At 44.9% G+C, this 60948-nt stretch overlaps 2 protein-coding genes across 2 annotated transcripts in view; both read right to left on the bottom strand.

Annotated features, from left to right (window-relative positions):
* Positions 1 to 252: 252 nt before the first annotated feature.
* Positions 253 to 32278, bottom strand: HAPLN4 (hyaluronan and proteoglycan link protein 4). The gene is made up of 4 exons (XM_032214315.1): positions 32173 to 32278; positions 29159 to 29521; positions 13023 to 13325; positions 253 to 602 (listed from the first exon to the last, which is right to left on the bottom strand). The coding sequence occupies exons 1-4, from the start codon at positions 32276 to 32278 to the stop codon at positions 253 to 255; spliced, it is 1122 nt and encodes a 373-aa protein (XP_032070206.1).
* A 13652-nt stretch (positions 32279 to 45930) lies between these two features.
* The window catches only part of TM6SF2 (transmembrane 6 superfamily member 2), a 39296-nt gene continuing 24278 nt past the window's right edge, over positions 45931 to 60948 (bottom strand). Inside the window, exons 6-10 of the mRNA XM_032214772.1 lie at positions 59601 to 59725; positions 55122 to 55223; positions 51994 to 52086; positions 49490 to 49609; positions 45931 to 46711 (exon numbers count right to left, since the gene is read on the bottom strand). Of these exons, the coding sequence (XP_032070663.1) occupies positions 46511 to 46711; positions 49490 to 49609; positions 51994 to 52086; positions 55122 to 55223; positions 59601 to 59725 (641 nt within the window). The 3' untranslated portion in view covers positions 45931 to 46510. The remainder of the gene's footprint in view (positions 46712 to 49489; positions 49610 to 51993; positions 52087 to 55121; positions 55224 to 59600; positions 59726 to 60948) is intronic.

Here is a 60948-nt window from a genome sequence, read left to right as displayed (position 1 = left end):
CGATGATCCAGCGCATGCCAGACCTTCCAAGGTTTCCCCAAATTCTGGACGTTCCAGCTAAATTACTGGGGAAGCGGGAGTCCTTCCCTTTCAGTTGAGGACTACGCAACCAAACTGCCACCCCCTTTTTATTTCTTTTTGGACGCAAATAACAATTCCCCTAAAAAGAGGAGAGGGAGACAAATCTCGTCTCCGTGGCTCGAACAGCAAATAAAACGGAGGCAGTGAGCTTTTGGCTCCCCCCGTTTCTATTTATACATGGAAGGCTTTCCATCTTCCTGGAGCATCCTTGTCCTTTTTGGGGGGTTTCTCCCCACCCGCCTCTTTGAAGCAATAGGCCCCAAAGAGTTTGTATTTCTTGTCGGGGAAGCCCAGGTTGCGAACACCGGGTTCCCAGCCCCCGCAGCGAGACCTGGGGTTGACGATGGGGTAGCGGACGCTTCCGTCCCCGACCCAGCCGGCCTCGCATTTGTCCAAGAGCTGGATCTTCCAGGCGGCGTAGAGCTGGCCCACTTTGGCCACCGTCGCTCCGCTTCGCTTGCAGGCCAAGGCGGCTTCGGGGAAGCTGAGCTTGCGGAAGGTTTTGAGGAAAAAGACTTTGCCTGGAAGAGATCAAGGGGAGGAGAAGCAGGGGAGAGCATTAGAAAAGCAGGGGGCGTCAAATTGTAAATGCGAACCGGATGGAAAGTATGCATGACGATAAACAAAAGGGGATATACCGATGTCTTAGGAATGGGAAGAATGGATTTAGAGCAGTGTTTCTCAACCTTGGCAACTTGAAGATGTCCGGACTTCAACTCCCAGAATCCCCCAGCCAGCATTCACTGGCTGGGGGATTCTGGGAGTTGAAGTCCGGACATCTTCAAGTTGTCAAGGTTGAGAAACACTGATTTAGAGTATGGTTTTTTTACGTGTTGTTTTGTAAAAAGCTCAATAAAAATTATTTTAAAAGAAAGAAAAGAAAAGCAGGGGTGTCAAAGTTAAGGCAGGGGGGCCAGATTCGGCCCAAGAGGTACTTAGATCTGGTCCGTGGGATCATCCTGGAAATAGCAAAGGACCAGCCCAGGTTGTTTCTGCCAGTGAAAACGGGCTCCCAAGCTCCAATTTCGGCTACCAATAGCAATAGCAATAGCAGTAGACTTATATACCGCTTCATAGGGCTTTCAGCCCTCTCTAAGCGGTTTACAGAGTCAGCATATTTCCCCCAACAACAATCCGGGTACTCATTTTACCCACCTTGGAAGGATGGAAGGCTGAGTCAACCCTGAGCCGGTGAGATTTGAACCGCTGAACTGCTGATCTAGCAGTCAGCTGAAGTAGCCTGCAGTGCTGCATTTAACCACTGCGCCACCTCGGCTACCATGGCCTCTTGCAACCACTCTGCCAATGAAAACTGTTGAAATTGCTTGAGGCGCTTCAGAGTTATGCAAGAACACAACACACACAGACGCACACACACATACCAGGGGTGTCCTAGCCCCCCACCCCCAGTATTTGTTTCCAGAGCGTAAGTCATCTGTGTACCACGTTCGGTTGAAACTGCTCAAGGCGCTCCAGAGTTATGCTGGTACACACAGACACAAACTCCGTTTTCACTGGCAGAGGGTTGCAGGAGGCTGTGGTAGCTGAAAACGGAGCTCAGGAGCCTGTTTTTGCTGGTAGAGCACTTGGGCTGCCACAGGCACCCCCAACAGGAGTGATGTTGATACGTTGAGCTGGCCATGCCCCCCCTGGCCACGCCCCCCCCAAGGTCAAACACAACCCTGATGCGGCCCTCAATGCAATCGAGTTTGACACCCCTGGGTTAGGCTTTCCCTGTCCTATGATCTGCAGCATACATGGGGACCTTTTAAGGTAATCCTCGACTTACAACCATTGGTTTGGTGACCGTTCAAAGTTACGACAGCACTGAAAAAAGTGACTTGCGACCATTTTTTGCAGCTTCCCACGATTACACAATCAAAATTTGGATGCTTCGTTCCATTGTCCCGCGATCCCCTTTTGCGACCTTCCGACAAGCAAAGTCGAAGGGTTAGGCCAGATTCATTTAATGACTGGGTTGCTAACTTAACAACCGCAGTGATTCACTTAGCAACTGCAGCAAGAAAGGTCACAAAATGGGGCAAGACACATTTAACAATTTATTTATTATTTATTTATTTATTAGACTTATATACCGCTTCATAGGGCTTTCAGCCCTCTCTAAGCGGTTTACAGAGTCAGCATATCGCCCCCCACAGTCTGGGTTCCTCATTTCACCCACCTCGGAAGGATGGAAGGCTGAGTCAACCTTGAGCTGATGAGATTAGAACCGCTGAACTGCAGATCACAGTCAGCTGAAGTGGCCTGTAGTACTGCACCCTAACCACTGTGCCACCTCGGCTCTTTAGCCTCCCTTAGCAATAGAAATGTTGCTCTCAATTGTGGTCGCAAGTTATCTATACCGTGTACGGGCTCTGGGAAGTCGGGGGGGGGAAGGAGGTGGGGGGTCGGGGGGTCGGGTGGGGGGAGGGAGGGATATATATTAGGTTAGACACGATGTGTTAGATCGCAATGTAATGTGACTTCACATGTATACTGTTTTTCTTTCATCTCTCTTTAAAAATAGGATAAGTTAAGTACACTGACATATAGTGGAAATACACCAAGGGGAGGAGGAGTGGGAAAGAAGAAAGGTGGGCAGAGAGGGATGGGAGAGAGGGTGGGAGGGAAGGGGAGAAGGAAGGGGGGGAGTGGATGTGGGGAGAGGTGTGGTAGAGGGGGAGGGGAAGTAGGGTAGAGGGGGATGATGGAGGGAAGATAGAAAGTTGGAGGGTGGTAGAAGAAAGAGGTGTATGGAGAGTGGAAGAAGTATATTGGGTTTCTATTTTCTGGGGTATTGTTGACAAGAGGAATTGATGCAATTATTGTTTAATACTGTATGGTGTTGGCTATGCACAGTATACATGTGAGTGTATGAAAATGAAAAAATAAAAAATATTACCTAAAAAAAAAAAATTGTGGTCGCAAGTTGAAGACTATCTATAATTGGCTCCCAAAGTCCTTCCTGCCCCACAAAGGACTCTCATAGGTAAAACGTCGCCCAAATGTCTTTAAAATACCCAACCTCAACAATGACCATAAGAGTGGAAAATTTCAATCTACCCTTGGTGGTGAACGTTACTGAGTCCCTGCCGTTCTCCCAGTGTTCAACATCAAGGTTAAAGATAAAGGCTCCCTTTGCACATATGTGCTAGTGGTTCCCGACTCTAGGGGGCAGTGCTCATCTCCATTTCAAAGCTGAAGAGCCAGCACTGTCTGAAGAAGTGTCATGTGGCTGGCATGACTAAAGGTCGAAGGCGCACGGAATGCTGTTACCTTCCCACCAAAGGTGGTCCCTATTTTTCTACTTGCATTGTTACATGCTTTCAAACTGCTTGATTGGCAGAAGCTGGGACAAGTAACAGGAGCTCACTTGGTTACATGGCGCTAGGGATTCGAACCGCCGAACTGCCGACCTTCCTGATAGGCAAACTCAGCATCTTAGCCGCTGAGGTTAGCAACCTAGTTATAGGTAATCCTTGACTTATGACCAGTTACTTAGCAAGCGCTCAAAGTTACAATGGATCCCCTAGAACAGTGTTTGTCAACCTTGGCCACTTGAAGATATCTGGACTTCAACTCCCAGAATTTCTGGGAGTTGAAGTCCAGACATCTTCAAGTGGCCAAGGTTGAGAAACACTGCCCTAGAAGGCACTTTATTCCGAAGTTCCAATGGTGCCAGCCCCATGGTCACAGGACTGAATTTTGGGCACTCATCAACCAGATTTAACAGATTAGCAGAGTTGGAAGGGAACTAGTAGGCCATCTAGTCCAACCCCCCCCCCTCAAGCAAGAGACTCTATACCAGGGGTCTCCAGCCGTGGCAACTTTAAGACTTGTGGACTTCAATTCCCAGAATTGCTTCTGGGAATTGAGGTCCACAAGTCTTAAAGTTGCCAAGGTTGGAGATCTTGAAAGAAAGAAGAGGGAGTCAAACTATTCTCCAAGGCACCTGAGTGTAGAACAAGAAGCAATGGGTGGAAATTAATCAAGGAGAGAAGCAACTTAGAACTGAGGAGAAATTTCCTGACAGTTAGAACAATTAACAGGTGCCTTGGAAAATAGCTTGACACCCTCCTCTCTGCGGCAGCCCCTCAAATATTAGAAGACTGCTATCATGTCTTCCCTGGTCCTTCTCTTCACTAGACTAGCCATGCCCAGTTCCTGTAACCCTTCTTTGTATATTTTAGTCTCCAGTTCCCTAACATGAATTTACAACCACAATGTACTATTCTTGCCTATACCCAGCACTTTCTTCTTATTTTGGGCAAAAAATGCTGCTGGAGAACAATGGGTTCCTTTTAACAACTGCTTCAAAACAGGTCATAACATCGGGTTGGTGACCCGCTTTATGGCCATCATGACTTATGACCATAACGCGAAAGTTCCATTTTTTTTTGTTTATTTATTTGTATGCCGCCCTTTTCCTTTTCCCTGGGGGGACTCAGGGCGGCTCACAATCAAAAGGAAGGGGAGACAGACTTTTACAGATAAGACAATACATGATTAAAACGCAACATTCATACCATTTGGGCGGGTTACAATCTTTAGCCCCAGGCCTGACGGGATAGCCAGGTTCTAAGGGCTGTGCGGAAGGTCTGGAGGGTGGTGAGGGTACGAAGCTCCACGGGGAGATCGTTCCATTGGGTCGGGGCTACCACCAAGAAGGCTCTCCTCCGCGTGGTGGCCAGTCGGCATTGGCCAGCAGATGGAACTCGGAGGAGGTCTAAACGGTGAGATCTAATGGGTCGTGTGGAGGTGATCGGCAGTAGGCGGTCTCCCAAGTACCCAGATCCACTACCATGAAGGGCTTTATAGGTGGCAAGTAGCACCTTGAAGCGTATCCGGAGATCGACAGGTAGCCAGCGCAGCTCGCGGAGGATAGGTGTTACGTGGGTGAAGCGAGGTGCACCCACAATCGCTCGCGCAGCTGCATTCTGGACTAGCTGAAGTCGCCGAATACTCCTCAAGGGCAGCCCCATGTAGAGCACATTGCAGTAGTCCAGTCTAGAGGTCACAAGGGCCCGAGTGACTGTTGTGAGAGCCTCCCGGTTCAGGTAGGGGCGCAACTGGTGCACCAGGCGAACCTGGGCAAATGCCCCCCTGGTCACAGCTGACAAATGGTGTTCGAAGGTCAGCTGTGGGTCCAGGAGGACTCCCAAGTTGCGGACCCTGTCTGAGGGGTATAATGTTTGACCCCCCAGCCTGAGAAATGGAATATTTGCCAAATTGACTTACATTACAGTTGTAAGTCGAGGATTACCTATATCCGGAGGAGAGTCAAGCGAAGATTCCCAGAAACGAAGAACAGTCCAAGGTGAGGAGGCATTGAGGGACAAAAGTTGTCCAGGCATAATGATAAGAAACGAAGACATTTGGAGCCGTTCTAATTTTTGTTTTTAGAAGAAAATCTGTCGTATTTAGAATAGACTAACAGAGTTGGAAGGGACTTTGGCAGTGGTGGGTTTCAAAAATTGTTGGAACCTACTCTGTGGGTGTGGCCTCCTTTGAGGGAGTGGCTTGCCACCCATGTGACCAGATATGAATTTATGAATTAGTACTTAGGTCAGTCCAAGTAGCTATTCAGAAGTAAGTGGTTAGAAGCAATTGTAAAGCAAGATATGGAATTAAAACCAGAAATATTTTGTTGGCTATTTGAAAGGGAGTATAATATATATTTAATTTTACACATGTTAGCAGCTGCTGGAATTGTGTTTGCACAACAGTGGAAAAACAGAGATATGTAAATGAACAAATATTACAATGTGCAGGAATAAATAAATTGACAATTAAAATCAAGAAGGCTTTGAATACTTTTTCATGTGGGATTGGTTTTAGCAATTGCCAACTAATGGAAACAGAAATTAGAAATCCAAAAGTATGAAAGAAAACACCAATTATGTAAGGAAAGGTCCCTAAAATGTATAAGGAAATATTACTAGATCATTATTAATGCGTAGTTAATTGTGGGACATTACACACCCACCAGTGGTGGGTTTCAAAAAATTTTGGAACCTCTTCTGTAGGTGTGGCCTGCTTTCCGGGTCCACTGGTGGAACCTCTTCTAACCGGTTCGGTAGATTTGACGAACCGGTTCTACCCAATAGGTGCAAACTGGTAGGAACCCACCTCTGGACCTTGGAGGTCTTCTAGTCCAACCCCCGGCTCAGGCAGGAAACCCTACACCACTTCAGACAAATGGTTGTCCAATCTCTTCTTAAAGACTTCCAGTGTTGGAGCAGACACAACTTCTGGAGGCAAGCTGTTTCATTGATTAATTGTTCTAACTGTCAGGAAGTTTCTCCTTAGTTCTAGGTTGCTTCTCTCCTTGATTAGTTTCTACCCATTTGCTTGGGAATAAGTTTAAATTTGGCCAAGCAGCACGATTGAGTGTAAATAACGCAGCAGGCAGAAAGTGAACCTGGCCCGGGCATGCATCCAACCCACGAGGGAAGATCTCAGCCGTTAAGCCTTGCTGGTGTGATCCAAATGGGCAAGATGCGATGTGAGCCTGCAGCCTCTCCGGGGATCTAGCATGAAGCTGTGAGTTGGATCAGGAGTGGCAGGAAAGGTGAAAATTGGAATTCCACACCTTTAAAGAGCTGCAGCTGTTTCTCACAACCACCCCTCCCTCCCCTTCCCCCACAACTAGGAGCTATGGCAGTATTTTCTCAACTGTGGCAACTTTAAGACGGGAGGACTTCAACTCCCAGAATTCCCCAGCCAGCTTGGGTGAAGTCCACCCTGTTCTGACCTAGGCTTCCCCAAAACACGAAGCTGACTCCTCGTCCCGATAAACCCTCTTTTATTTAGTTTAAAGTGAATTCCTCTCCAGCAAAGTCCGACCAACAGTCTTTCAAGAGATTTCACAACTACCGACTTTTATCAGGCTTGGAGAGCTGCCAGGCCGATATCTTCCAAACGCTGCACTGTAGCAGCAATTCCTTGGCAAGAAGTCAGGAATAGACCTTCACTTTAATGAATTGAACTAAATGTCTCCTGCAAACTCCCCTCCCCTTTCGCTCCTCTTTATTCCCTATGGGAGGGGCCATTTATCATCCACCCGTGCCTTTATTCCTGAGTCGGCCCTTGTTCCTTAGCTGTTCCCTTCTCCTGGCAGCTCTGTGCATGCGCACATCGGGAAGAGGCTCCAGCTGTTCGTCTGCCTCACTGATGTCTGACTCTGAAGGCAGATGATAACTGGCATATGACCCTGGCCCCATCTCTGCCTCCAACGCAGAGCCCTCGTCAGAGCCTTCCCCAGACTCCAGGACTGGCCCAGGTTCCTCCCCAATCTCCTCACTGTCTGAGTCTGCTACCAGATCCACAGGCCGCTGGCGGGCCACAACACACCCATCTTAAAGTTGCTAAAGGTGAAAAACACTGGTGATCTGATGGAAGAAGCTTCAGCATGACTGGCTGTGGAATTCTGGGAGTTGAAGTCCACCTCTTTTAAAGTTGCTGAAGTTGAGAAGCACTCGTCTGATGAAAGGATCTTGGATATTATAAAAAACTGTAGGATGCTTTTGTGACTCCCTTGCAGGGGTGGGTTCCTGCCAGTTCTAACCTCTTCTATAGAAGAGGTTCCACACATCTACAGTGCCGTTTAGAACCGGTTCCAGCTCCCTCCCCCCGCCCGTCTGCACATCATCAAGATGAAGAGCGAGAGGAGGGATTCTGGGAGTTGAAGTCCACAAGTCTTAAAGCTATCAAGTTTGAACACCCCTGGGTTTTTTTCCTAAAGGGTGAGGGGTGCAGGGGTCTTGTCACTTGACAGCTTTAAGACTTGCGTGCTTCAAATGGCAGAGTTTCTGAGCCAATATTTTGGTTGCTAAGCAAGAGCGTTGTTAAGTGAGTTTCACCACATTTTACAAGTTGGCCACGCCCATCTAGTCACATGGTTGGTAAGCCAATCCCACCCGGTCACATGGCTGGCAAGCCACTCCCACTGGGTCACATGGCCAGCAAGCCACTCCCACAAAGCAGGCCACACCTACAGAAGAGGTTCTAAAAAAATTTGAAACCCACCACTGCTCCCTTGGGCCACTGGTTCCTGAAATATAAAGATACTGCACACCGGAGTGGGTTCCTTCCGGCATTACAACGGGTTCGGCGTGCAAAAAATCTCAGCTGCCTCATTTCGCAGTGAAAGATTTGGGCTCCGTTGTAGTCATATGTCGAGGACTACCTGTATCACGGCTTCCCTGAATTCTATTCACTCAGTTTTCTCAGGCTGCAAGGCCTTGTGTTCCTGTCCTTAAAAAGAATCTTTTTTCGGTTCAAAAGTTTTATTTTTTTTAAAACAAACATTTCATCATTCCTCAATCAGTAAGACATCAGAGTACAATTTGTGTGTGTGTCAAAATAGTTCTAGTTTACCACCAAATTTTTGTCTAGCCTAATGTATACCCCTCCCTCCACCCTCCCCCCCAACCCCCCTCCTCCTTCCCCCCCCCCCGACTTCCCAGAACCCGTACACGGTATGGATTTCTAACAAACACAGTCTAAAATCTATTGAGAAAAAAGAAATAAAGAAATTAATGACATCTCTACACTGATCTTAGCTTAAAAAGAATCTTATTCCCGGGATATATTGTATTTTTCGGAGTATAAGATGCACCTTTCCCCCCCTAAAAGAGCGTGGAAATGTTGGTGCATCTTATGCACCAAATACAGTCATTTTTGGCCTCCCAAAGCCCCGCCCCCCCCACATCCAATTTTTGTGAAAAATGGGCAACAAATGGGCCGTTTTTCACAAAAGTGGGGGTGTTTTTGCCTTCCCAACCTCCCAGAAGCACTCTGCAGGCTTTAGCAGGGCTGGGGGAAGGGAAAATGCCCCCATTTTGGCAAAAAGCGGGCATTTTTGCCTTCCCACCAGCCCTGCTGAAGCCTGCAGAGTGCTGCTGGGGGCCGGGGAGGACGAAAACTTTTTTTTCTTACTTACCTCTTCGAAATCTTGGTGCGTCTTATACACCGGTGTGTCTTATAGTCTGAAAAATACAGTATCTCATTCTTTAACCCAGTGTTTCCAACCTTGGCAACTTTAAGTCCTGTGGACTTCAACTCCCAGAATCCCCCAGCCAGCAGAGCTGGCTGGGGGAATTCTGGGAGTTGAAGTCCACAGGACTTAAAGTCGCCAAGGTTGAGAAACACTGCTTTAACCCACCCACACTCACACACATATGCACATACACCACACACACACACACACACACACACACAGTTTCCTTCACATAATCAAGGCGAACAACAGGAGATTAAATGCCTCCCATGCAAAGATGGATGGAGTTGATGAAAGCACTTCGTTTCAAGGCTGATCTGCTGCTACTTTGCTGGCCTCTGATTACATAAATGAAACCTCTGTTGCCCCCCTGCCTGGATTCCCCCTAAGAAAAAGTTAATTTACACTCTTCGGGATAAATCCCATCAGAGTCTTCCATCATCTTGCCAGCTCCAAGCATAATTACCACCTCTTTTTCCTTCTTCTTTTTTTTTGCGTCCCTCGTGGGGCACGAAGCCCAAAGGAGCGAGATCATAAACTGCCGGAAATGGCCCGAGCTTTCTCTTAAATGTGTTGCTATGATTTGTGGGAACTGGCTGTTTCATTTTCTTGCATTGACTAATAAATTAACTTTCCCCGTGCTGTGTCGTCTGGACCGCTATAAATGGACCATCCATTAAAAGCTCTGGGAAACATAAACCAGGCAGAACGGTCGAAAATTATGGTTTTCGGCACATTGATTAATTTTCTCCATCAAGTCAATCTTGACTCTTTGAGAACCACAATAGATAGATTCCCTCCGCGATGAGCTGTTTCTAAAGTGGTCCTTGAGCTGTTCTAAGAGTGGGTGCTCCCATCACTACTGTAACTGAGTCCATCCACTTTATTGGGGTTATCCTCGTCTTCTCTTTCCTTCCAACCTTCCCAGTTTTGTGGCAGGATTTATGGGTAGGATGGGGTGGCCCAAGATTGCCATCTGTTAAACACCCATACACACAATGGGAGAATATCTTCAGCTTATACTACGATTCTTTCTCTGCACTTATTCTCTCTCTCTCTCTCTCTCTCCCCCCTCCCTCTCTCCCTCCCTCCCTCCCTCCCATCTATTTCTATCTACCACCTATACCTATTTACCTTTCATTGCTCTATCTACCTCTATATCAGTGGTGATTCAATTTTTTTACTACCGGTTCTGTGGGCGTGGCTTGGTGGGCGTGGCAGGGAAGGTTACTGCAAAATCCCCATTTCCTCCCGATCAGCTGGGACTCAGGAGGCAGCGAATAGATGGGTGTGGAGCCAGTCAGAGGGGATATTTACCAATTCTCCTCAACTACTCAAAATTTCCGCTACCGGTTCTCCAGAACTAGTCAGAACCTGCTGAATACCACCTCTGCTACCTACCTATCTATCATCTCTCTCTCTCTCTCTCTCTCTCCATTACATACATACAAACATACATACATACATACATACATACATACATACATACATACATACATCTATCTATCATCTATCATATCTATCATCTATCTATCCATCCCTCTCTTATCTATCTATCTATCTATCTATCTATCTATCTATCTATCATCTATCTATCTATCTATCTATCTATCTATCTTTCTATCTATCTATCTATCTATCTATCTATCTATCTATCTATCTATCTATCTATTCTATCTTTCTATCTATCTATCATCTATTTCTATCTATCACCTATCAACCTTTTATCTATTATCACTCTACCTCTCTATCTATTGATTGATCGATCAGGGGAATTCTGGGAATTGAAGTCCAGACATTTTTCTAGTTGCCAAGCTTGAGTAACACTGCCTTAAAGGAACAGAAATACTTTCTCCAAGCACCAAACCATCATTAAAACAGCCCCATCTATTATAGATTATAGGCACACAGAGACCACATCCCATTTTCTTATGAACTAGCGCAGACAAGCTGTGGCTCGCTGCTTTTCCACGGCTAAGATCAAGAACGCATTCCCCTCGCCTGCTTCCCCCCCTCTCTAATTACAGTTTTTATGGCTCAGACAGTTTGATTTATGGCTGCTCAAATACGGCTTGCTCTAAAAATTGGACCGGCCTTATGGTTCCACAGGCGAGAACAGCTGCCCACAAACGATCCAAGATTCCCACCGTACAGTTCAGGGATCAGGGCAGGGAGCAATAAAGGTCCAAACCAGAAGGGTGAAAGGATTTATCCATGTGGCGAAGCCGGAGGCATCTCTTCATGATCCATTTGGAAAGTCAAGAGGGGTTTCGTGACCTGTATCAATTATGCAAAGGGAGCACAGCATACAATCTTCCCTTGCATAACACGTGTGTGTGTGTGTGTGTGTGGTGTGTGTGTGTGTGTGTAATATAATATATATATATATGTATGCATAATATAATATATGTATGTATGTATGTATGTAGATATGCATACATGCATGCACAGACGCACACACACATATGCTGGTCTTGTTGTATTCGGGTCTTTTCCCATGTAAGATTGTTCATATACATGTACATATGTATACATATATATATATATATATATATATATATATATATATATATATATATATATACACAGTATATACATACATACACACATGCACACATACACACACACACAATCAATGTGTGTATGTGTATGTATGTGTGTGTATGTATGTATTTGTATATATACATATGTGTATGTGTATGTGTATGTGTATGTGTATATGTATATGTATATGTATATGTATATGCATATGCACATGTACATGCACATGTATATGTATATGTATATGTATATGTATTTAGTGTCACAACCCCTGGTATGCCCAAATATGGGGGGAAGCCTATTGGCTCGTTACAAGAGACCATCCAGACAGAAACCCAATATTTTTACTGTTGCCTTTGCATATATATATGCAGCTTTTCCTCTTAACGCCTCTCCTAATTATGTGAGTCACAATCTGCTGAAGCTTTAAAGCCTAACCTCCGTTGGCTGGCAAATTGTCCATCCACATTTTTGTGGGCTTCTTGGTTTCCTTTGAAAACAAACAATTAATAAGAGGATGCAGGGGTGGGATTCAAAAATTTTAGCAACCGGTTCTTTGCCCGGTTCCTGGGGTGGGCCTGGCCATGGTGGGCATGGCCTAGTTGGCCTGCTGCACCACGTCAGGGGGGAGTTTTTGCCCTCCCCATGCTCCGGAGGCTTTCCTCAAGTCTCCGGGAGGGTGAAAACGTCCTCCCCCAGGCTTAGGAGGCCTTCCAGAGGCCAGAAACTCTCCCATTTCCAGACTTCTGGGACGTCTGTTTTTCATCCTCCTCCTCCCTTTGAGAGGGCAAAAACGGCCTCTACCAGGCTCCAGAGGCCCTCTGGAGGCCAGAAACTGGCTCATTTCCGGACTTCTGATACTTTCGGTAGACTCATTTTTTGCACTCCCCAGGCTTTGGAGGCTTCCCTCAAGCCTCCAGGAGGGCATAATCAGACTCTCCCCTGGCTCTGGAGGGCTTCCGAGGCCAGAAATGGGCCAACTGCTAGCAAACTGAGTACTGAACTGATTATATGATTACTGGACTATGTTATTTGGATTATCCCTTAACTGAAAGACATTGATGACTGACTGTCTTATCCGTGTATGACTGTGTAGGACTGTTTGATAGACTCTGATACCTCTATTTCCTCGAAAGTAAAAGCTTATTTAAACTGCAGTGTCTCTGTATGCTGGTTTGTGTGTTCTCCAACACAACTCCCACAACCTTCTCTGAACTCACTCACTCTCCTAACGGGGAGCTTACCTAACAAGGGGGCTGGATTGGAAGATCTCCAAGGTCCCTTCCATCCCTATGACTCTATGATAGCCACCAAAATGGCTCTCCAGTGGGAGAGAACGCAAGCAAGAAAAGGCATGTTTGCACAAAGTGCACAGGTGACACAAAAAAACTCGCCTTACCGTTCAGATTTGAAGTAAAGCAGAAGGCATCGTAACGTTCCCGGTCTTTGTGCCGGTAGCCGTAGTTCCTCACTCCAACTGGGGTGTCTTTTCGTCCACATTCATCCCGGGCCTTGGAGATGGGATACTGGACAGAGCCATCTTCCAGCCACCCAGCGTTGCACCAATCCAGTCCGTCCAGCCAGGCTTCGTGCAGCTGGTCGTAGGAGGCCAGGATGCCGTCCTGCTCTAGGCAGGCCTTCTGTGCTTCATGGAAATTCAGCGAGTAGCGCCCCAAGCGAGGGTGGTAGGGGAAGATCACCCCTGAAAGAGAGGGAGGGGAAGCCCAGGAGTTCAGGTCAAAGGCCAACCTTAACCAGGCTTACCGTGCTTGGTGCCTTCCCAAAGGATTGGATTTCCAAGAAGACAAAACACAATGAAGATGTTACCTAGCTGGGTAATGAGATGTCTGTAAGAAAACAATCAGGTTTAGAGAGTACCAAGGACCCATCATTTCAACTATGAGCTACAAAGCCTGCTAGGCAAAAAACGGGGTGTGGGGAGTTTCTGAGAAAGATAGAAGGAAGGAAGGAGGGAGGGAAGGGAAGGGAAGGGAGGAAAGAAAGAAAGAAAGAAAGAAAGAAAGAAAGAAAGAAAGAAAGAAAGAAAGAAAGGAAGGGAGAGAAAAAGGAGAGGAAGGACTGACTACAAATGTGGCACTAGGCACAGCTTCAGAGGATAATCCAGGGCTGGAAGGGACCTGGTGAGCATCTAGTCCAACCCTGCTCCAGCAGGACATTGTTAAAGTTAATTTCTGTCTTTTGATCCCCCAGTTACATGACTACATAGTCAAAGGAACCCACCAAGCCACGCCCACCAAACCATGCCCACAGAACCGGTAGTAAAAAAAAATTAGATTTCACCACTGGACAAAAACTAATGCCCTACAGAGGGATGCCCACGTGGAAATTGAGGGTTACACCAGTGGTGGGATCCTCCCGGTCTAACAACCAGTTCGGTGATGGTGCATGTGTGCAGTTTGAAGAAATCTTCACTTCCGGGTTTCTTCGGAGGAATAACACAGCTGATTTGCGCGGCAAACTGCTCTGCTGCGTAAATCAGCTGAGAAGATTAAGGTAGGAGAATAGGCGGGTGGCCCATTTGATTGTCGGACGAACCCATTCACTCCTGGCTGATCGTCGGAGCTACCAGTTCACCTGAACCAGTCTGAACCGGTAGAATCCCACCCCTGGGTTACACCATTTTAACCACTCTGGAAAATTTGAAAGGATGTCAATAGGATCTTGGATTTTAAGGGACCATAAGTCCTCAAATCCCAACTGTCATCATTGTCGTCATCTTCTTCATCATCGTCATCATCACCACCACCACCATCATTACAATTTGTATGCTGCCTGACTCCCATTGCCCCTGGGCAACTGACAAATACAAGCCTTTAAAAAAATACAATAAAGAACAAAATAAAACATAGTAATGAGGAAGGAATGGAGGGAGGAATGGAGGGAGGGAGGGAGGGAGGGAGGGAGGGAGGGAGGAAGGAAGGAAGGAAGGAAGGAAGGAAGGAAGGAAGGAAGGAAGGAAGGAAGGAACAATCCGATGTATGGAGATAACTTTGAACCAGGCCAGGAGCCATTGAAAGAGGAAAAAAACAATAAGTCTATCCTGGGAAACTGGAGGGGGTGAGAAAGAATCTCAAAATAACTCTGGTTTGATTCTCCTTGGTATAAAGGGGATAGAAATAAATGTTGTTAGGCTTTCAAGATGGTCTTATCAAGTTCAACAACAAACCCTTCCTTCCTTCCTTTCCTCCCTCCTCCCTTCCCTTCCCTTTCTCTTCCTTCCTTCCTTCCTTCCCTCCCTCCCTCCTCCCTTCCCTTCCCTTCCCCTTCCCTTCCTTTCTTCCTCCCCTTCCGTCCTTCTTTCTGTAGAAAGTTAGCACCCGCCCTCCTAGAAGAATGAAATATTCTAGGAAATATTAAAAAGGCAGAATATTATACCTCCCTGGATTAAGAAAAGGAGATACATGCTCTTAGAAAGCAGCCCCCGCCTTTGTTAATAGCCCCAGAAAGACTGGGCCAACTTATCTACAACACAAAAGACCTTCACCCTCAGGACATAATAGGATTAGCCCTCTACCCAGCTCATCACATGGCACCTGAGAAGATTACATCACCCAACAATATTCAACCAAGCCTAGGACTCTAGACAATCTACAAAGTTTTCCCTGCATGGCCCCATGGGATTCTGACAACCAATCAGACTACATTTCTTTCACAGGAACAGGAAGCTCCAAGGTGGAGCCCAGGAAAGGGCATAAATCTCTCTCCCTCTCTCACCCATGTGCTCTTTTTTCCCCAGGACCTCAAACCATGTGGTCCTGTCCACCATTGAATGAGCCAAGGTGGCGCAGTGGTTAGGGTGCAGTACTGCAGGCCACTTTAGCTGACTGTGATTTGCAGTTCAGCGGTTCAAATCTCACCGGCTCAAGGTCGACTCAGCCTTCCATCCTTACGAGGTAGGTGAAATGAGAACCCGGACTGTGGGGGCAAGTTGCTGACTCAATTTGCTAAAAAAAATTGTAAACTGCTTAGAGAGGGCTGAAAGCCCTATGAAGCGGTATATAAGTCTAATTAATAAATAAATAATAAATAATAAATCTTTCCAAGCAGTCTCCATGTTTCCAGAGTCTTTCTTCCCACTTGGAACCGAACCCAGATGGAGATTTCTTCCATCCCTCCCTCCCTTCCTTCTTTCCTTTGTATAAATCTAATTTTCACCAAGAAAGTTCCCTGTGCAGAATCCTTCATTGCATACATGCATCCTACATACATTAATCCACCAAACGAAACAGATGGGAAATGCTACAGTTGTGAGGATAGGCCGGGCCCACAACTGATGCCGAGAAGCAATGGAAACCTTCTGATTGGGGGTCTTGAGCAATCCAACTAGGCTCTGGGGAGCCAGATCTCAGAAACACCTGCATCCCTGGCAGAAGGTGAGAACTGATGAGGGGGGGAGGGAATTAATTTGAGATTACAATACTAAATAGGCACCTTCCTTGGTAGATGTGCTTTCCTTAACTCAGGGGTCTCCAACCCTCCCCAGCTGTAACCCACTACTGGGCCTTGAGCCATTCAAAACAGGGCCACGGAAGTGGTGGGTGAGGACATGCACACGTCCCCACATCCGTGAGCAGCTAGATAAAATGCGGGCAAACTCATGTGCCCCCCACTTGCACAGAATCATCCCCTCTACCCAGAGGTGGTATTCAGCCAGTTCTGACTGGTTCTGGTAAACCGGTAGCAGAAATTTTGAGTAGTTTGGAGAACTGGCAAATATCACCTCTGGCTGGCCCTGCCCCTATCTATTCTCTGCCTCTTGAGTCCCAGCTGGTCGGCTGAGTCTTCTTCTGTTGCCTGCACAGAAGAATGGAGCTGGAAAGCAAGTTAGTGGGATGCAGAGGGAATGAGGATTTTACAGTATCCTTTCCCCTGCCACGCCCACCAAGCCACGCCCACCAAGCCACGCCATGCCCACAGAACCGGTAGTACACAATTTTGAATCCCACCACTGCCTCTACCCCCTCCTGACCAGTCCGTAAAGCCAGAAAGATTGAGGAATTCTGCCTTAGCCGAACCATTCCACTCCCCCCAGCAAAATTAGTACTTCCAACAGAATTATTTTTGATTGCATCAAGCCGCTTCTCTTCTCCATCATCCCACCCTAACTCAATCTCATCAGACTTCAGCTGAAGCCATATTTTCAGCGAAATGAGATATTGATTTAATGCAGCAGCAAAAGTCAGAGAAAGTGTTGGAGGGTGAAGGGATTCTCTAAGCACCTAAGGTTCTCTCTGCAACGTTCCATAGGTCACGAAAGCCTCTAATAAAATTAGTCAGCAAAGGTGCTGCCAGACTCCAAAGGTTTCGCTGCCATAAACTTATGTCTGTGATGACGATGATGTTATCCATTCAGTCATGTCCGACTCTTGGTGATTCTATGGGGTCAGGTCTCTCCACGTCTTCCGATCTTGCACTGCTGCTTTGATTTGTTCTATGCTCTGACTGGTGTCGGCTTTGATGGTGTCCAGTTAGGGTTCCTGTTTGCCAGCATGTCTTTGGGTGATTTTTGTTCTGGTAGGGTTGGCTCCTTGTCCAGTTGCCTGGGCAACTTGTTCTGCACCATCTGGCTACGCCCACTTGGCATCCCCTACCTGGCCACACCCACATGGACGCATCCACCTGGCCATGCCCACCCAGCCGCCCCAAGTCAGCCACCTTGAGTCATCCGTGCCGAGCCAGCTGCACCAGTGGTGTGATTCAATTTTTTTTACTACCGGTTCTATGGGCGTGGCATGGGGTGGTGGGCATGGCAGGGGAAGGATATTGCAAAATCCCCCTTCCCTCCCCATTCCAGGGGAAGGATACTGCAAAATCCCCATTCCCTCCCGATCAGCTGGGACTCGGGAGGCAGAGAATAGAAGGGGGCAGGGCCAGCCAGAGGTGGTATTTACTGATTCTCCGAACTACTTAAAATTTCCGTTACCGGTTCTCCAGAACTGGTCAGAACCTGCTGAATGCCACCTCTGAGCTGCACCTAATCCTTTGCATTGACCCACCCATGCCCATCTGGCAGTACTCGGATGGCCACCCCCACCAAGTCACGCCTACCAGTTGTGACTCATCCCATTCCGTCCAGCCACCGTGTAGTTTGGTGGCTAGGTTTCCTTTTACCGCTAACCCTTCCAAACATGATTGCTTTCTCTAGTGAATTCCCCCACATGAAATGGCCAAAATAGTGAGGAATGTGGTGGGAAGCAGGTAAGTGGATGCCAGCTAACAGGCGCTGCCAAGATGGATCTGCAATGACAGGTGGTCTTTAATATTATATTTATAAACTGCTTAGAAGGTTTCACTTTCGTTTTTACTGCTTGCCCTTCCTCCTCAACTTAGAGCCTGGTGGTATGGATGCATTTCTCTTCACACAATCCTACAGTTTGTAGTGTACGTAGAGTTGCAAAACGATGGGCTAAAGGAATATACCTGAACTTTGTTTTATGATTTATCTCGTGGTTACTGGGAAATTGTGGGAATACATCAATGCGCAGTGCGTGTTATCTCAGCTTGCAGAGCTTGGATTCAGTGAATGGGTTTACCCATAAAATGTCAATATTGCAGAATATACAGCCTCACGCTACATAACTAAGCTCCATTTCATGCTGCATAAATTAAATTATTAATGTATCTTAAATAGAAAATTATCTTTAGATAGATTTTTACTCCCAAAGCATTTTATGAAAATAAATTTGATAAAAAACAAAAAAAGTCTGATTTAAATTTTTAAAAATCTGATTTAAAAAAAATATCATCGGTTTTTATCCACCCTGCTTCTGGGTGATGTGTAAGAAAGCTATGTGGAGTTCTATGATGCCACTAGGAGATCAGCCCCTCTCAAGGGAGATTTTAATGTTACTGTTAATCTTTCAAGCCCTAAATCAACTTTCACTTTTACCATGTTCTAAAAGTGATTTGGAATCCAACTTATCAATTACTCCAAACCAAGCTGTCTTGGGGCACAAGTATGGACATAAATGCTTTAGGCTCATGTTATAAAGAGAAAGGATACATTGCTATAGTATAGGTACATGGTGGCGAATCTATGCCACAAGTGGCGCATGGTGCCCTCTCGGTCGCCCCAGCTCAGTTTCACTGCACATGCATACACGCCTCCCACCAGCCAGATTTTTGGGTCTCTGCTGCACATGCAAGAGACACGTGCGCATGCGCGGGGAATGGGTGGGTTGCACGGGGTGCATGCATGGGGGGAAGGGAGAGTGCAGGGGTGCAGTGCGCCCCCCACACCCCATTTTTTGTCCCCGGAATCTTCAGGGAGGCCTGCTAGGTCCAAAACGGGGCACAGAGGGGTGTCGCACACATGCAGACACTCCTATACGTCTAATTCTCAGGAGCAAAGGTAGCACTTGGCAGTAGATTTTTCTTTCTCTGCGCTGCTCCTTTGCTAGGGATATCGCCTTCATTTGGTTTTAGATGAGTTTTAAAGGTCATTTAAATTACGATGTCCAATCTATTATTACGGGAAATAATGAGCTGGCCCTTTTCTAAATTGGCCATTGATATCTGTTGTAAATTTTTGCTTAGACTGATTTAAGTTAGCAATCGCCGGCTGTTGCTTTTTTTATATTTTAAGACTTGACACTTGTTGGGTTTAAATATTCTTATTGCTGTCTTCCCACACTGATCTTTGTTGTGAAAGATGACACCACAACTCTTAACTAGGTATATATCAGTGAGCCAGTTCCTTTCTCCTTAGTAACCAATTGTTAAAGGTCAGCTATTCTTTACATAGCAATAGCAATAGCAATAGCAGTTAGACTTATATACCGCTTCATAGGGCTTTCACCCCTCTCTAAGCGGTTTACAGAGTCAGCATATTGCCCCCAACAACAATCCGGGTCCTCATTTTACCCACCTCAGAAGGATGGAAGGCTGAGTCAACCCTGAGCTGGTGAGATTTGAACCGCTGAACTGCAGATAACAGTCAGCTGAAGTGGTCTGCAGTACTGCACTCTAACCACTGCGCCACCTCAGCATGAACGCTGTATATCAGGGGGGTCAAACTCAAGGCCTGTGGCGTGGATCCGGCCCGTGGGGTGCTTAAATCTGACCTGGAAATATGAAAGGACTGGCCCACGGTGCAGTGGTGTGTTCCGACCGGTACGCCCCAGTATGGGTGTACCGGTGCCTGCCTGGAACACCAGGTACCGTTCTGGTACGGTGCTCCAGAGGGCCCGCTTGCTCGCACTCCTTACCAGTATTTGAAGTTTTTTGGGCTTCCGCACAGGCGCACAGAGCACATGGCGCCTGCATGATAGGCAGCTGGAGAATCGCAGAGCGTCGCGGAGCATTACAGGCAGTAAGTATGCATGTGCATACTGCGCGTGTTTATGTGGTGGACACCCAGCCTCATTGCACCGTACCAGTTGCAACGAGATCCAGAACCCACCACTGCTACGGTGCCTCTGCCGGCCAAAAGGGGCCACCGGCAGGGGTGGGATTCTACCGGTTCGGACCAGTTCAGGTGAACTGGTAGCTCCGACTGTCATCTGGGAGCGAACCGGTTCGTTCTGACTTTGAAGTGGGCCCGCCCACCCACTTGTCCCTGTGCTATACTCACATATATTTACTTTTCCGAAACCCAGCTGATCAGCTCGCAGAGTGAATTGTTTTCCTCGTCAGCAGTAATGTGGAAGGTGAATTTTCTGTAAACTGCGCACATACACAGTTTTCCATAAACTGTGCATGCACAGCACAAAGCGCGTGCTCAGCAAACTGGTTGTTAAACCATTAGGATTCCATGGGAGGGCCACATATTGGCCCTTATGGCCCATTTTCAGCCTCTACGACCTCCAGCAGCCCTCTGCCGGCCAGAAATGGGCTACACAAAGGCCTCATGAGGCCTCTGCATGGCCTGTTTTTGGCTGGCAGAGTGCTGCAGGAGGCCTTGGAGGCCAAAAATTAGGTGTTTTGGCCAGCAGAGTGCTACAGAAGGCATCTGTCCTGTGTCTCCCCAGCTCCTCACAGCCTCCCTCCCACTGCTGGCCTGCGGAGGAGAATTACAATACTGATCCAACCTTGAAGAAATCCAGTTTGACACCCTGTTGTATAATGGATTTTTCTTCCACCTGCCTGGATTCATGCTGGAAACTCATTTTGTACCCTTGCAATGTCTACCAATCATCCCCACTCAGTGGTGAAATTCATTTTTTTTTACTACCGGTTCTATGGGCATGGCTTGGTGGATGTGGCAGGGAAAGGATACTGCAAAATCCCCATTTCCTCCAGGTCAGCTGGGTCTTGGGAGGTAGCGAAAAGACAGGGGTAGGGCCAGCCAGAGGTGGTATTTGCCAGTTCTCCGAACTGCTCAAAATTTCCGTTACCGGTTCTCTAGAATCTGTCAGAACCTGCTGAATTTCACCTCTCTCCTCACTTAACAACTGGTCATTTAGTGACCGTTTGATGTTACAACAGATTCCCCCAAAGCTACATATGACCTGGTTCCAGAGTTCCGATGGCTTCACACATCCCCTTGGCCGTATGACCACATTTCTTTGGGGTAAAAAAAAAAAATACACACAGGAATAAATGGATTCGCTTCATCACCGTGGTAGTCACTTAACAACTGTCACAAATAAAATCAGGTTTAGTCACATGGGTGAATTGCCTAGAATTGCCATTGTATATCATGACACGAATGTCATGATGTACAATGGCAATTCTAGGCTCCGTTATTGGTATAAGGCAAGAACTACTTGTAATACCTGGTCTTTGGGAAATAACAATTGCAACTGCCTCCATTATGATCTCACTCTTGGTGAAGAATATCCTGATTCTTTTTAATATCCTGATTTTCTTACGAATTGGTTTCATTGTGCAACTCTGAGTTTTATCCCTTTCTTCCTCCACCCTCTCACAACGTTGCACATTCATATTTTCATGTGTCTCTGCCATATTGATCTAATTCTCACCTCACATCTCTGATTGACTTAAAGTTATGTTTTCAATTATCTGGTTCCTGGCACACTGAGGACTCTTGGTTTCCAGAGAAAAATAACCAAAGGAACACTGCACACTGTTATATTAACCCAACATCTTCAATTGACTTGGTGCTCAAACCTTTGGATTCCCAGACAGAATAACCAAAAGGAAATGGTTAGTTCCACGACATCTGGGCTGCAAAATCCAGGCATCTATTGGATCTGGTGGCCAAAAGATTTTCTACATCCAGTTGCTGCAGTGGTGGGATTCAAATAATTTAACAACTGGTTCTCTGCCCTAATGACCAGCTGGGTGGGCGTGGCTTGGTGATCATGTGACTGGGTGGGTGTGGCCAACTCAGCATCACTCACTTCGATGGGTGCTTCGCCTTAGCTGTTACAATGCAATAAGGGTTAACTGGAGAGGCAGTTTCTGTAAGCAGGGCAATAAAGATTAGGCTAGAAACAACACCAGAATGTTTCCTTCCAGCCTTCCTTACAGGATTAGCCCTGTAAAGTGGGGGGAAAAACAAAATGAGATTTCTTCCAACAACTGGTTCTCTGAAGTGCTTAGAAAGTTAACAACCGGTTCTCCCGAATAGGTGCGAACCGGCTGAATCCCACCACTGATCCAGATATTTGCGGCCAAGATGTGGGCGCTCCAAAGGTTGTATAGGTAGTCCTCGACTTACAACCACAATTAAGCCCAAAATTTCTATTGCTAAGTGAGACAGTTGTTAAGGTGAGTTTTGCCCCATTTTATGACCTTTCTTGCCACAGTTGTTAGCTGAATAGCTGCAGTTGCTAAGTTACTAACATTAAGTGAATCTGGCTTCCCCATTGACTTTGCTTGTCAGAAGGTCGCAAAAGGGGATCACATGACCCCAGGACACTGAAACCATCATAAATACATGCCAGTTGCCAAACATCCAAATTTTGATCACATGACCATGAAGATGCTGCCATAGTCGTAAGTCTGCAAAACAGTCATAAATTGCTTTTTTTCAGTGTCATTGTAACTTTGAATGGTCACTAAATGAATGGTTGTAAGCTGAGGACCTGTAACCTGTAATCACAACACAGCTGGACAGCTTCTGTTTAGGAAATGTTGGGATAGTCCATTCAAAAGATTTCAATAAGGCACAGTAAATAAAATTCACTCACAAATAAAGGAATGTCGCCATCCACCTGGGTTTGATTCCCAGTAAGGGTATGGCTAGCTGATGAGAGCTAAATAGTGTGAAATAGATCTATACTAGTCTCCCTTTATTTATTTATCAGCCCAAATGCAACACAAATGTAACAAAAGCAACATAAAACAATGGCTTTCTGCCTGGATGGCTCCTAGGGTGAGTCGAAAGACAGAAAAGGAAAGCAGTATGCTCCCTCCCATATTTGGGCATACCAGGGGTTGTGACACAATACAGATCTATCTATCTATCTATCTATCTATCTATCTATCTATCTATCTATCTATCTATCTATCTATCTATCTATCTATCTATCTATCTAGATGATAGATAGATAGATAGATAGATAGATAGATAGATAGATAGATAGATAGATATAGATATAGATACAGATACACACACACACACACACACACACACACACACACACATATATATATATATATATATATACACACACACACACACATACACTTTAAATGCATACACATACACGTATGTACACATAGATGACTTTCTCTCTGAAAAAAAAATATTGTGGGGATAACACACCCTAACATCCCTCGGGGGGGGGTGTTCTGTTAAGATACAGCCTGTTGTGCCCTAAAATGGCTTCTACTGTACTGCCTTAAAATGGCTTCTACTGCACAACACAATGGAGTTGCCATGGTAAAGGCTTCACAGTACTCCACAAGGGGGCTCCTTCTGGTAAGGGAGAAAATCCAACTTTAGAAATTACGTTTTGTCAGGACATTGTGAATGTCTAATACAGGATTGGGATAAATAAATACCCAGGCAATGCCAGATTAACAGCTAGTAAGAAATAAAAAAAGGCATAATCTACCACGCATTCACTTTTGTACTGAAAAATTAAAAATAATACCATTTTCTTCTCAAAAGAAAACTCATAAAGAATCCATCCATTTTAGACATCAGTGAAACTCATCTGCTTTCACTTTAAATTAGTCTGAATGCCAATACAGGTAGTCGACTTATAACAGTTTGTTTAGTGACTGTTTAAAGTTACAACGGCAGTGAAAAAGTGACTTATGGTAACATGATCAAAATTCTTGGCAACTGGTTCATGTTTATAGCAATAGCCATAGTAATAGCACGTAGCCTTATATACCACCCCATAGTGCTTCACAGCACTCTCTGAGTAGTTTACAAGTATCAGCATATTGTCCCCCAAAATCTGGGTCCCCATTTAACCGACCTGAGAAGGCTGGAAGGCTGAGTCAATATTGAGTCAGTCAGGATTGAACCGTGGATAGAGTTTGCCTGCAATGCTGCATTCTAACCACTGTGCCAGAGGTGGGTTACTCCCAGTTCAGCCCAAATCGGGTAAACCGGTAGTAGCAGCAGCAAGAGGCTCCGACCGGACGCTACTGTGCATGCGTGCGTGAGCGTGCCCAAACCGGAAGTAATAAAATTGGCAACCCACCACTGCACTGCGCCACCACAGCTCTATATTTATGACGGTTGCAGTGTCCCGGTGTCATGCAATCTCCTTTGGTGACCTTCTGACATGCAAAGTCAATGGGGAAGCCAGTTTCACTTAACAACCACGTTACTAAGTTAAGAACTGCAGGGATTCACTCAACCTGCATTCATTCACTTAGAATGCAGCCCTGCAGGCTACTTCTGCTGACTGCCGGCTGACTGCAATTTGGCAATTCGAATCTCACTAGGCTCAAGGTTGACTCAGCCTTTCGTCCTTCCGAGGTGGGTAAAATGAGGACCCAGATTGTTGGGGGCAAATAGGCTGACTCTGTCAACCACTTAAGCCGAGGTGGCGCAGTGGTTAGAGTGCTGTACTGCAGGCCACTTCAGCTGACTGTTATCTGCAGTTTGGCGGTTCAAATCTCACCGGCTCAAGGTTGACTCAGCCTTCCATCCTTCCAAGGTGGGTGAAATGAGGACCCAGACTGTGGGGGGATATGCTGACTCTGTAAACCGCTTAGAGAGGGCTGAAAGCCCTATGAAGCGGTATATAAGTCTAACTGCTATTGCTATTAAAGAGGGCTGTAAAAGCACTATGAAGCGGTATATAAGTTAAGTGCTATTGCATGTATTTACAATGGTTGCATTGATCAGTGATTGAATTGAATTGAATTTATTATATTTCTATGTCGCCCTATTCCCAGAAGGGACTCAGGGCGGCTCACAACCAAGTCAAGGGGGAGGGATACAAATAGGGGAAAAAAAGACATGGACAGACAATACCACAATTTAAAAGCAACTCAACAGACACACCATTCGAGTGGGGACAGGAACTCATCAGCCCCAGGTCTGACGGAACAGCCAGGTTTTGAGGGCTTTGCGGAAAGCCTGGAGGGTGGTGAGGGTCCGAATCTCCATGGGGAGCTCGTTCCAGAGGGCCGGAGCAGCCACAGAGAAGGCCCTCCTCCGGGTGGTCGCCAGTCGGCATTGGCCAGTGGATGGAATTCGGAGGAGGCCTAATCTGTGGGATCTAATTGGTCTTAGGGAGGTAATTGGCAGCAGGCGGTCTCTCAAGTACCCAGGTCCAATACCATGAAGGTGATCTGTGACCTTCCCAGCCAGCTTCCCAAAAAATCGATGGGGGAAGCCCTGATTTTGCTTAACAACCATGTGATTCATTTAACAACTGTGATTTGCTTAATGACCACGACAAAAATGGTAGTAAGATCAGGCACAACTTATTTAAAGACTGCCTCACTTAGCAATAAGTTAAGATTGTGGTCATAAGTCCAGGATTATCTATATTAATAGGAAGAAACCCCCCTCCCCCGCATATGTTCTAGGATAGGGGTCTCCAACCTTGGCAACTTTTAAGACTTGTGGACTTCAACTCCCAGAATTCCTTTCCTGGCTGAGGTTGGAGACCCCTGGCCTAGGCAAGGCTGCTGGATGGGAGAATGCAAGATTGCTAACTATTGTGGCAAGCAAGGTTGTAAAACGGGGTAAAACTTATTTAACAACTGTCTTCCTTAGCAACAGAAATGTTGGGCTGAGGGACTTCCTGGGGGCGTGGCCTGTTGCCGAGGAGGGCTCCACCGAGCTCCTCAGAGATCTGGTCTGTATATCTAAATAAGATCATAGATAGCACCCCTTTTTGGCTAAGAAAGGGGCAGGGAGGATAGCTCCGTAGGCTAGGGTCTATTCGTAAGCCACAGCCTTTTTCTTTTTTTGGCTGTGGAAAGAGATTAGATCCAGCCGAAGCGGAGCTTTTATCTCCAGCCATTTCTTCTCAGCTGCCTTTTTTTTTTTTGGCAGCCCCAGACAGGCTAGCCCCCCCCAGGACAAAACAAAGTTTTTTCAAGCTAGAATTGATACGGGAGGGTACCACCCCTGTGAGATTTATGCTTTTATTACTATCTTAAATACCAGCTCCATTCGTCTTAAAGACTTCTTTGTTTAAATAGACTTCAAAATGGCGATTTCTCTCAGTGGATGATTACTGGATGTACTTAGCCGGGTTTATCTTCCTGCAGACTGCTCCTTAACAAAATAAACTCTTTTTCTTTGGAAATAGAGGGGAGTGAAGCGCTGCTTACTTGTTTATTTATTATGGCACCCAGATCAAAGAAGCGTCTTGCTACAAATGTATCTAAAGAATTTAAAGAATCTTTTCTGGAAACACAGCCTTTGTCTCCTACGCCCTCTACTGGAGAAGTTTTAACACAGGAATATCTCTTTAAAATGTTTAATGCCTTTAAACAAGAAATTCAGGAATTTGTATTGCAACTTTATGATGATCTAAAATCTAAAGTTAATCAAATGAAGGCGAATACGTTTGCAGCCGTGTCTGCCCTCTCAGATTACTCTGCTGAAATAGAGAACAAATTGGAAAGTCTGGAGAAGGCTAATTTTAATTTGACTACCAATATTCAAATTTTACAAGAAAAAATTAGAAATAACGAAGATCAGCTTATGATGTTAAATTTTAATAGGAAGGCATTTGCAATTAGAGTCAGAGGATTCCGTGAAAAGGAGCAAGAGGATTTGAAACAGACCTTTGCTGAAGCCTTCAGCCATGCGCTGGGAAGCCCGGGACTTAACTTTGATTGGCAGATTCGGAAAATCTATCGCCAGAACTCATTGATAGCGGAACAGCGACAACTCCCGAGGGACATAATTATACATTTTTCCACAAAAGAATCTAGAAATGCGATTGTGCAAAAGTTTCATAATAACAGTTTTCGAGTTGAAGGCCAGGACCTGATTGTTTTCAAAGATATTCCTTTTCAGATGTTGAAGGCAAGAAGGAATTACACCTTTTTAACTAAGGAGCTTAGGAGTCAACAGATTCGATACAGATGGGAGGCCCCTGCCGGTATTACAGTTACATTTGAGAATCAAAGATTTCGTCTTAACTCTGTTTCGGAGGCTCAAGATTTCTATTGTAGGATTCTGAAGGCGGGACTTCCTGACGCGCTTGGAAGAGAGGAGAGACAAGCGGAAGGAGAAAGCAAACGGCTGGCCATGCGGCTGCAAGATGGAGGGGGCAGCCCCTCCTCCCTCAGAGAAGCAGAAGAACGCAGATCGAGAATTTAGATACTTCAAAAGACTTCCTAAAGTTGAGGACTGAATGGGGGTTTGAGACCTCTCTCCGGTAGAAAAAGTGGACTAATTTTTATCAGAAGGGAAAGCTGGGTGAAATTACTTTGAGCTAGATTCTAAAGTAACGTTAGCATAAATTTGATAGTGGTTAAAAGAATGCGGAATGATTTATGTTGTTTAAACTTTGTTAGATGGGATTATTTTAAAATAGAAGGTTAACTGACTCTTGCTGAAAGTATTATTTGAATATGATCCATGCTATTTAACTTTTATTTGAAGGGAAAGTTGGTTGTAATAGTTCTGAGTCACTTTTTAAATAAACGCTAGTATAAATTTGATAGTGGTAAATATCAGACAAGCAAGAGATGAGGGTAAAATGCATGTGGAATGAACTACGTTATTTGTGGTAAATATCAGACAAGCAAGGGAAGAGGGCAAAATCTACGTTGTTTAAAGCTTATTAGAACAGGAAGCCGCTTGGGAAGATAACTGTAAAAAGAATGCAGAATGACTTATGTTGTTTAAACTCTGTTAGAAGGGACTACCTTAAAATAGAAGGTTAACTGACTCTTGCTGAAAGTATTATTGGAATATGTGGAATGATTCATGCTACAAATCATTCTGAGTTATATTTTAAACAAATGCTAGTATAAATTTGATAGTGGTAAATATCAGACAAGTGAGGGATGAAGGTAAAATGAATGTGGAATGAACTAAGTTATTTATTATTTTGAATTACTGTTTGAAAAAGGGGTAAAGAAAGATTATTTACGTTGTTTAAATTTTACTAGAAGGGAAAGTTTGATTACTTGTCTGTAAAGTTATATTTGAATATATGGCATGAACCACGCTGCTTAAATTTTATTGGAAGGGATCATGAGGTTTAGGAAGGGAACGGGAGAGTCTACAGAAGGTTGGGGTAAATAGCAAAGAAGTAAGAGACGAGAATAAAATATAGATAGAATGATTTATACTATTTAAGCATAGATAAAGATGGGGGGCTGAGATCAATACAAGAGTGGGTTTTTTTTTTCTCTCTCTCTTTTCTCTTTTCTTTTTTTCCTTTTTTTTTTTTTTTTTTTTTTTCTTTCTCTGCTTTTCTTTTCTTTTGATAAATACTTTTATTTTTTAATTCATATGTATACAAGATATTTTAGACAGAAGGTAGTGCCAGGTGTGGGCCCTGGGAAGTCGGGAGGATTAGGGATGGGGATTGTGGGGGGTGGGGTGGGGGGGTGTTAACATAGTTTTAATAAGAACAAGAATGTATTTATATACGGTGGTTCTTTTTTTTTTTATCATTATTATTATTATTTTTTCCTTGGTTCATTTTACTTTTATCAGATCAAACAACACTCGAATAAAGGCATACACCAAGGAGGGAGGTAGAGGGAAAGAAGAGGGAGGAGTAAGGAAGGAGTAAGGGGAAGGTAAGGAGGGTGTCCGGGGAGTAAGGGGAGAAGGAAGGATTGAGGGGAAAGGGAAGTAGGAGGGGAGTGTTAGAGGGAGAAAGGAAAGTTGGAGGGGGTAGATGGGGTGTATGGAGGATGCAAGGGTTAGGTGGGGTTGTGAATGATGAGTTGTGTTTTCTCTTTACTTGTTCGTTTTATTCCCTTTTTCTTTTTTTTTCTTTTTTTCCCTTTTTTTTTATAGTAAATACCCTGTATATAAATGATTGCAAATGGAATGTGAAAATTGAATAAAATATTTTATGAAGCAAGAAATGTTGGGCTGAGTTGTGGCCATAAGTTGAGGACTACCTGCAAATCTACTCTTGATTCCGCAGGTCGTTTCTCTGGGAGATGATGACCTCCCCGATACCCATCACTCAATCCACCTGCACCAACCTTCCAGGTCCAATTTCACCATCCCGGCATCATCTTCTAGCTCGTTGGTCACCTCACACTCGTAGCGCCCGTAATCCTGAAGAGTGACATTCCGGATGATGAGGGAGGCGTCACTGGATCCGTCCTCCTGCAGGGTGGTTCGACCCCGGAAGTTCCCAAAGGCTTTGCGCTCCTTCCCCATGGCTACAAAGACATCCTCAAAGGACATGGGTTCCACCATCTTGGTCCACTTCAAGCGGATCTCATCAGGGTCGTGGGCTGATACATCGTAGTGGAAGCGGCAAGGCAAGATGATGGTGCCCCCGCGGTGGGTGACCACTTTCCCAGGTGCTGTCTGAACCACAACGGCACCGCTGTCGTCCTCTGCAAAGAAGAACAGGGACCTTGAACATCATTTCAAATCTAGAACGGGAAATAGCAATAGCATTTAGACTGCTATACCGCTTCACAGTGCTTTACAGCCCTTTCTAAGCGGGTGTTCTGACCGAGGCTTCCCATGAGCATGAAGCAAACTCCTTGTCCCCACAAAAACCCTTTGTATTAATTGACTGTGAATTCTGATCATTCACGTCCAGCAGAGTCTTTCAAGGGAGGATTTACAGTCACAGACCTTATCTGGCTTGGAGAGATGACAGGCCGAGATCTGCAAAACCTGGCAAGGAGCCTCGGAGACTCACAAACCAATTAAGTGAATCATTTGTCTCCTGAAAACTCCACTCCCCTTTTGCTCCTCTTTTATTTCCTCTGGGAGGGGCCATTCATCATCCACCTCTGGATACTCCCAAGTCGACCCCTGTTCTTCAGCTATTCCCTTAATCTGGCAACTCTGCACACTGGGAACAGGCTCCAGCTGTTCGTCTGCCTCACTGGTGTCTGACTCTGAAGGCAGCTGATAACTGGCATATGGCCCTGGCCCCCTCTCTGCCTCCGACACAGAGCTCTCATCAGAGCCTTCCCCAGACTCCAGGACTGGCCCATGTTCCTCCCCAACCTCCTCACTGTCTGAATCTGCTGGCAGCCACAACAGCAGTTTACAGAGTCAGCCTCTTGCCCCCAACAATTTGGGTCCTCATTTTACCCACCTGGGAAGGATGGAAGGCTGAGTCAACCTTGAGCCTGGTGAGATTTGAACTGCCGAATTGCAGGCAGCCGACAGGCAGCAGAAGTAGCCTGCAGTACTGCACTCTAATTACTGCACCACCGTGGCTCTCAGAAAGTCTGAGTTTGGGAAGTCAAGTGGTGCAGAATGATGTAGATGATTTATGATCACCATTTCTGTTGCTCAATGAGAAAGTTGTTAAGTGAGCTTGGTTTCATTTTACGACCTCTCTTCCCACAGTGGTTAAGGGAATCACTGCAGTTGTTAAGTTAGTAACACAGTTGTTAAGGGACTCTGATTTCCCCATTGAGTTTGCTTATCAGAAAGCCGCCAAATGGGATCACTTAACCCCGGGATGCTGTAACCATCATAAATACATGCTGGTTGCCAAGCGTTCAAATTTAGATACGTGTCTGTGACAGTGGTGCAATGATCGAAAGAGTGAACAACAAAGTAAGATACTTTTTGTAACTTGAAATAGTCATTATCATCTTCTTGTAATGACTCCATAATTCTTTGCAGTGTGGAGTCTGGGCAAATGAATGGAGCTGAGCGTTTACTGGCCGGATGCCCTTTCTGTCACCAATGCGGAGTTTTTTTCACCAGATATATTCTTATTGTGTCCAGAGAGAGAAATGTCTGCCTCTACCTAGGCCTGAACTCACAGCCTCCTGATTGTGAGGCAAGAGCTCCACCTCTAGGCTACCACACCACTCTTCAAACAATCATTAAATGAAGGGTTGGGTTCCTACCTGTTCGGCCCGGTTCGGATGAGTAGGTAGTAACTCGACCTGCCACGCCCCCAAACTGGTTCTCTTGTTTTTTTGCTTCTGCGCATGCACAGAAGCATTTTTATTACTGCGCATGCATGTGTAGCGTGCTTCAAGTGCACGCAAAGAGCGCCCCTGACCGAACCGGCTGTAGCAGAAGCTGAAACACACCCCTGGACTACCTGTATCTGGGACAGTGGTGGGTTGCAGCTGCCATTGCAACCGGTATGCTGCAATGGGAGCCGGGCATGCACCATGGGCACGTGCGCTGCGCATTGCCTGCAACGCTCCAGCTGCTCGGCGGAGCATCGCGCAGGCGCCAAACGCGGCACGCACGTGCACAGATGGCCCGTTTCCTTCAAATATGGGTAAGGAACGAGGATGGGCGGGCGGGCCCCCAAAGCACCGTTCTGGTATGGTGGCTGCTGCTTCATGTAAACCTAAAAGTGGATAAGTTAGTAAAACAATTCCATGAGAAGTTTCCCGATAAGCCAAAGGGGTTAATTTTGTTATGTTAACTTTTATGTTATTCTCTTTTCAGGAAACATTTTTCTTCTGAGGAGAGGCCGCCTGTCAGGCCTGCAGTCATATTCCTTTTAGGATCTTTGGCCTGCCACACTCTCTCTCTTTCTTTACTATGCTATTTCATTAGTGGGGAATTGGGAGGGGGAATAGTAAGGAGCAGAATGTGTGGTTGCCAAAATAAGACATTCCTTTCTAGAAGCCCAAGGTCATTCTTTGTCTCCGCACCTCTGCACCTGACCGGAACTAGATGGGTGGAAATGCCAGCGTGGCAGAGGAAGATTGAACCACGTCATGAACTTGTGGGTGTGGGGGCAAGGTCTTGAACTTTCAACTGGGTGGAAAACCCAGGAAGCTTTCAGATTCGGGTTTTCCACAGATGTACCAACATGTCTCTCTTATTAAATTGGAACTTTGAGGAAAGCTCTGCCTTGGACTCTGATTTAATTCTGGATGATATTCGGAACACTGACACTTCCGGCAGGCACCAGGACACGCGTACCAGGACGTACCTCCTGCAACCCACCACTGATCTGGGATTGGACAGATATGAACAGCAATGAATAGTGAAGCTGATCAGATTACCACCCAGATCAGGGTTGAAGAGATGATTTCTCACGTACCAGACACATGTACCACTTTCTTCCGGTCTTTCTGGGCCAATGCAGGCTGCTGGGAAAGCATCAGGAGGTGGAAAAGACAAGAGAGCAAGCATCGTCCCAGGAACATCTAGCAGGGAGACAAGAAGAGAGTAAATAGAACACCACAGGCAGGCAGAAAGAGAAGCCGTATCATAGGCGTCTATGTCCATGTACCACAGGTTTATATTCTGTATTATGACCAGTTAAAATGGAAGGATCTAATAGCCTTGGGTTTATTTAAAAAAAATAAAATCTAAACCGGGTTTATTAGTTCATCAGAATACAAAATATGAATAACAGAATAACGGAGTTGGAAGGGACCTTCAGGATCTTCTAGTCCAATGGTGGGTTGCAGGATATACGCCCCAGTATGGGTGTACCAATGCCTGCCGGGAGCACCGGGTACCATTTCATCGAATGGGAATTTTGCAAAATCGTTCCCCTGCCACGCACACAAAGCCACGCACACAGAAGCGGTAGTAAAAAAAAATGAATTTCACCCCTGCTGGAGTCTATGTGTTTTATTCCTAGTGGTAGTTCTCTCAATCTGGGAGAGTTGAGTATTTATTTATTCATTTATTCGGCTTAGCTCAAGGATTGGCAACTATGAACTCCTTTACAACCTGATAATTTCAATTCCCAGACCGCCTGAGCCAGGAATTCTGGGGTTGAAGTCCACAGGTCATAAAGGGGCCATAGTTGCCCATTCCTGTCTTAGATAGTGCCCTGCTCGAATCAATTCTGTCACCAAAGTTGGTACACAGATGACTTACTGTCTGGAAAAAAATACTGTGGGGTAAGATACCTCCAGCACCTGTCGTGGTGCGCGTTCTGTTAAGATACAGCCTGTTGTGCCTTAAAATGGCTTCTACTGTACTGTCGTAAAATGGCTTCTATTGTACAGCGCAGTGGAGTTGCCACGGTAACGCTTCACAGTACTCCACAAGGGGGCTCCCTCTGGTAAGGGGGAAAATCCAACACTAGAAATTACGTTTGGTCCAGACATTTTCCCCCTATAAATAAATACCCAGGCAACAACACCGGGTTATCAACTAGTTTAACGATAAAAGAAGATGGTGAATTGCCGTAGCAGCAAACACATTGTGCGACATAACAAAGGAGTCTCATCACCCTAGCCTGGGAGAAGAGCTTTAAGATTCTCTCAAGAAGAAAATTGTAGAGCTGGTGAAATCTTGCTTGTTGGTGGCCGGGGGGCAGCCCTGACAGTACCAATGAACGCTGAAGACAAGAGATTGACAGTACGACCATCAGTCAATTGCGAAAGGCAGCTTTACTTGGAACAGCTTACTTCCTGCAATGATACTTTTAATTAACATTTTCACTTATCCTGTTAGCATTTCATTACTTTAGGAGCCACGGTGAATTCCAGGTGCCTGGTGTCTGTTTGCTGAGTTTCCAGTGATGCCTGTTAATCTTTCCACTAAATTGACACAGTTTGTGTAGCAGGGGTGGGTTCTGGCTTGTTTTACTGCCGGTTCGCTCAGGGGCGTGCTTCAGGGAGGAAACACGCTACGCGCGCATGCACAGAAGTGGAAAAGAAGATGGTGCCGCCTATGGTGCCGGCGATAGAACTGGATTTGGTGCGTGTCAGCAAAACCGGTAGGAATCCACCTCTATTGTGTAGGAAGTTAGCACGCACCCCTCTCCTAGAAAACTGAAATATCCTAGGAAATGTTACAATTGCAGAATATTATATTTCCCTGGATGAGAAAAGGAGAAACATGTTTTTAAACATACATTGTGTGCTATTGTACTGTACAAGGTGAGACTTCAGATTAGAGGCAAGGAGCTACTGTATACAATACAATACAATAGCAGAGTTGGAAGGGACCTTGGAGGTCTTCTAGTCCAACCCCCTGCCTAGGCAGGAAACCCTACACCATTTCAGACAGATGGCTATCCAACATCTTCCTAAAGACTTCCAGTGTTGGGGCATTCACAACTTCTGGAGGCATGTTGTTCCACTGATTAATTGTTCTTTCAGGAAATTTCTCTTCAGTTCTAAGTTGCTTCTCTCCTTGATTAGTTTCCACCCATTGCTTCTTGTTCTACACTCAGGTGTCTTGGAGAATAGTTTGACTCCCTCTTCTTTGTGGCAACCCCTGAGATATTGGAACACTGCTATCATGTCTCCCCTAGTCCTTCTTTCTATTAAACTAGACATACCCAGTTCCTGCAACCTTTCTTCCTAGGTTTCAGCCTCCAGTCCCCTAATCATCTTTGTTGCTCTTCTCTGCACTTTTTCCAGAGTCTCCACATCTTTTCTACATTGTGGTGACCAAAATTGAATTCAGTATTCCAAGTGTGGCCTTACCAAGGCATTATAAAGTGGTATTAACACTTCACGTGATCTTGATTCTATCCCTCTGTTTATGTAGCCTAGAACTGTGTTGGCTTTTTTGGCAGCTGCTGCACACGGCTGGCTCCTATTTAAATGGTTGCCAACTAGGACTCCAAGATCCCTCTCACAGTTACTACCATTGAGCAAGGTACCACCTATACTGTACCTCTGCATTTCATTTTTCTTGTCTAAATGTAGAACCTTACTCTTTTCACCATTGAATTTCATTTTATTATATAGTGCCCAATGTTCAAGTTTGTCAAGATCCTTCTGTATCTTAAGCCTATCTTCTGGAGTGTTGGCTATTCCTGCCAGCTTGGTATCATCTGCAAATTTGATGAATTCCCCATTTATCCCCTCATCCAAATCATTGATGAAGATGTTGAAGAGTATCCCCATAGTACACAAATCTGTTGGATTCATGTCCAGCTAAAGTGGAGTCAACTCACAGTTTGCAACCTACTGTATTTTTTGGAGTATAAGACGCAGTGGAGTATAAGACGCACCAAAGTTTTGAACAGGAAAATTTTAAAAAAGCGTTTGCACTCTGTAGGCCTCCCAAAAAATGCAAAAACGGGCCCGTTTTTAAAAAAAGGCATGAATATCATTTAGGAGGCTTGTAGAGTACTCCTAGGGGGTGCCCCCCCAAAAAAAACAAGCAAAAAAATGGCCTGTTTTTCATCAAAAAATTGCATGCATAGCCTTTAGGAGGCTGATAGAGTGCTCCTGGAGGGCTGGGGGGGGCGCAAAATTGAGCAAAAAAACAGCCCATTTTTCACTCGTTTTTGCCCTTCCCAGCCCCCAAGAGCACTTTGCAAGACTCCTAAAAGCTATGCATGGCCATTTTGGTGAAGGGCGCGGGGTTTCAGGAGGCAAAAAATACTCTATTCAGTGTATAAGACGCACCCAGATTTTCAGCCTCTTTTTTGAGGGAAAAAGGTGCGTCTTATACTCCGAAAAATACGGTCAATCATCTTCACATCCACATGGTTGATGGATGGGCTGTTGTCAAAAGGATCCAGATGAAAGCCACAATTGTGCCACCAAAATCCACCTTTTTTACATGTATCACCATGTGCAAAAAAAATGGGGGGGGGGGTTGACTGCATTGTCATGGCTACCAAATTGACCTTTTTTCCTCAAAACTGTCCTTTGTTCAAACCATAAGGACTAGAAACCTATTTTCTTTCATTTATTTCTTGGCTGCAACATGCTGACTGTAAACCACTTAGAGAGGGCACTGGAAAAGTACAGTGAAGCGGTATATAAGTCTAAGTGCTATTGCTATTTAACCTTGAGGGACTCTCCCACCCTACCACACCATATTCCATATCTCTATTCATTAGAAATTTGGGAGAAGACTCTATATTACATTATATGTTATGTTATGTTATGATGTTATGATGTTATGATGTTATGCTATGCTATGCTATGCTATCCTATCCTATGCTATCCTATCCTATCCTATGCTATATTATATTATATTTGTTATGTTATATTACTATGTTACATTGTTATGTTTTGTTATGTTATGTTATGTTATGCTATGCTATATTATTTTATATTATATTTGTTATATAATGTTATATTGCTATGTTATATTCAGAGGTGAGTTGCTAATTTGTTTACTACTACTGCATGCACAGAAGCATCCGGACAGGTAGGCAGAGCCTCCTGCCACCATTACTACCAGTTCGCCCAATCTGGGCTGAACCAGCAGTAACCAACCTCTGGTTATAATGTTATGTTGTGTTGTGTTGTGTTGTGTTGTGTTGTGTTATGCTATGCTATGCTATGCTATGCTATGCTATGGAATGGGATAGGATAGGATAGGATAGGATAGGATAGAATAGAATAGAATAGAATAGAATAGAATAGAATAGAATAGAATAGAATTCATTATTGGCCAAGTGGGATTGGACACACAAGGCATTTGTCTTCGGTGCAGATGCTCTCAGTTACATAAAAAGACAAAATACATTTGTCAAGAATCATAAGGTTATGTTATGTTATGTTGTGTTGTGTTACATTATATTCCGCCACAATATATATTAAATTTTGACGCTGTCCATCTTCCCTGTATGATTCCTGCAAGCCTCATATCTAACGGTTTCTGCCATCCCACCTCAACTGCTCTGATTTGGGGATGTTCGCTGATTTGCAAGAAGCAGTGTTTTTATTTCCTGTGACTTTTCAGTCCTGAGGTCTGCAGATGGAGAAGCATTAATCACAGCCGTAACCTTTCCTTTGCAAGCGAGGAGTGAGGCGGACATGCTATAATTTGGCAGATTATGCATATCGCATATGTATGTAGAACCATGCTGAGGTTCTCAAGGTCAGGCTCCAGCTTTGTGTCTCGTTCAGTTGGGAAGTAAAGAATTTTCTCTGCTCAGGCTCTGAGGCATCTTTCCCTGTCCGAGCAGACACCACCGGCTAAAAACCCAAATAGTTTCACTTCCTTTGTCTTTTACCGGATTTAGTTTAGTGGCATGGCACAGGCTCAATCCTGGTCTGTTCACACACACACACACACACACCAGCAAGTGATGAGGAAGTCCTCCCCAACCCATGAAAGCCATTATAAGTCAGAATATATAGCGTTAAAGGTAAAGGTTCCCCTCGCACATTTGTGCTAGTCGTTCCCGACTCTAGGGGGCAGTGCTCATCTCCATTTCAAAGCCAAAGAGCCAGGGTTATCCGAAGACATCTCTGTAGTCAAGTGGCCGGCATGACTAAAGGCTGAAGGCGCACGGAACGCTGTTACCTTCCCACCAAAGGTGGTTCCTATTTTTCTACTTGCATTTCGAACTGCTAGGTTGGCAGAAGCTGGGACAAGGAACGGGAGCTCAGTCCGTTACGCGGCGCTAGGAATTTGAACCGCCGAACTGCCGACCTCTTGATCGTCAAGCTTAGTGTCTTAGCCGCTGAGCCACCGTGTCCCTCTTATAGAGCGTTAATGCTGGAGAAATGAATGACTTCAACCAGCCTTTTCTTCAGAATCATGAGGACTAGAATCTTGCTTTATTCTAAGGGGTGGAAACACAGCTGAACCTCCCTTTCCACTCAAAGGAAATAAATGATGGAAAAGAGATTTCTCTGGCTGGCATAGCAATGTGGGGCTAGATGAATAGGGCATGAAATCAGTTTCCTCATTATAATTCAGACAACAAGGAGTTAAAAAAAAACCCAAGCACTTCCTTCCGCAGAGAAAGAGATTTGCAAAGTTCTCCAGCTCTCTGGAGATTATGGATCTCTCCTCCCCCCCCCCCGCAAGCCTCCCCCCCCACCCTCAAACAACTGAAAGATGTGCTCTATCTTTTCCCCCCACCCCCACCCTTTTTTTTTTCATTTTCACGGATTTAACATCTAACCTCAGGGCTGCTGCAGAATTGGGAACTCAGAGGAACGTTGAGATCAGACACACTCTCCCATATCCCCCCCCTGCCCTCCCCCCGCCTTAACATTTCATGCAGAGAATTCAAAATCAATCAAAATCCTTGGTAGAACATTTCCCAAGCAGAAAATCCCCCCCCCACTTTTTTTCCCGGTAAACCCCACTGCAACCGAGAGTTGCAGAAAGACAGCATACGATTTCCCTCCCGATTCTGCTTAGCCCAGCAAGAAAAGTGATACCCAAGTGAGGTTCCAAAGGATGCTCTCGAGACATCCGGATGTATGACACGAACTCCGGATCAGTCAATGCTGCATTATCAAGGTGAAACCCAAAACTGTCACTCTGCCTTGCACCAAAGAAGACTCACCGTTTCTCCTTGAGGTAGTTGGGCGGGGGGGGGGGGGACACAGGAGATGTCCCGGGACAAAAATCTCAGCTGGTGACTGAAGTTGTGATGACTGCAGAAGAGGCACTGCTGAAGAAATCGGGCAGAAGTCAGGGAGAGAAGAGAGAAACAGAAGAGAAATCTGTCTTAGTTGTTTTGAGTTTGTTTCGGGAGGGTTTGATGTCTCCTTTTTCTTCCTTCCTTCCTTCTTTCTTTCTTTTCTTTCTCTTTCTTTCTTTCTTTCTTCTTTTTTTAATTTAGCAGCATGATGCTGACAGCTTCTTCTCAGAGTCTTAGTCAGCAAAACTCCAAGAAGTAGGAAGGGAGGGAGGGAGAGAAAGAGAAAGGAAAGGGGGAGAGAGAGACACACAGAGAGAGAGAGAGAGCGAGGACTGCTGCCTGGGAATGAAAAAAAATGAGCCCAAAGTTGCACGAAAAGGACCCGGGGAGCAATAACTGCATTAGAGCAGCCTGCACAGACCAGCAGAAGGGAGGGTTTGGCACCAAAATGTGGGGAGGGAAGGGATGTGGGAACCTGCAAATCCTTTGGCTGCATTCCTGGACAGCAGTAAAGTAGGTCGGAAGTGAGGCAGAGCCAGGCCCAAAATCCAGGTTCCAATTTTGGAGTTCGGATCCCCATCATTTACGGAAAACTGGGGCATCCTAGGTTCTGCACAAGGTGGCTGGCTGGCTGGGAAAAGCCGAGCCACTGTTGACTTTTCCAACCACGTTACACAGGCAGTCCTCAATGTACGACCACCACTGAGCCCACTATTTCTGTTGCTAAGTGTGACGCTGGTTAAGGGAAGGATGCCCCATTTCACAACCTTTCTTGCCACGGTGGTTAAGTGAGTCGCATGATGCAATTGTTAATAACACAGTGGTTAAATTCGGCGGGCTTCCCCGTTGGCTTTGCGTCACGTGATCGCGGGACACTGCCACCGTCATAAATATGAGCCGGGTGCCAAGCATCTGGATTTTGATCACGTGACCCTGGGGATGCTTGCAAGGGTTGGAAGTGTGAAAAACGATCGTAAGTCACTTTTTTTCAGGGCTGTTATAACTTTGAACAATGGAAGTCTTTAAGAAGATGTTGGATAACCATTTGTCTGAAGTGGTGTAGGGTTTCCTGCCTAAGCAGAGGGTTGGACTAGAAGACCTCCAAGGTCCCTTCCTACTCTGTTATTCTATTCTATTCTAATTACTAAATGGATGGTTGTGAAATTGAGAACTAACTACTGTACAGATAGACCTCAATTTACGACCATTCGTTTAATGACCGTTTGAAGTTATGATGGTGCTGAAAAATGTGACTCACAACTGGTCTTCACACTTAGGACGAGTGCAGCATTCCTGACATCACACGATCAAATTTTGGGCACTTGGCAACCTGCATAAAAGCTGTGGTGGCGCAGTGGCTAGAGTGCGGTACTGCAGGCTACTGCTGCTGATTGCCGGCTGCCTGCAATTTGGCAGTTCGAATCTCACCAGGCTCAAGTTGACTCAGCCTTCCGTCCTTCCGAGGCGGTTAAAATGAGGACCCAGATTGTTGGGGGAAATAGGCAGACTCTGTAAACCACTTAGAGAGGGCTGTAAAAGCACTATGAAGCGGTAAATAAGTCTAAGACAATGCTATTGCTATTGCATGTATTTACAATGGTTGCAGTGATCAGTGATCTGTGACATTCTTAGCCAGCTTCCAAATAAGCCGATGGGGGAAGCCCTGATTTTGCTTAACATCCATGTGATTTGCTTAATGACCATGGCAAAAATGCTAATAAGATCAGGCACAACTTATTTAAAGACTGCCTCACTTAGCAATAGTCCCGATTGTGGTCATAAATCCAGGATTATCTGTATTAATAAGAAGAGCCCCACCCCCCCATATGTTCTAGGACGAGGGTCTCCAACCTTGGCAACTTTTAAGACTTGTGGACTTCAACTCCCAGAATTCCTTTGCTGGCTGAGGAATTATGGGAGTTGAAGTCCACAAATCTTAAAGTTGCCAAGGTTGGAGACCCCTGGCTTAGGCAAGACTGCTGGATGGGAGAATGCAGGATTGCAGCTTATGCTTGGGTGTGAGTATGACAAAAATGGGGGTGCACAAAAGAGGCCCCCAACTCTCTCCTCTTTCTTCGATTACATACTGGACCTCCACTTCCAGCACGCATGTTTCTGGTGATCCCCGTGTGACCACAGCACAATTGGGGGTCATGTTGTATCAACGAAAAGGGAAAATACAGGTAGTCCTCGACTTATGACCACCCTTGAGCCCAATATTTCTGATGTTAAATGTGACATTTAAATGAGCTTTTGCCCCATTTTACGACTTTTCTTGCCATGTTGTTAAGTGAATCGCTGCATTTCATAAGTTAATAAGTGAATCTGGTCCCCCCCCCCGAATTTGCTTGATAGGAGATCACAAAAAGGTGATCACATGACTGAGACCGTCATAAATATGAGCCAGTTAACAAAAGTCTGAATTTTGGTCACGTGATGATGGGGATGCTACAAAGGTTGCAACGATGAAAATCACTTTTTTCAGTGCCATTGTAACTCTGGACGGTCATTAAACAAACTGTTGTAAATCAAGGATACCTGTAGGGCAGGTGTGGGATGAATTAATGCATCACATTAGGCCTTGTTTTACTGACTGATGGTTTGTTGATCAAGTAACCAACTCTGAGTTTATATATGAGGTTAAGTCAGTGGTGGGATTCAGCCAGTTCGCACCTATTCGGGAGAATTGGTTGTTAACTTTCTATGCAGTTTGGAGAACCGGTTGTTGGAAGAAATTTGTTTTTATTTTTTTCCCACTTTACAGGGCTAATCTTGTAAGGAAGGCAGGAAGGAAAGATTCTGGTGTTGTTTCTAGCCTAATCTTTATTGCCCTGCTGACAGAAACTGCCTCTCCGGTTAACCGTGATTACATTGCAACAGCTAAGGCCCATTGACATGAGTGTCGTTGAGTTGGCCACACCCAGCAAATCACATGACCACTGAGCCACGCCTATGCAGCTGCTCATTAGGGCAGAGAACCAGTTGTTACATTATTTGAATCCCACCACTGGGTTAAGTCATAAATTGGTTTGAAATCCATAGTTGTTGTTGTGCTCTGTGCCTTGCAGATTTTAACTACACCAGGAATGTCAGTGGTGAAGAATGCTGGGAGATGTAGTCCCAACCATGATGCGTATAAAAAATAATACTATATTTCCCAAAAATAAGACAGACCCCCAAAATAAGGGCTTGGCCTTATTTTGGGGGATATCTTATTATTTTTGAGGTGCAGGAGGCCCCTTAACTTCTGCTTGTGGCTTGCAGATCAGCTGATCCAGAGAGGGGCAGAAGTTCTGTTTCTGGCCCACTCTTGTCAGTCCTAGTGTCACTGGGTCTGCCTGTCAGCCTCTGCTTCTTCGCTTGCTTGCTATCGGCTGCCATAGAAACGGGGAGGGTGGGGGCATGGTATTTGGGAAGGGAATTGTGTGGTACTGGAGAAGTTAGAAGGGAGTTTTGTTCTCACCATCTTCTGTGCACGCTTGTTAGGTAAGCTCCACGTTGGGAGAGCGAGTAGGTTCAGAGAAGCGTTGTGAGAGTTGTGTTGGAGAACACACAAACTAGCATACAGAGACACTGCAGTTTAAATAGGCTTTTACTTTCGTGGAAATAGAGGTATCAGAGTCCATCAAACAGTCCAAGTCATAAACAGATAAGACAGTCCGTCATCAATGTCTTTCAGTTAACGGATAATCCAAATAACATAGTCCAGTATCATATAATCAGTTCAGTACTCAAAGTTTGCTAGCAGTTGCAAAACTTACAATAGCTCACCGCACGTCCAGATCAGATCAGCATCTAACGAACAGAGAGAGAGCTAACAGACATTCTGGCTCCCTCTTGTGGCCGATTGAGGAAAACAGCAACCAATCACATTTTACAGTATGTTTAAAGAAACAGGTATAGCATTGCTACATGATTTATATATTGCCAACCCAACCGTTAGAATTATATTCCTAACAAATGCCACTGTCATTAAGCAAACCTATTGTTCGCTATGTGGCATTTTTGCCGAAGGAGGAAGTAAATGCGGGTTTTGGACAAAAACATGGTAAATCAAGGTCACTGCCAATTGCCGAATGCTCAAAATATGGTCATGTGACCAAGGGGGAGGCGCAGCCATTGGAACTGGGTGGTCAGTACTTTGGGGGTGGGTTCTGTTGTAACATCGAGCTGGTGTTAAGCAACCTGTCCTAAGTCGAGGATTACTGGTACACTATTATGGCACAGAGATATTGGTGTTCTTCACCCCTCCCTGGTTATTTCATTCCAGAAAGTAATATGCACAGATAGACTTCCTGGAAAGTTGGCCGTTCTGCTGAATTCGTCTTGCTAAATGACCATGAGAGGAAGGTGCTCTTGGAAGACCGGTGCTGGTTTAAAATTACATGCTAGTAAAATGTGCTAATGTGCAGCTTAGCGTGTTTATGTGAACCAGTGGTGGGATTCAGCCAGTTCACACCACCGGGAGAACCGGTTGTTAACTTTCTGAGCAGTTTGGTGAACTGGTTGTTGGAAGAAATCATTAGGGCAGAGAACCAGTTGTTAAATTATTTGAATCCCACCACTGATGTGAACCCAACTAGTTTGCTTTGTAAACTATGGTTTATGGTCAACAGTGCTGACTGAATCCCACCAATTATGGCTTATGGTGGGAGTGGCTCAGAAAAATCAAAATGGTGGTGATCTAAGCCCCACTCATTTTTGATGTTGCTATGTGCCAGGGAGTAAGAATGCACACTGTACAAATTTAATAAATTATTATTACTACTACTACCTTGTTTCCCTGAAAATAAGACCTCCACGGATAATAAGCCCAATCGGGCTTTTGAATGCATGTGCTAAAATAAACCCTCCCTCGAAAATAAACCCTCCCCTAAAATATTTAACTGCATGTGCAGCCAGTCCCCACCATTTCCAGGGGGGGGGAGAATCCCCACATGCACCTGCCATCCACGTGGAACAGCCTCATGGAGGCTGCTCCTGCAAACCTTAGCTACTGCACCCCTTATTCTCTTAGTGGCGACCGCAAAAAGAGTGTCAGTGTCAGGCATGCCTCCTTCAGTATCCAAGAAAGAAAAACCTCAACTCCATTTGAATAAAGTACTTTTACTAGATAGGAATTGAAAGCAGCGAAAAGGAAAGCAAGATCTGAGCCAAAAAGGCGTGAACAAGTACACATCAAATGATTGCCCAGCCCCCTCCCTCCAGTTACCCCAACCCAGTGTCCAATCTGCAACTCCCTAAGGTGTCATGTGGGGTGGATCTTCTAAGGGTCTCATCAGGTTAGTATGCAAGACAGTTGGCCTTGACCAAGACCAAATATCAGCCATCAGCATTGTTAGGAATATAATCTAACGGTTGGGTTGGCAATATATAAATCATGTAACAATGCTATACCTGTTTCTTTAAACCGTACTGTAAAATGTGATTGGTTGCTGTTTCCCTCAATCGGCCATAAGAGGGAGCCAGAATGACTGTTAGCTCTCTGTTTGTTAGATGCTGGGCTGATCTGATCTGAGTGATTTTGGAAGCTGGCTGTTAGAAAGTGCCGTGAGCTATTGTAAGTTTTGCAACTGCTAGCAAACTTTGTATACCGGACTGTTTGTATGATTATTTAATCTGCAGTGTCTCTGTATGCTGGTTTGTGTGTTCTCCAACACAACTCTCACAATGCTTCGCTGAATGTACTTGCTCTCCCAATGGAGAGCTTACCTAACAGCATTCGCACGACCACCGCTGCAAAAAGAAAAAAGCCATCGGTCTTGTGACAACCCACCTTATGATCCCCACATTGTCTGAATACACTAGGCAGGCTCCATTACAGCTGTAAGTCAAGGCCACCTGTACCTTTTCAGACAGGTCTGCAGCATGATGGCAAGCAAATTTTTTAGATGAGATCGATCTTTGGGCTCTGCAGAGGTCTATTATTATTGTTCTAGGACCACAATGCCGAACCTTAGTCACACGTGCCAGAGATGGCATGCAACGCCCTCTTTGATGGCACGCGAGCCATCGCCCCAGTTCAGCTCCGCTGCACATGTGCCTCAAGCCAGCCAGCTGGTCTTTGGGTCTCTGCCACGCATGCATGGGGGAGGAGGGGGGCATGCGGGGGACAGTGCACACATGTGCAGGAGGCAGGGCACATGGGCGCATGCATAAGCCAGGGACGGTGCATGCACATGCAGGGAGCCCATATGGGGGTTCCTGCGCAGGGGTGGGGTGTGCGCAGTGGGGCTGCACACATATGGGGGGGATTGTGTGTATGTAGGGGGAACACAATCATTGCGTTTTGGGGGTTTGGGTGCACGCACTTTGGGCACTCGGTCCGGAAAAGGTTAGCCATCACTGTTCTAGGAGCAAGAGAACAAAAGAGCCGCGGTGGAGCAGTGGTTAGAATGCGGTATTGCAGGCCAAATCGTGCTGATTGCCAGCAGTTCGATTCTGACCAGCTCAAGGTTCACTCAGCCTCCCATCCTTCCGAGGTCAGCAAAAGGAGGATCCAGATTGTTGGAGGCAATAGGCTGACTCTGTAAAACCGCTTAGAGAGGGCTGTAAAAGCACTATGAAGTGGTAAGTGCTATTGCTAAAAAGAATCCTCCATGTGTAGGGGCAGTTACCCAAATATCTGGGATACAACAAAAGAAAAGGATTGTTGGCTTTCTGCCCAGCTTGGATGCTTCCCAGAACAGATGCTTGGCAACTAGAAGAAACAGGAGACTCACTAGATGGTGAATTTGAACTTGCACTGCATTATTAATCCTGTCACTGGAGCCAACAACATACACTGCTCTGTATTTGATATTTGTGTTTGTGAAGGTAAAAGCCATTTTTTTTTTATTTTACATTTTTTTTTACCTGCCTTCATTATTTTTATTTTGAATAATTCAAACCCCAGTGGTTATATTCACATAATGCGCTAAGCCAAATCAACCAAACTTCCCATCCAGGGTTGTTTTGTGAACACTACAGAGGTGGGTTCCTACCAGTTCGCACCTATTCGGTAGAACCGGTTCGTCAAATCTACCGAACCGGTTAGAAGAGGTTCCACCAGTGGACCCGGAAAGCAGGCCACACCTACAGAAGAGGTTCCAAAAAATTTTGAAACCCACCACTGGTCCTTGGATATGATTATTCTACACTATCATGCTCATATTTATAAAACTCAGTGCCTCTGTGAAAGGTAAGGATGACTACTGCATTTGTGGTGCAATCAGAACATTGCGTGTGTTGACGTTGTTTTAACGCAAACCAAAGATGCCTTTTAAAAAACAAGTTTACATCATATTCTTATGCGTGCCAGTGCTGTGTGTGAGGTAATTTAAGGTGGTTCTGACAAGTGTCAGCGGCATCTTCATATCCGGCCACATGGGCGGCAAGCCACTCCCATCCGGCCACATGGGCAGCAAGCCACTCCCACAAAGGAGGCCACACCCACAGAGTAGGTTCGAACCATTTTTGAAACCCACCACTGGGACACTACCAGTATGAACCTAGATAGCATCAATCAGTTTGGCCAAGCACAGACAAAAGACACAAGAGTCAAGTTCTTTAAAAGTCATATATTAATCTGGGGGTCCCACCCCCTTTATAATTCTGTAAACAGTGACTTCAAGGCGTTGTTCCAGGTCCCTGTTTCTGCGTTATGAACAAGTTCCTTTTTGTTCATAAATTAGCACCCTTCCTTTCCAGACGAAAAATAGGAAAATGGATGACAAACTAGCTAGTGTCTCATCCTCAAAGGCCTTCAAATTTCTGGGGTTCTTCTCTTTTCCCCCATCTCCCAGGAACCTCCCACCCCAAAACCTCAGTGTAGTTTTTAAACACCTAAAACCATAAAGACCTTTGTGTTAACTTTGCTCGCTACATCAAAAGGATCTCTTATAGACAAATGAACTTTTTTGATTTCGCCGTTTCAAATCGGCTTCAAGTGCATGACGCAGAGACGAGACAATAAGGGTCCGTTGATGGCTATACTCCAGAATGGTTTGCACCCCACCCCCCAAGTTATTTAAAACAGTGTCAGAACTGGGATTCTCCCAAGGAAGCACCTGGGTGTGTCACACCGTTGGATGTGTGAGCAACAGTGAGCACAAGATTTCCACTCTCTCTCTCTTTTTTTTCACTGGTTCTTCTTTTCTTTGGACTGGGAAACGGGGCTACAGAAAAAGGCAGGTTTGCAGAGACAGCGGTAAGCTAAGAGTTGTGGGCCCACCGCATAGCCTACGTTGCACAGGACCACAAACCACCAATCTCTCTCCGGGATGCGGTATGGAAAAGGAGTGCGATGGTGAATGGAGGCAGCAACATGGGAAAACTGAGCCTGAAAAATGGAAGACACAGAAAGGATTTTAAGCAGAGGGTTGGACTAGAAGACCTCCAAGATCCCTTCCAACTCTGTTATTCTGGTTTTAAGAAGAGGGAGTCAAGCTATTCTCCAAAGCACCTGAAGGCAGGACAAGAGGCGATTTGTGGAAACTAATCAAGGAGGGAAGCAACTTAGAACTAAGGATAAATTTCTTGACAGAACAATTAATCATTGGAACGACTTGCCTCCAGAAGTTCTGAATGCCCCAACACTGGAAGTTTTAAAAAAGATGTTGGATAATCATTTGTCTGAAGTGGTGTAAGGTTTCCTGCCTAAGCAGGGATTGGACTAGAAGACCTCCAAGGTCCCTTCCAACTCTGTTATTCTATTCTAAAATCTTAGCCATCCTGGCTTACTCACAAAATCTATGAAACTATGGCTTAGAGCAATGTATGAATCTAGCTAATAATATGTTTCACTGTTTGAAGAGATTGGATAACCATTTGTCTGAAGTGGTGTAGGGTTTCCTGCCTAAGCAGGGGGTTAGACTAGACGACCTCCAAGGTCCCTTCCAACTCTGTTATTCTATTCTATTCTATTCTGTCCCCCGATTTTATTTTCAAAGTGGTAAATATACATTAGGAATTGTCTGGTCTGTTTTCCTTTTTGTAAAAGTAAATAAAGTACGTAAAACATTTTGTATAGTGTTCTAATTTTCAGCTTTGCTTATTGCCTTTATGCCTTTTTCTCTTCCACTCACGTCTGGCAACAGAGAGGCAACAAAATACAGCATTTTTGTATGTTGCAACACACTGATGCTTAGGAAAACCTCTTCTGAAAGGAATCAAAGTATCCTTTTTATGTAGAGCAGTGTTTCTCAACAGTTGCCTTCTGGAAAAACATCTTTGGGACAACCAGGATGTCAATCAGAAGTCTCTAACATTGGCAATCTTAAGATGTCTGGACTTCAATTCCCAGAATCCTGGGAGTTGAAGTCCATGCTTCTTAAGGTAGCAGAAGTTAAGAAACACTGATGCAGAATCACATCAGAAATGATCCTTTTTATTTTTATTTCGGGCAGTCTCATTCAGGTATGTGTGCCAATTGGCAAATGCTTCAATAATTCCAGGAACAATTTTGGAAATTCTGCTGGCTAAACTGAAGGTAGAGGAGTGGAACACAGCAAAATGCAAATGTAGGGGGTGAGAAAGTAAGGCCACGGGGGAAGTGATGCATTTTTCTTCATCTTCCTGGTGCCCTCCTCAAAATTATTGACCCGGAAAGTACCTCTGAGGTCATCCAACCAACCCCCCTGGAAAAGTGTATTGCAGCAGTTGGCAAAAACTGCAAACAAAAGAGGTTACTGAGATTTCAACAGTCTCAGCCTTTGAATCTTGCCTGAAACACCGAGTTGTTATGAAGTCTAATTGCAATGTTGCAAAAAAAAAAAAAAAAAATCTCCAAAGTTTATTTCCTTCCTGAAGTCACAGAAAATGCAGGCAGTTTTTGACTTATAACTGCAACTGGGATGAGGATTTCCAGAGCCAAACAAGATGATTGGTTATTACAATGGTTGTTAAGAAAATAGCTGCGGCTCTTAAGTAAAACATTCAATGGTTAAGCAAATTCAGCTTCCCGCACTGACTTTGCTTGTCAAAAGCTGGCTGGAAAGCTCTCAAATGGCATTTATATGATCATGAGACGCTGCAACCGTCATGCTTAGCAACAGAAATTCTGGTCCCAATTGTGGCCATGTTGAGGATTACCTGTAATGATTATTTCCAATAAAGTTTTGCCATACGACATTTGTAAGAATTTAAAGTGTCCAGTTACTGCACTATTCCAACCACTGAGCCTGTGGTGGTGCAGTGGCTAGAATAGCAGTATTGCAAGGCTAACTCGGCCGGCTGCCAGGAGTTCGATTCTGACCGACTCAAGGTTGACTCAACCTTCCAAGGTCGTTAAAATGAGGACCCAGATTGTTGGAGGCAATAGGCTGATTCTGTAAAACCGCTTAGAGAGGGCTGTAAAGCATTGTGAGGCGGTATATAAATCTAAGTGCTAGTGCTAACTCATTGTTCTCTGACAGGAGTTCGATCCTGACCAGCTCAAGGTTGACTCAGCCTTCCATCCTTCCGAGGTCAGTAAAATGGGTTCACTGACAAAACCGCGAAGCCCTTATTTGCACCGACATAAGCGCAGAGGGCAAATCCGCGTCGTCTGAAGCGCTACGGAAAAAGGCGACCCTAGCTTGATGACATAACCCCGGTAGGCAAATCTGCGCCTTCCGAAGCACTCAGCACCTTAACCCTAACCCTAAACCTAACCTAACCCTAAACCTAACCCTAACCTAACCCTAAACCTAACCCTAAACCAAACCCCTAAACCTAATCCTAACCCTTACCTTAATTTAAATCGGCTTTCTGTCACCGTGCTGTTTTAAAGCGCCCTTAAAGCGCTGTTGTCGCCGCGGTGATGATGTCGCGGTGATGACGTCGTGGTGATGACGTCGCGGCTTTAGCGACACGGTTTTGTCGCTGCTATTTTGATGAGCGCAGTTTTGTCGGGCCACGGTAAAATGAGGAGCCAGATTGTTGGGGGCAAGAGGCTGACTCTGTAGAACCGCTGAGAGAGGGCTGTAAAAGCACTATGAAGCACTATGTACAGTAAATCTTAAGTGCTATTGTTAAAGCTATCCTTTGGTGTTTCAAGTCAAAAGAATATGAGAGCTCTGAATGTTAGGATTTCTCCTGACCTGGAATTGGGCAGTATCCTGCAGGTTCTGCTACATACCTGTCCAATAGCACCAGCAAAAACCAAGGCCAGGTCTCCCATCCACGTGCATCCAGGAACGAGTAATGCATAGATGGCGATGCAGAAATATGGCAGGGCATAAAATAGATACACCAACATCTGCAAAGAAACCCCCCCCCACGGAACATTAGATTCCAGCACAGATCAAGAATAGAAGATCTATTGAATAACAATGTCTATAGAGATTCTCAGTCATCCAGACCAGCTTTGCTGGCTGAGGAACTCTGGGCGTTGAAGTTCACAAGTCTTAAAGTTGCCATGGTTGGAGAGCCCTGATCCACATCATAGTTGTTCTAGAGTTGCTTTTCCAGAAGGCAACTGGATTTTTTTTTCCCCTTGCAAACATTTCACTTCTCATCCAAGAAGCCTTTTTAAAGTTTTTTTTATTAAAGTTTTTTTTTATTTTTTATTTTCAAAACAAACACAACACATAAAATCTTCCTTTTTTACATGCTGTAGAAAGTGCATCAGTTGGTTACAAAAGACTTTCGTGCATCTCTTCCACAGTCATCAAGCATAATTCATATTAACTCAAGTATTTTAACTCAGATATTTATACATGTTACCGTCATCATACCTCCATTTTCATTTGACTATAGTTGTTTAAACGTCCTTCATCATAAAATATACCAAGATTTAATACATAACCACATACTGGCATTTCATTTATTATTTCTAAAATCCTCCAATGACACTAAATCCTTATATCCTATTCTAGCTAAACATCCATAATATTTAATAACAAAGTTTTCTATTCTTCTTTCCAAATCACTGTTTACAATTTACATCTCATTTCCTTATATTGTATCCATACATACATATATATGCATATATACATATATACAAATATATACACATATATACACATATATACACATATATACACATATATACACATATATACACATATACATATACATATACATATACATATACACATACATACATACATACATACATACATACATACATATATATATATATATATATATATATATATTGTATTTGTGCTGATAAATAAATAAAGGGAGACTAGTATCAGGTATATATATATATATATATATATATATATATATATATATATATATATATATATATATATATATATATATATATATATATATATATATATATATATAAGATTTTACAACCCCCGGTATGCCCAAATATGGGAGAAAGATCACTACTTCCATTCTCTGTCCTTCGGCTCGTCACAAGAGACCATCCAGGCAGAAACCATCCAGGCAGTAAATATTTTTACTGTTGCCTTTTTGTTACATTTGTTGTATTTGTGCTGATAAATAAATAAAGGGAGACTAGTATAGATCTATTTCAAGCTATTTAGCTCTCATCAGCTAGCCATATCCTTACTGGGATTTGAACCTAGGCTATATTACATATTAGGCAGACATCTTAGCCATTAGGCCACAGGCTCTGATCCATTATCAGCCAAGCCAGGGTGAAAGGTATCTGGAAGGAAAGGGAGGCCTTCATTAGCCCACTGGGGAGCAGGCCAGGGGGAACCCCAAAAGGCACAAGGCTTTGCCCAGGATCAAGATACCTTTCACCCTGGCTTGGCTGATAACGGATCAGATCCTGTGGCCTAATGGCTAAGACGTCTGCCTAATATGTAATATAGCCCAGGTTCAAACCCCAGTAAGGGTATGGCTAGTTGATGAGAGCTATATATATGTTATTATCATTATTCCTCTTTTATTTGACTATATCCTGCATTAAGCCTTTTTTTAGTTTTGAGACCTGAAGAAGCTTCTTAGATGAGAAGTAAAACATTTTCAAGCAAAAAAAAAAAAAAAAGAACCAAGTCAGTCCAGTTGTCTTTCGGAAAAGCTACCTTTGATATTTGAATGACAATCCTCCTGCAGCGAAATCTGGGTTCAGAGGCAACCCTATCCATCCAGGTTTTATCAACGTGCGATGAAATGGGATGTGCTCTAATGGGAGCTATCGTTATAACGAAAGGAAGACGAAGCAGTCAAGAGCTGCAGGTTGAAAAACTAGAAGAGCATCAGGTTGGGAGAAGCTGGGAAAGATATTCAGCAGGGTGTCAGGCTTCCAAGAAACACCCCCAACAAAAGAAGACTCCGAGACTTGAGATTCCTCAAAGTTTCATTTTGTTAGAGATGTCATATTGGCACACCTGAGAAAACACGAATCTGAAAGCTTCCATGTTTTCCCCACCCAAACGAACGTTCAAGTCCCTGCCCAGCACCCACATGCCCATCACATGGCCCAATCAGGCACCGTCCCAACTGGAGATGCCTCCCAGTCACACCACTCCAGGTGCAGGGCAAGATGTCCTTGACTCTCTGAGAAAGGAATGTCATTTAGACTAGATATCTCCCATACTCCATATAACCTCCCCTCCCATTTTCCCACAGCATTAAGTGTGGCAGCCCAGAAGGCCCAATGTAAAAGATGGCCTGCCACAAGGAATTCTCCCTTCCCAGGCAATTTGGATGCACCTGAATCTTGGGATAGGCCACTGGATCTCGCAGGTAGGGTTCTTGCAGGTAAAGGTAATCAAAACAGGAATTAGCTGGGCAGTCCAGAACAACCTGTAATTACACAGATATGCAAACATACACACACAGTTTGTAAATGTTCTCTCCCTTGCCCCTCCCAAAATCACAAACGACTCTCAATACATTATTATATTTTTCCAAAATGGGATGATTACCATTCTTGGCATCCTATTTCACACCGTATGCATCTTCTGTATTGGAAGACACTTTGCAAAATGCTTCATTCGGTTTTTGTCAGGTAATGAGGATTTAATAGCTGCCACCTGTTGTAAGGTTGTAAGCTGTAAACTGTAAGCTGATGCAATGGGGATGATTCAGCAATATGGTATAATCTATTTAAGACTCGGGTGGCATTTACTGTTTTAAGAGGTGTCTATATATAGGTAGGCATTAGAGGGCGTTTTCTCTCTCTTTCATCATGTATCTCATTTCTCTCCTTGTGTCCGTAGCTGAGTGGTAAGGGATTTATCTACCATGTATTTGTCTGTATATATTTGTATATAAACCACTATCTAAATTATCTAAAGGCTCCATGTGCTGTGTTGTGCTCCCGGGTTTATCTCGTAATAAAAGTCACGCTGCCAAAACTGCTACTTTTTAATGGACAGAGATTCAAGCAGGAACCAATCATGGATTTAAGCAGGGGTCTCCAACCTTGGCCACTTTAAGCCTGGCGGACTTCAACTCCCAGAATTCCCCAGCTGGGGAATTCTGGGAGTTGAAGTCCGCCAGGCTTAAAGTGGCCAAGGTTGGAGAGCCCTGGATCAGAGTACAGATAGTCTTTATTTAGTGACTGCCATTCCCTGACTGCTTCATTTAGTGACCATTAGCAATTACAAAAGTGATGAAAAAATTATTTAATGGCCAATCCTCGCATTTACAAGTCTACAAAGCAGAGCAAAGTTGAGGTAAAATTGTAATCCCAGGCATGGTTTTACTTATCAACCGCTTTGTTTAACAATCAAGTTGCCAGTCCCAGTTGTGGTCGCTAAACCGGGTTAAGTAGGACTACCTACTTAACAAATGTCTGAAGTTACAAAGGATGCCCTCAAAGTTACTTAGTACCTATCCTCAAAGTTACAACTGCTGCACCCCCCGGTCATGTGACCGCATTTCAAGCGCTTGGCAACCAACTCTCATTTATGATTGGTTGCAGCATCCAATAGTCACATGACCATGATTCTAACAAAAAAATTGCCTTCAGGAGAATGGATTCACAACAATTATGTGATTCACTTCATCACATAGTGACTCACTTTACAACCATTGTAAAATAATTGTGAAATTGAGTCAAGTTATGTGGTGTTTTGCTTAACAACTACAATGACTATCCAGGCTCATTTCTGGTCATTGAGAACTAAATAGCTGAATTGGACATCTAGTTATGAGGCCATTCCCGTACATCCCAGTAGACATTTTGTACAGGCAATCCTCAACTCACAACTATTCATTTAATGGCCGTTCAACGTTACAATGAAACAGAAAAATGTGACTTATGACCATATTTCACACTTATGACCACTGCAGCATCACCATAGTCATAGTCATGATCAAAATTCAGATGCTTAGCAGCTGACTAATATTCATCATAATTGAAGTGTCCCAGGCCCCCACCAGCTCTGTTTTTGCTGGCAGAGGGCTGCAGGAGGCCGTCCCAGCTGAAAACAGAGACTGGGAGCCCGTTTTCGCTGGCAGAGGCACCGCGGGCCGATCCTTTGCTGTTTCCAGGGCAGCACCACGGGCCAGATCCGACCCTCAGGCCTTGCGTTTGACGCCCCTGATCAAAGGTTTAAATACCAGACTAACTGGAAAAATTATTTTGGTGCTTTTTTAAGGGCCAATTGGCCCAATTTAAGGCCCCAGGTCTCATTCTATGTGCAGACAACAGTACCTTTAAAGGAAAGAACAAAGGCAGATGGATAGATAGGGGTGACCCTGGGCATCAGCAGGGTTGGCAAGAGTCTCTTGACCATGCAACTCATCAGTCATTTTTTTCCCCCAGGAGATCGTGACCCCTCCATTAAGGTTGCTTACGAAATGCAGATCGGGACTGAAAATGAATCTGCTGATCTCAACATTTTGGATACACTGCAGTCTTGGCAGAATTTATTGCCCCAAGAGATCAGTACTTGCAGTCCAGCACTGATGGATTACCTGCTGTTCAATCATGGATCGAGAAAGTCCCCATTAATTTCATGAGTTGGGCCAGGTCATCAACCTCATCTGATGCACTAGTAGGAAATAAAAGTCTGTCTAGATCAGTATTTCGGAACCCTGGCTACATTAAGAGACATGGACTTCCCATGAACTCCCAGAATTCCCCAGCTGCTCTGACCTAGGCTTCTTGATACAGTAAAAAGCACACGCTTAGTCCCAAAAACCCTCTTTTTATTTCAAAGGCTGTGAATTATGTTCATTCACAACCCATAATGAGTCCCAAATAGTTTGCAAAGAGTCCAACAGCAGCCTGCCAAAGTCTTTCGGGATGGCTGATAAGCACCCACCTTTATCTTCCTTGAAACGCTGCCAAAGACCTAATTGGTAATTCGCTTGCAAGACCACACGAAGCAAAGAGCCAAAACAGAGCTTCAGAATTTAAACCGACCAGCACGAACAAAGTTGCTTCCTACAAAGGTTCACATGCCTTTGCTCCTCCTCTATGTCCTATGGGAGGGGTCAATCACCTCCAAGCTTTACTCCTGAATTGTCCCTTTTGTCTTAACTGTTCTTGCCTTTTGGCAGCTCTGAGCATAGGTGCACTGGCAACAGGCTCCCCCTGTTCCTCTGCCTTGCTGATGTCTGACTCTGGAGGCTCCGGAGGCAGCACACAACTCCCAGATAGCCCTGGCCCACTCTCTGCCTCCGACACAGAGCCCTCGTCCAAGCTTTCCCCAGACTCCAGGACTGGCCCATGTTCCAGTTCCGCAGGCTGCCGGCAGACCAGAATACTAGCCACCATGGTTGACTGGGGAATTATGGAAGTTGAAGTCCACACCTCTTAAAGTGGCCAAGGTTCAGAAACACTGTCCTAGACAGACAGTTAGACAAACAGAGACAGTTATCCTTACCAGTCCTCGGAAGAGTGTGTAGACCACAGCCAAAAGGAGGAATCCTACCAATCCCAAATCCATAGGGCGCTGGAGCAGATTCTTGTTTTGCTCTTCTGCAACCTTTCCCAAAGTAGAAAGAAGAGTAGAAGATAGGATTAAGGAGCCTTGCTCTCAAAAACGGGATTGGGGGTTGGGGTTGATTCAAAACTGGGGCCTGATCATCACTATCAACTTGTTTTGAAAGTGTGGCAAGATTGTGAGCTGGCAGGAAGTAATGACAATGCAGCGTAGTGTTGTGATGTATAACAGACATGGTGGAATGGGTGGAAGCTAATCAAGGAGAGAAGCAACTTTGAACTAAGGAGAAACTTCCTGACAGTTAGAACAATTAATCAGTGGAACGACTTGCCTCCAGAAGTTCTGAATGCTCCAACACTGGAAGTCTTTAAGAAGATGTTGGATAGCCATTTGTCTGAAGTGGTGTAAGGTATCCTTTCTAAGCAGGGGGTTGGACTAGAAGACCTCCAAGGTCCCTTCCAACTCTGTTATATTCTATTCTTTTCCTTTTAAGACTGTAAACTGATGCCCAACAAGAGACTGAATAGTCCAGTGATATCTAACCTTTCTACCATCACGTGCCGACAGTGCGCGCGGCCCTGCATTTATAATGCAATGCGCGCGCGACCCCCCTTGCATGCCCTGCCCCCTGCGCATGCACCTTCCAACCCCTGTGCTCCCCCCCCACTCATACGCGCATGACACACACCCCCATGCCCTATTTTGGGCCTATTAGGTCTCCATGCAGTCACCTGGGAGCAAAAACAGGCCACGAGGAGCCTGCACCACACACCCCCGTGCCCCGTTTTGAGCCTAGTAGGCTTCTCTGTAGTCTCGCAGAAGAGTAAATGGGCCACGAGGGGGCTGCGCCGCACTCCCCATGCTCCCTCTGCCCCCCACATATGCGTGGGCAACCCTGCAAATCAGCTGGCTGGCGGGAGGCGCGCGCGCATGCGTGGTGCAGCTGAGCTGGAGCGATGGCTGGCGTGCCCACAGAGAGGGGATCACAGAGATCACGCGACTAGCCCAATGTTTCTCAATCTTGGCAGCTTTATAGTGTGTGGACTTCAACTCCCAGAATTCACTAGCTGTTAACGGAAGCATTAATTTACCAGTCAAACTGGCTGGGGAATTCTGGGAGTTGAAGTCCACCCGAGAGCCGAGGTGGCGCAGTGGTTAAATGCAGCACTGCAGGCTACTTCAACTGACTGCAGTTCTACAGTTCGGCTGTTCAAATCTCACCGGCTCTGGGTTGACTCAGCCTTCCATCCTTCCGAGGTGGGTAAAATGAGGACCCGGATTGTTGTTGGGGGCAATATGCTGACTCTGTAAACCGCTTAGAGAGGGCTGAAAGCCCTATGAAGCGGTATATAAGTCTAACTGCTATTGCTATCTTAAAGTTGTCAAGGTTCAGAATCATTAGTCTGGTCAGATAAATTGTTTTCTGGATGGTCTGTCAAGTATCAATCTGACATTTACCGTCGACTGTATAATTAAGCAGATATTGTACCTCTATCCCCTTTCCGCCCCACCAAGGCTCTTTCCCCGAAGACTTTTATACTACTGCTTTTTTTTTTTTAAAAAAAAAAGGCTGATCCTTTACTTTTGTGCTGTTTTGGCTACGTCAGCAAGAATACTTGTCTCTGAGCATTGGAAATAGAAGGAATGAATTAAAAACTGCGCTGAATGCTCCTGGAGAGGTAGATAGGAAAAGCCAGGGACAAATCAATGGAAAGAACAATGATTTGGGTTTAATAATAAAAAGCACTATTATACAAGTCAACCCAACACAGTAGCCGGATTAAAAATCCAATACCTTAGAGGTCAGAACTATATGTATGTGTAACTGCTGCCTTGAGTTATTAGAGGTGGGGATAAAGGTGGAATAAAAAGCCAGTGTGGTCTAGTGATTAAGCACCAGGCTAGAAACTGGAAGGCTATGAGTTCTAGTTCTGCCCTAGGCATGAAAGCTGGATGGGCGACTTTGGGCCAATCAGCAGGAGACTGTGAGTTCTAGTCCCGCCTTAGCCATGAAAGCCAGATGAGTGACTTTGGGCCAATCACCAGAAGACTGTGTGTTCTAGTCCCGCCTTAGCCGTGAAAGCCAGATGGGTGACTTTTGGCCAATCACCAGGAGACTGTGAGTTCTAGTCCCGCCTTAGGCACGAAAGCTGGATGGGTGACTTTTGGCCAATCACCAGGAGACTGTGAGTTCTAGTCCCACCTTAGCCGTGAAAGCCAGATGGGTGACTTTGGGCCAATCACCAGAAGACTGTGTGTTCTAGTCCCGCCTTAGCCGTGAAAGCCAGATGGGTGACTTTTGGCCAATCACCAGGAGACTGTGAGTTCTAGTTCCACCTTAGCCGTGAAAGCCAGATGGGTGACTTTGGGCCAATCACCAGGAGACTGTGTGTTCTAGTCCCGCCTTAGGCATGAGAGCTGGATGGGTGACTTTGGGCCAATCACCAGAAGACTGTGTGTTCTAGTCCCGCCTTAGGCATGAGAGCTGTATGGGTGACTTTGGGCCAATCACCAGGAGACTGTGACTTCTGATCCCGCCTTAGGCATGAAAGCCAGTGGGGTGATCTTGGGCCAGTCACTCTCTCGGAGCCCTAGGAATGAGGCAATAACAAACCACTTCCCAAAACCTTGCCAAGAAAACTTGGGGAGTCCCCAAGGAGCCAACCTTGACTCAAAGACACCCCCAAGAAAACCACTTTTAAAAGGAAAGTTAACCTATTATATAAAAAAGCACCACAGTATACAGGGAGTGATAGCTATAGAACTACAGGTCCAGTAGTTCTCAACTTACAACCACAATTTCTGTTGCTAAGCAAGGTGGCTGTTAAGGGACTCGTTTTTAAGATCTCTTTTTTGCCATGGTTGCTAAACAAAATACTGCAGTCCAGGGAGGGGTTCCAGCTCCCGTTGCAACCGGTGTGCTGCAACGGGGCCGGGCATCCATCATGTGCATGCGCGCAGCATGCGCATGCATACCCTCGGCGGAGTGCCATACGCCTCGTGCGCATGCGCAAATGCCCTGGTCAGCTCAAATAGAGGTAAGGAGAGCGGGCGGGCAGGTGGGCCCTCCGGAGCACCGTACTGAAATGGTACTTGGTGTTCCCAGCAGACACGAGTATGCCCGTACCGGGGCGTACCAGTCGTATCCCATCACTGCTGCAGTCGCTAAATAAATCATGCAGTTGTTAAGTGAATCAGGCTTCTCCCATTGACTGCGCTTGTCAGAAGCCAACTGGGAAGGTCACCAATGGTGATCACATGAGCTGCTGCGATCCTAGGTAAAGATTCTCCCGCACATATGTGTTAGTCGTTCCCACCTCTAGGGGAAGGTGCTCATCTCCGTTTCAAAGCCAAACAGCCAGTGCTGTCCGAAGACATCTCCGTGGTCAGGTGGCCGGCATGACTAAAGGCTGAAGGAGCACGGAACACTGTTACCTTCCCACCCAAGGTGGCCCCTATTTTTCTACTTGCATCTTTTACGTGCTTTCGAACTGCTAGGTTGGCTAAAGCTGGGACAAGTAACAGGAGCTCACTGCGTTACGTGGAACTAGGGACTCGAACCGCTGAACTGCTGACCTTCTGTTTGACAAGCTCAGCGTCTTAGCTGCTGAGCCACCACATCTCTACTGCAATGCTGCAACAGTCTAAATACATGCAAGAAGTCCTTGTTCTAAAACAGTTCATTTAGTGACGGTTCAAAGATACAACGGCACTGAAAAAAGTGACTTATAACCATTTTTCACACTTATGACCATTGCAGCATCCCCATGGTCATGTGATTTACATCTGGATGCTTGACCACTGGCTCATATTTATGTCGGTTGCAGTTTGTCCCAGGGTATTTTGCAGCCTTCTGACAAGCAAAAATAATGGGGAAGCCAGATTCACTTAATATCCGTGCTAACTAATTTAACCACTTCAGTGATTCACTTAACAAATGGGATAACAAAAGTTGTCAAATGGAGAAAAACACAATTAACAACATAAATTTTGGGCTCAATTGTGGTCGTAAGTAGAGAACTACCTGTACTGGTTGCCAAGTGCCCAAATTTAGATGACGTACCTATGGGGATATGGCAATGATGTGTGTGATGTATAAGGACAGGTTGTCACTTTTTTCAAAGACATTGCAACTTCCAACTAGTCAACGGTCACTAAACAAATAAGTTGTTAAGTCAAGCAGTGGTGCAATTCAGCCGGTTCTATCCGGTTTGGGTGAATCTTTAGCGGTAGCAGTGGGAGGCTCCTCCCATCCACCCAGACGTCATCACTTCCCTTTTTTTAGGCTCTGTGCATGTGCGGAAGGTCCTGCGCATGCACAGAGATGGTGCGTGCGCTCACATTTGCGATCCAGTAGCAAAGGTAAGTTGATTTCACTCCTGAAGTCAAGGCTACCTTTATAACATATATTTTTCATACCTGATCAGCTGTTGGCAGTGGGCAGGTCCTGGGCTGGTTGAAGAGTCTTTTGGCTGCCCAGATGGGTATGATGAGATATGGAAGGTTGAGCAGAAAGGCTGGTCCGATCTCAGAGCTGTATTTCCCTATAAGTAGTAAATATCAGGATTTATTGGTTTTTGAAATATTTTTAGAGAAAAGTTTAGAGCTTTAAAATGGAGGTTAAAAAAAGGTTTTTTTCCTCTTGAAGTTTAAAGAACTTGAAAGAGTACAGTGAATTTTCTTAATATACAGATTCATAAGTGCAAACAGAAACATATATTATTGTCCATAGAAAGAAAAAAAGTAGAGATGTTATATTGGAGTATACAATACAATAGCAAGAGTTGGAAGGAATCTTGGTGGTCTTCTAGTCCAATCCCCTGCTGAGGCAAGAAACCCTATACCGTTTCAGAGCTGAGGTGGCGCAGTGGTTAGAGTGTAGCACTGCAGGCTACTTCAGCTGACTGCAGTTCTGCAGTTCGGCTGTTCAAATCTCACCGGCTCAAGGTTGACTCAACCTTCCATCCTTTCGAGGTGGACCCGGATTGTTGGGGGCAATATGCTGACTCTGTAAACCGCTTAGAGAGGGCTGAAAGCCCTATGAAGCGGTATATAAGTTTAACTGCTATTGCTATTGCTATATTCAGACAAATGGCTGTCCAACATCTTCTTAAAGACTTCCAGTGTTGTGGCTTTCACAACTTCTGGAGGCAAGCTGTTCCACTGATTAATTCTTGTAACTGTCAGGAAATTTCTCCTCAGTTCTAAGTTGCTTCTCTCCTTGATTAGTTTCCACCCATTGCTTCTTGTTCTACCCTCAGGTGCCTTGGAGAATAGTTTTGCTTTATTTAAAGAAAAGAACTAATCTAATTTTGTTTTCTTTTGGAAACGGCTTCTGGATTTTGAGGTTGTGATGGAAATATGAAACGCTGACTTTGATTTTGCTGATTAGATAGGTTCACTGTTATAGAAATGACTAGTACATATTATCGTGTAAAAGTAAAAAGTTGAGAATGTAAAGTTATTATCTTCTACTATGATAAAAAGAATCAAAAGTTAATGCCCTTCCTCCCCCATTTTCTCCTTTTTTCCTCCCCTAATTTCTCATTATTTTCATTTTCCTTTCATTTTCATTTCCTGACTCAATAGTAACTATAACTCCTAGTAGACAAACATTTAAATATTAGCCAGCAATTGCTACAGCTGCCAAAACAATCCAATACAATCCTAGGCTGCATTAACAGAGGTACAGGATCAATATCATGCAAAATGTTAGTACTGCTTTATAAAGCCTTGTTAAGACCATATAGGGAATATCGTATCCAGT

Source organism: Thamnophis elegans, chromosome 1, assembly GCF_009769535.1.
Source record: "Thamnophis elegans isolate rThaEle1 chromosome 1, rThaEle1.pri, whole genome shotgun sequence".
In the NCBI taxonomy this organism is placed as follows: Eukaryota; Metazoa; Chordata; class Lepidosauria; order Squamata; family Colubridae; genus Thamnophis; species Thamnophis elegans.
This window is presented reverse-complemented; position numbering and strand designations above follow the sequence as displayed.

Coding starts and splice junctions, on each gene's coding strand:
- HAPLN4 (XM_032214315.1), bottom strand. CDS start 32,278: ATGTTCCTGGGACGATGCTTGCTCTCTTGTCTTTTCCACCTCCTGATG. Junction 29,522..32,172: donor GAAAGTGGTACATGTGTCTG/GTACGTGAGAAA, acceptor TCTTCTTTGCAG/AGGACGACAGCGGTGCCGTT. Junction 603..13,022: donor CTTTACTTCAAATCTGAACG/GTAAGGCGAGTT, acceptor GATCTCTTCCAG/GCAAAGTCTTTTTCCTCAAA.